The sequence below is a fragment of the Drosophila willistoni genome, assembly GCF_018902025.1.
Source record: "Drosophila willistoni isolate 14030-0811.24 chromosome XL unlocalized genomic scaffold, UCI_dwil_1.1 Seg141, whole genome shotgun sequence".
Classification (NCBI taxonomy): domain Eukaryota; kingdom Metazoa; phylum Arthropoda; class Insecta; order Diptera; family Drosophilidae; genus Drosophila; species Drosophila willistoni.
Window position 1 is genome coordinate 8,679,737 of NW_025814052.1, and position 59,643 is coordinate 8,739,379.

Consider the following 59,643-nt stretch of genomic DNA (forward strand, 5'->3'; position numbering starts at 1 on the left):
CATGTAGACATAAGCTTAGCCATTCGATCAAGTCGGTCATTAGGTTATTAATAATGACTTTCGAAATAAGTTGAATGACTTTTCTTTGCTTGATGCATTTCTATAGTGGGACGTGTGGAGTTCAAGTTATTTTTCAATTTTGTTTATAATTTAATACAGTGTAATAACAATATATTTAGACTGCATATAATCTTGTTGTATTCTTTCAAAGAGTCTAATACTTTTTTTTGCATTTGATATTATAAATTTAAAATATTTGTTTCACCTGGTGCATGGTATATCAAAGTCGGCGAGACGACTTACCTACTTCAGTAGTAGTCCAATATTGTTTTATGTTCTATCTCCCAATTTGATGATTTTGAATTTGCCAATATTCAAAGTTCTGTTAAAAGCATGTTTTAGCATGTTTTATTTATTTTAATAAGGATACTATCTGAAAATAGTTTTTTTTTCTTTTGTTCACATGTTTGTTGTATTCACATTCTGTAAAAACAGTTCAAAATATTTGTCACTTCTGGTTATAAATTGATTGAATCGTCTATCTAATCTTTTCCAAAGGCAATGAAATAATATGAAAATCTGTTCATGATGGCATGCGGGGTAAACAAAACATTTAACAGTACGAAATGTTTAAACAAAAACCTTTTAAAGTTTGTTAAAATTATATCACGTACAAATATCTTTATAGATATTTTTTATAAAAGTATATAGAACTGATAGAAAAATTGCCAAAGAATGTATAACATCTTTCAATCCATATCTATCTATATTTGGCTAATTTGAGTAAATATGAATGTCATAGGCTTTGTCAAAGTATTCATTCGGTATAAAAATTCAATTATTTTTCATTCACTAAGAGACTAAGGTCTCATATTCATATAAGTACATACAATTCATTGTCGGCTTGTCATTCATTCAATTCAACTCAACTCAGAAGATGTAGTATTTATTTACAAGTCTGTTGTGAATGGAGTCATTTCAATGTGGGATTCTCATTCATTCAACTCAAGTGAATTCAAGTATGGAGTACTCATTGACAAATTTGTTGTAAATGTTGTGATGTAAATATGTTTTACTTCATGTATGTTTTACTAATTCATATCTGTTTGGTTTTGGAATAGTCAACCGAAACTGTTAATGGTTAAATCACCTCACCGAAAATCTTCAAAATTTGGCTCATAGGTTGCTATGGAAAGACAGACAGATAATAATGCTATAGTCTGGAGTTTTGTGTCTGTGTGGGAAGTTCACAAGCTTCAAGAGTTCCTATATGGCAATTTGAGTATTTGCTTTCGACATCATTTATTTATGAATTACATTGAAATTTGATATGGCCCTTAGAACTGGCGTTCAAAAACTGAATTGTGTTTACTCCAAATATGGTAAATTTGTACATTATTTTGTTTTTTTTTTTTTTCATGTTTACGTAAATACAACGTCATTCATGGAAGGCGTGAAAGACATCCGAGTACATTGTATGAATATAATGAGAAATTCAAAATGCAGAAATGGCAATTTTTGATTTTGCTATCTAGACATGTGAAAATAATTATTTTTAAAGTTGTTTTTTGTTTTTTATTTTTTTGAGGATTCATTGAACCCAAATGCATTGGCAAATGTGATACAAATGTTTGTGGTTCGATGCGTTATGTAACCTTTAGCGTTTCGATACGATAAAATCAAAGCGTTAAAAGTTAAATAAGAAAATTAAGTAAGTGTATAGTAAAATAATAATAAAAAAAATAAATAAAATAAACCTGTGAGGCTCGTAAATATGCGCAGAATGTGCGTCTTTGACTTCGTATGTTGCCTTTTGCCCAGCGTTTCGTTCATTGTTCACGAGAAGTTCATTAAACTCGACCCGGGGTTGCTTTTTGGAAGGGGTGTGTTGGGGGAGTGTTGGTGGTAAGCACATTGGTAAGAGCCCCGTCTGAGAAAAACAAAAAAAAAACTGCGACATTTCGTTTTTCAACAACGCGCCGTGCTTAATTAATTGATAAATAATATTTAACCATAATAGCAACAACAACAAGTTCAGTTCAGATCAACAACAACAACGATAGCTATACAAAAAGGGCCTGGTCACAGCACAGCAGCACTAACTGAGGCTGAGACGGAGGCTCAGTTGGGTCTGGCTGGTCAACCTGTTGCTGACTCATCGCACTACCATTTGTCGGGGAGACTCCAACACTTCAGCCCTACGACATGGGTTTTTGTTTTTGTTTTTATGTCTTACTACTTACTACTACTTCTACTACTACTACTACTACTACTACTACTACGACTACTATTTATACTATGCTATGCCTAGTATTTGTTTTGTTATTGTCTTTGAATTGTTTATTAGAATCAGACTACCAATACAACGTGCCCTGACTGATACGCACTGTGGTCAACTGTCTGGCGAAATCTTTGTGAAAACAATTGGAAATAATATTTAGTATGTACATCAAATTGTTAGGTACCTACTTTTAAAATCTTTTAGCATTTTATCCAGCAGCCACCAACTTAAGGCTAAAACTGGTTAAGAATTATAATTAGATGAAGCGAAAAAAAAGCCTTGCCTTATGTTTTCAAACATTTTGTTACCAATTTATATACAAAAACCCACGTTACGCATGAGAAGTATGATTAAAGGCGTATTTTTAATTAAGATTAAACTTTATTTAAGGAAAACCTTTTAAAATCTATAACGTTCCGAGATAAATTTACAATTTACCATACTTACATACCACTGTGCCTAGAGCCTTAGACTCTATTAAGCTGGATAGCCAATGAACTTTGTGGGCGGCAGGTGGCATATGGTCGGTCGGTTAGTTGGTTGTTGGTTGCTTTCAGTTACCGATCGGTCATTTATAATTATATAGCGGTCGCATATTGTGTTGACGTGTTGATGTTGATTTGTAGCGATGTGATTATATAACGATGTTGGCAATTCAATAAGCTCCCACTCCCCGAATAAGCACGATGCGCCATGGCCTTGAGATCGTACGCTGACATCTTAAAATCTTGAATCGAAATCCGAATCAGAATCCAAATTGGAGAGTTGGCAACACGCAGAAGCAGCAACAGCCTTAACATCAGCCCCAGCCCCAGCCCCAACCCCAGCACGAGAGTCACCACCACCACCAGCAGCACCACCATCAATAGCAGCAGCAGCAGCAGTAGCCACGGCACAGGTTTGATTTCAGCATTCTTGGAGAACTATTGAACTGCTGTCTGTTGTCTGTTGTGACCGCCCATTGGTGAGAGATTCAAGATTCGAGGCGCACTTAAAGAGGGGTTCAACCACCTTTTGGGGTTTCGTTTTAATGATGATCATGATGATGGGGTGGACTAGGCGCATAAATTAAAATATTCCTAAATATTAATAATGAAAAATTAAAGAAAAAAATACAGCACACACACACACACACACACAAAGATCTTAACATATGTATGTGTATACAATTTATATGATATTGTTAAGAAACGCGTTCAATTTGCGTCAATTGGCCAACGACATTCATGCCGCGATCTTGATTGCAAATATTCTCAATATGAAATTAAATTTATATATATATATATATATATTTTCAATATTCCTGTTTCGAAAAAAAAATACACATAACAACACCAACAACTCCAATAACAACAAGAGTAAGCACAAAACAAGCTTTCAGCTAGCCAAAAGTTCTATCAAATACCAAAATTCCACCTGTGAATGAGTTTGAGACGTAGATTTCCGGCTTACGTGAGATTTTGTTTATTGAAAGGGAGCGGGGTGGTGCTGGCTGATGGTAGTGCTGATGGTGGTGGGGTGGTGTAGTGTGATTTAACTTATGACTGAAAGTTCTCTTGGGTTTTTTGCCATATTCTTTGAATGGTCTTCTTTGGGAATCGTTGTTGTTGTTGTTGCTAATGTTGTCGTCGTCGTAGTCGTCGTACCAGGCATCAGGTCGTCAACATGCGTGCGTGAAAAAAATACCGCGTGGTAGTTCTCAAAATAAAAACCCCTGCACCTCTCTGCTCCATCCCACCCGGCACCTGATCCATATGATATCGCACTTTGCCGGCCATTCTGAAGTGTTTATGTTTTGATTCGGTTAGTTTCGCTGTTGTTCTTATTTTTGGTATTTATTATTCAAGGTTACTCTTGTTTTCATGTCCATTGACCTATTTGGTTCTTAGAAGAAGCATGCAAATGAGCGGATATTTGTTATTGTTGAATTTTTTAATATGGATGATAGACTTACAGAGAACGTAGTTACAAAAATCCATGTGCGCTTGTGTGTGTGCCAAATAGTTAAGTGGTTTTTAAACTTTTCCTTCGCCAGAGGATCTTTAGCTACAATTTTCCATCCACATGAGCAAAAAGAATTTTGCTAAGCTATTTGTTTGCTTAACATCTTTTTGATGATAATAAATAGAGTCCCAAAACCCAATCACTTCAACCACAACACAAAATTTTCCATTCTGACCACTCTTTATTCGTCCTCTTTAAGAAATATGGTCAATATAGTTTAGGAAATCCAAAATATATATGATACATATATATCTCTACCAAAACGTAATATTAATATCATCTTGTTGATAGTTGACGGCTTCAGGACCATTTATTTAAATAGTTAACTATAAATAAATTACGTAAATAATTAAACAAGTGGTCAATTAAAAGTATAAGTATAATTGATATTAAAATTGTATCGATTAACGATTGGAATTAACATTCACTAATGACCTGGATAAACTCATCCAAAGAGGGTATCCTAATTTTGTTTAGGATAATGCTACGTGTAGAATAAAGCGTTTTTGATTATATGATGGATATATATTCTTGATCAACACAACTAGAAATGTTCGGATTGTCATATTATGTTCATTCGTCCTACTGACTGTTCGTCTGTGTTTGAGTATTTCAATTTATTTCTATTCTATTTCTATCGGTTCCATTGGTTGTTTCTATGTTTATTTTGTACCCCAAAGTTCGTGGCAAAATTTGATCAAGATCGAGTTTTTTAGGATCCTGGTTAATAAATACCAAGGGCGTAGCCAGGATCTTACTAAGGAAAGGCAACAAAAAAAATGCAAATTGCAATGACGTGGATATTTACAAATTGTTATTAGAAAGAGGCCTTCTTTGGGGACTCCCCTACGGGTCTTGCAAACTATTGAAAAGAGGCTTTCCTTGGGGATTCCCCTACGGGTCTTGCAAACTATGAGAAACTTAAGTCTAGATCTATTGAAAAATGCTATATTTTTTGGTATAGGATTTTTGGTATGAAATTGAATTAAAAGAAATACTCTGTAAATAAATATTAATAAAAATAACTTAAACACAAGAAGCCTGAAGAACATTCAAGGCAAGGGAACTCGTGATATGTCAGCAATATCCCTTACTACAAACTAGTATTAACGACTGTTTTGCTTATCTCAACAGCAAAAACAAAAAAAAACAAAACCGAAATCAACTCCATTTCACTAGATAAACGATTTTACTAATCAATTTTTGAAGCACATAGTACATATTGCATGATTTCCTCTACGTGGTCATTAATCATCGTTACTCAATCGTGAACCCATGATGTAAACATTTCCAGAAATTGTGTGAAAAGTGCAGAGGGCGGCATAAAAGCATAAGGGAATGGATTACCATTGGCCATTGTCATTGATTTTGAGGGGGCAAAGTGGCCAATGTCCAGACACATGTTTGTTTCGTGTTTACCAAATGAATTTTGAATGAGTTATTGTATCAAACGAAATTGTTGCTTTTTGACAAGAAGGCACATGAAACTCTCCCTCCCTTGTTAGTACATCTTAATGACCAGTTAGTCACTTTGTCAAAGTAATATAATACTTTTATTTTAATGAACTAGTAAATACTTAAGGATCTTTAACAGAATTTCAGAAAAACGCCAGTTCAGAGACACATATCACAGGTTAACAGGTTCCTTATTAAATAACCATCCCTTTCGGATATAAATCATCCACAGTAATTCATTTATGTCGATTTTAATCCCATTACGTTGCACTTTATGTAAGAATGCACAAAGAAGGGGAAAAAATAATTGTAAAAAGAGATAAATTACATTTCGTTTGAAATGAGATTCTGTGACATTCCGACAAATGAATTGTGTGTGCTTGTGTGCTAATAAACCAGGAAGGACATTATACACCAGAATCTATAAAGTAGGCAACTTTGAATTTGTTGAACACTTCTGCTTAACCCCCAGCATGTGATTTTTTTGGGGTCACGTTGAAGCTTTCCACCTCATCCCATGATTGTTTTACAATCAGAAACATTGAAATCTAAAACTTTTGAACTCCGATGTGCCAATAATTTATCTCTACAAAACATTTTTATTAAAGACTAATAAAATAGATTATACGAAGAATCTGTTACTTTATCTCCCTCAGCCAAAGCTGGTAATGAAATTATATAACTTAAGGAGCATAAACTCGTTTAAGGCGCACCCAAGCAGAGCCCTTCGTCTACCAAACGCAACAACTTTCACTTCTCTTTATACCCTACAACAAATGGGGTATATTAAGGTCAACGAAATGTATGTAACAAGCAGAGGAAGAGAATAGGCCAACCGTGGATCTAGTGATTGAGTTAATACCAATTCCATTGGGGACGCAATTAGCTGACAGGTGCGCTAAAGTGCGTTTGTGGTGATAAGAGTGAGTGAGATAGCCCAAGGCAAATAAAGCGACTTACACATGTATTTGTAGTGGTAGCTTGTTACCACTTTGTGCATGGTATACTTAAGTCGGCGCTTTAAATGATTTCATTTAAAACTTAAAATTCAACCAGCGAAATATTTGATAAATACAAAATCACTTACGAATAAGACTTAATTGGTTAGTCAAGCAAAAATTTCTCGTTGTGTCCGCTACTCGAAGGTCAACTGCATGAAATGAATCGTGAAACTTCTCCAAAATAATATTATAAATAAGTGTATATATACATACATATATATATATGTTGCTACAGATGTGTGTGAATATACATATATTGAAAAAAAATAAAATAATTTCGCGTATTTCGAAATTGAGTCAAATAATTGATATACAAATAAACACCGTTCAACTTACCAAAAACCCGTTTCAAAAAAGGGCGTTGCGCAAAAGGTGCCTCAAAAAAATAACACAAAACACACACACACACACACATTCACATCAAAGTTACCAAAAAATCTGGTCAAGGTCGTTGCTTGGGTGGTAGAGAGGGAGCCAGGTGGGTAGGCAGCAGACAGGCACAAAAGGGAGACACCGTTAGCTTAAGCTTTCAATAACTCAATTGACGACTTCGATTTGCTTTGTTGTCGTTGTGTTTGTTGTTGTTGTAGCTGATTTTTATCACCACTAACGCCCACCCACACAACGGAGACACGAAATGCGACTCACTTAAGATAAAGGTACAAACTGTATCTACAAACAACTTATCTTTAAATCCAATTTTTACATTTTCTTTTGTCTTTTTCGAAAATATATAACAGAAATATTCTAGAACCTTTTGGAAATACATACATATGTATATGGAAATGTCATATTAAATAGATATATGTATAATTAAGCGATACATTTAAATGGGTATTTTAGAAACGAAGTAAATGAATAGTGTGGTCACAGTAGTCAAGAACTCATTTATTACTTCTTTGCCCAATTAATGAATAGCATTCTCCATTGAATGAAAGAGTAAACACATAACAAATGATTCATCATACATATTAACCTAGTGAGAGTGAGTACTGAATTCACTTCACTTGGATCAAAGACCAAGATCTCTATCCACTAAGCCACCAAGCTTCTGGGGAGACTCACTCAGAGCCTTCTGATCATTCATTTTGTGAAATATGAACACTCACATACGAATGATTTTGTTATTCTAACATTCCTTTACACATACAAGTGTCAAGTTTGAGTAAAGTTCCTTTTTGTTGTTTTTTTTTTGGATTGCTTATATGATTTGGTTTTTTTTTCCCTCAATTTAAGATAAAAATGAATAATCTACTGCTTGCAAATGAAAATAAATCATTAATTTATATGAAAAGTTGTTTTTTTTTTTGCATCTAAAGTTGAAAAATTGTTTTTTTTTTTACAAACTGTATTAATTTCTCGGGTTTTATGGGGTTAAAGTTTCGAGAAATTTATTTAAAAATTATTTGTGATTGATTTGTCTCAAACATTATTTTGGTAACATCCGATTTCGGTAATTATAGATACAGAAGAGGTTCGCAAAAAAGAACAATTTTCTATCTTATTTCCCAAAATTTAAGTTAAAACTCCAAAAAGGGAATTCATTTTCTGCTTCTCGAACTCACCATAATTCTGTAGATAAAATAAAATCAAAATAAAGTTATGTACATATGACTTTATGAGCTGAAGACTTCGTTGCCATAGCCACAAAAAAACGAAAAAAAAAGGTAACACATAATTTTAATTGTAAGTTAGCTTTTAATAAATAAATAAAATGAAATTTCTATTCTTGAATTTTGAAAACTCTTTTTCCGTGTTCTGCTATCTTTTACAAATAAAAAGTAAACAAAATATTTGAAAATAACATTTTGTCTTTTATATTCAAAATTATTTATGAAATTTCATAGGGTGATTTTTGATTTTCGAGACCAATTTAAAGGATATTTTCGGAATTGAAGATGGTGTGTTCTAGTCATCCTTAATAATCAATGACCTTCGAACAGATTGCATAAGACTTGTTTTGCTTGTTGCTGTTTATTTAATTTGATTTTGCCGAATGCCTTCGAGGCACGTGTTTTGGGCATTGAATGTCAATTTTTAAGTCTTTGACATTATGTCTTTCGAGGAAAGAAAGCAGAAAAGGATTCCACCTGGTGGCCAAGTATTCCCAATTGGATAAGCTCGTGCCTCGATTTCTACATACAAATGCAATGGCCCATGGGACCTGTTTTTCTGTCTTTCTTTTCTTCTTTTTAAGTTGACGTCAGAGTGTCCTTAGCTCTTGCTTTCTCTGTCTCTGCGACTGGCTCTGTCTCTGTACTATATACCCTCTCTCTCTCTATATACCCTCTGTGTTGGAGTCTACGTGACAATTACCACAGTTATTACACGTAATGAATACACGACAACAACATTAACAACAACAAAAACAACAACCATGTCAACAGAGGTGAGACCTTTACGCCTCTTCAACAACCAGCCAAGTAGATGGTATTAACATATAAAGGGTATATAGAAAGGTATATAAATACTTGGAAATACTAACCAAATATAAAGAAATATATGTAAAATGTTACCATACCATTTCTAACCTAATAATAATAATCATATTAAATCTTTCAAAATTTAAACAAATAAAAATTCTTAAAATTCTTCAAGAATGTTTATCAATTGAAAATAGTTTTTTAATGGAATCCGTTCCCAATCTAAGCCTTTTTGAATATTTATTTTAATCCTGTTACCAATTTGTATGGTTAATTGTAGGTCATATTCGAGTCGTATTGAGTCACATCGAATGCTCTTTTATTTGCTCTTGCTGGTGTTGAAGCCATTTTTTTAAATTTCAATCGGGATCGGGGTCCAGGTCACGTATCTGCAGAGATCTTTCCCTCTTGTCCACCTGTTCGGATGCCAAAGCAAACATGCATAATGCTGCCCAAGGGGCTGAATGGGTGAAAAGCCAAAAAAAAAAGAAAAAAAAACTAACTAGAACGGGTCATCTCCTTTCGTATTTGTACTTTTATTATGTATTCATTGTTTGCTCACAGAAGATACCCCACCACTAAAGCTATGGCAAATAAATTGATGAAATTTCATTATTTTATATTTATTTATTATGAATGCGGTTTCATTCTTTATTACCAACCTTCAGTTAAACGTAAAATTAAATAGCAACTTTTCGCAATAATCTTAGACTTGAAAAAAAGGCCTTTGATCCTTTTCTTCTGATCCATAAACTCAAATAAGCAAAGCGAGGGGAGCAAGAGGAAGGAAGAAGCGATAGACCAGGGGGTCATATCAATATTTTTTTGTTTGTTGGTTTTGGTCAGAGGGCGGTAATTGATTTCTTTTGACCACAAAACAGCCACGTTAGCATTTATGTGTGAGCACAAAGTAAATGGAGATTCGTATCTAAGCCATCATTATTGTTGTTATTTATGTGACGGAGGGGGTTACGGGGTAGACCACAACAATGGGCTCTTCTTTGTTTTCCTTCCTGTGATACCTGAACTCTGCAAAAAGAATGCTGAGCTTGACAGCTTAATGACCATGTCCAGGATATAGGCGATGTGATGAATGGATGAAGTCAGTACAAACCAGTCCATAAAATCAAAATGCCTGCACCAGAATTGATGTACTGCTCATTAGCTGCAAATGACCAACCAATGTCAAGGATTTACCAATTCTCCACAAATTTCTCCCAGTGTGTTTGTGTAAATGTATGTATGTATGTGTTGTTTGAACATGGTTGTGGTGTAGCCATGACACAACATTTCTAACCGAGTTCCCCCCAACCCCCTCCAACTGCTTTAATGGCTGGCTGGCTGGCCAACCCTTAATCTGTTGCCCAATTTGACCAACAACAATCAATTAGCCATTGATATTTTCTGCTTTTCTGTTACATGCCCAAAAGTATGCAACAGACTATTGTTATTTTTGTATGTGCAGGCAATGGGCAATGGGTAAAAATGTAATATTTCTTGTTAAAAATGTTTATACAAACAATTGTCTGAAATTTGAATACTAAATTTGGAGTTTCCAAACATATGGTTTATCAAACAGATGGTTTATTAAACTCAAAAAGTGCATTGGAAAATGTAAATAAATTAAAATAAAGAATTTATTTTTATTGTGCAACGCAATTTTATTTAATTATCCTAACTTTTAGCGTCTCTTAAATTTAATTGCAAAGAGAAAGTAGCAAAATATGACAAACCATTAGTTAACTTATAATAAATGTAATGACATTACTGTTTATCCTTAATTGCAATTTAAAACAAATTAACAGGCGATAAAAATAAAATTTATGCTGAATATTTTGAGAAGATCCAACATGTTGGTAATTAACAAAATGTTCCCAAAAACAGGAAATTTACAAAAAATTTAAAATAGGGAATGAAAGATTGAAAACGATTAAAGATAGGTCAAATATGCAATTAAACTGTAAGCCATGTGTTATTCAAATTTAGACTTTGGTCTCAAGTCAGTTCTCCCAAAAATATAAAATGCAGCCTAAAAATATGCAACTGTCTATATTTCAACCTTTTCGAAAAATGGAAATTGATTTGAATTCTCACTTTAGCGAGATATTTTAATATTCCCCCTATAGTTTCACTATATTCAATCTGTTGTGCAGATTGAAATGTTTCATTTATCATTCTTTATTTTAATTTTCGTATTTTGCAATTGCAATATTTACATAAAAAACATTTAGATTTGTATTGTATGTAGTACATATGTATATCAATATCAGCAGAATTGCAATTCTGTTTTGTTTCTGGTTACGTGTTCGTTGAAGTGTATCTTTAGTTAAGGTGTTCAAGCCCAAATAATGTAACTTTTGTTTGTATATTTTATACAAAAGGAGAACCAAAAGACTTGCTTTTCACATGGTTTTTATCTGAATACTTACAAAAACTCGTTTGCAGTTTGTTTTCAATTTGATCTTCGAGGACTTTCATTTTGAATCTCCTTTACATTTAATTATGGGATTTGATTTTTTGTTTGGTGTACATATAACAATATTATGCTAGTATTTGTTAATAGACAATAGAAACCATTTTTCAAATGCCAAACATATTTATAGATCCTAGGCAAGAGCCGTTGTGATCTGCATATGAATGAAAATTGTTTAGAACAAACAAAAATGAAACTGCTTATTATCTATAGTAAGTACTCTATGTAGAATCAAATTGCTATATATTTATCAAACATTTCGGCATAATTACATCGAATTCAAGTTCAACTGTATTCTCAATATCAATATCGTTTTGAGCTTAATCAAATATTCTATAAATGGATTACTTTTTTTATAGAAATAACCCCAATAGGTTCAGGTTATTTTCTTCAAGTTTCTTGTAGTAGTTGTTTATTTGTATTAAATATTTAGTTTCAGCTGCTCTGAGGAGCAATATCAAGGGGCTGTTAAAAGGTACAAATTTTTGTATGTAAATGTTTTTTAGGATGTATATTAAATTCGGTACGGTGTAGTTTTTAGTTTTCAACACAATTATATTTGCACATTGAATCATAGAGTTTTTTCTTAATATTTATATTGAGCTTTATTCCATTTCCATTTTACTATTTAATAAAATTTGTGTTTATTTGCCACCTGTTTTTTTTTTGTTTTTTTTTTGTTTTTTTTTTGGTTTTGTTTTGTGTTGTTGGGTTTTCCCCATTTGAAATGTTTTGTTGAAACCGCAGTTGTGCGAAAGTTTTGATTAAAATTCGAAGCATTTCAAATGAAATGCATGTAAAACAAATAGAAATTCTGTGGACTAACTGTGTGAACCTGTTAAAACATTTAAATTTCAGTTTTAGTTTGGTTTATTTTAGTGGTGAGGGGGTCATTTCTAACAATTCACATTGAACTAGTAGAGTATTTTATGTAATATTTAGTTTTGCATTGAGACATAATTAATAATGAATAGATTTGTATTAGAGATTCCTTAGGTAAACGCCTTAACAAATGACAACTTCGAGTACGTTGATAACCACAGTAATTAATATTCTCAGTTTCATTCACATAAAATACATGTATGTATATATTTATATTTTTAATGTTTTTATCATCATCATCACATCACATGGAGGGGGGGAACGGGAATGGGGCCTCTTGTCAATTTAGAGCGACTCTGTTTCCATCATCTGGCCAGAGTGAGTTGTGGGTGTGCCAATGGGCCTATTGCCCAAAATTCCGCTCAAATTGCCGCGTGTACATTTTTTCATGAGTGACTTCCTGCTCTCTCATAGACGTGGACTCTCTAATATTGTATGGCTTGACATAACCGAATTGGCCAATGCAATTGAATTGCCTGCCACGGATAGATTCTGTTCCATTTTGGAGCGACGACGCCAGAAGCAAAACCATTCCGATGTATGACACAAACGCATTCCCTTGAACGTATCGACAAAGGCCCGCCGGAAGCTGGCATTCATGAAACAGTAGGTAATCGGATTGCAGCAACTGGATGAATAGGCCAGCAAATGTAAAAAACTAATGGCGGTATAGTCCACATACTCATAGACAACAGGACCAATCAGCATTGTCATCGTATTGATCACATACAAGGGGGTCCAGCAAATGAAAAACTCCAATACCAGAACAAAGAGCATTTTCACGACACGCTTCTTGCTCTCCAAGTTCTTGTTCTCGTTGGAACGACGTGGCACAATGCTGCTGCAAAACGAGAAAGAGAAAGTAAGGAAAAAATTCAATTATAACGACTAACGTATCCACCTTCTCCTGTCACCTTCTATCTTTTTATCACTTACCTTCGTAGAGCGGCCTCTGTAATACGTAAACTCGGTTGCGAAATACTCTTTCTACGCGATTCATGCGACTCATAATACTGTTGCTGTTGCTGCTGTTGTTGTTGCTGTTGCTGTTGTTGTTGCTGGTGGCGCATGCGTTGGGCCCTGCTGCAGCAATCTGTGGCACCTCCAATGCCACTTCCATTGATGGGCTGTTGAAGCTGCTGTTGACGCAGCGACTTAACCGAAGCACTACGCATACAATAAAGATGACGTCGTCCTTCACAGCTGCCACCAAGCAATTTGCGTTTGCTTCCCCCGTGGTTATAGCCATCAACTGTCCATACAAGAAATTGTATAAAGAAAAAAGAAAGAAAAGAAGTGTATGAAGAGAAGCCGAGAAACATTGCATGAAAGTTATCGTTAGTGCTTTTTGTTTTAAGTCAAAAATTTAAATACTAATTGAAACTTAAACGGACCTTAATTAAATGATTCAAGCAAATTGTGTCCAACAGCACAAGAACGGATCTAGGGATGTAGAAAGGTAGACGATCTGCGCCCCAAAATATGCAAAAGTCATTCAAAGTAAGTACAGAGTCTCGGACGGATGGACGAACAGACGGATATGGCTAGATCGCCTCGGTTGTTGATGCTGATGAAGAATATATGTACTTTATGGGGTCGGAAAAGCTACCTTGTGTCTGTTAGATAAATTTTGGCGACTTTAATATACCATTTCACCCTATGGGTGCATGGTATTAAAATGGTTCTCACTGTAAACATTATTTATTGAGAATAGTTTAGCCACAAGACATTCCTGAATTTCTTCAGTCATTCCATCATTTATATAGTTCCCTTAAATTAAAACTGGGGTTTATCCGTCAACAGTTCAATAAATCTTATATATTGTATAGGTATTATAAGACTTCGTATGCAGCACAAAATATGAGCAGGTTGTCTGTATAGCTTCAAGACCATGTTTTATAATCAGCAACCATTGTCAAGTATCCAAAATTGTGATAACCATACCATATCTTCAACGCTAACACTAGATGGGAATTGTATTTGCAGACTCCGTCGTTGTCATGTGCATACTCCTAGACAATTAACATTATTATCATAATTTAGTTATAGTACACAATGTATTATACAATAAAATTAAGAAGGTTTACAACATATGTAACACAGTGGGCCTTGAAAACCGGCGTTTTAGCCGGCATGAGGCCAATAAAGCTTATGAATATAACTTTAATTTATTTAATTTATTCATTCTGTGCATTCATGAGTGTTATAGTTTAAGTTTGGGCTAGCTTTTATTGCGCTTATTGTAAATAAACGAAAAACTCTACAAAATAAGTTCTGCTGAGTTTTAAAATTAAATTCTTTAACTGCATGTTGCACAATCTGGGGACAATTTTATTCCCATTTTACATTCTTTGATTTTTTAAGAAATATAATTGTTATTCAGAGTAAATAGTCTTATCAGAAATACATTGATAAACAAATATTCATAAGTAAAATGTAATGTCAACTATATTTCTGTACAGAAACTAGCTTAGGTGAATTCTCTGTGTAACTCTCTAAAAAAGGATGAAAAAGTGATCAGCACAAACAGCTGCTACAATCAAAGATCAATCGCTAATTCACAAACAAGACAAAATCTCCTACTTGCAAATTACAATAAAATTATTTGAATAAAGGAAATAATTGGCTCTGGAAAATACAGCTTAGGTCTCAATGAAATCACGGAAAGTCCATTCATTGTCTATATTAATTAAACTATTTCGTATTTTTAATTTTCTTTTATTCAGCATTTTTTGATTGATCTCCTCTTAAAATATTTTACACATCCGTCCCAGGGTCTGACAATAGGTACAATCGCTCAGGTTAGTAAGTGTATGAGTGTCTCATTTATTTTCTTTAAATGTATTCGTGAAACGTTCTACCCTAATTAAATTAATTAAACACATTCCCATATATTCGTTAAACTAATTTAATAAAAGCTTTGACATTTAAATATCTAATTTTTCAAAAAAAATTGGCAATGTCAACGAGTTTTAAATGACACTTAATTTCTATTTTCGCCTACCTACATAAATATTTTTGCTATTGATATTTTTTTAAGTTTAAATTTAAGAATTTTTTTATCAAATTGTTGAAAATGGTTTTTATTTAGAGGTTTTTTGCGAAGTTTGTATACCCTTACGATTTTTTTTTACTATTCTTAGGTAAAGGCCGTCAAAGCGTAACAAACGTTTTATGGCCAATAATGGACTATAGGTATAGTTATCTGATTTTGTTGAAAATTTCGTAAGTTAATAACCTACTTTGGTGATATTTGAAAAACGAAAACAAATATTTCTGATTAAAATTATTTTTGGACTTTTGAGAACATATAGTCATTCGATCGTGATCGATTGTAAGCTAACAAAAAATAATTTGTGTGACAAACTTTTTGAAAACAACCATCTTATTATTAAGTGTCTGTGTTCTGGGCCGATCGTTCTTATGCAAGCTATGTGATACAGTAGTCCGATCCAATATAAAGAATCCTACATTCAAAATTACAGTACTTGGGATCAGTCTACGATTTTATTTTGGAATAAAGTCAAAAAATGCATCAAAACAAAACTCAGTTTTTGCGGTACAGATATAAATTAAATTATATATATAAAAGCAATCATTCGATTATATCGATTTAAGGCCACCATTTTTTTTTATCGAATTATAAAATCTGATATTTGGTTAGTAGTTTATTTTGATACAATCAAAAGAAAATGTAGTCATAGATTTCAAAGGCCAGAACATGTAAAACTAAAAAAGTAAAGTTAGTTATGTGTCATTAAATGTTTATACATATATATATTTTACATGTAATAATTATAAGCCCAATAAGAGAAAGAACTTGACTTTGGCGGAAGATGTCACCACTTACATATTATGTATCATAAACTAAGGGTGTTCGTAACCTCAACTATAAAATTAAGTATACGCAATGTGATCTTATACAAGTAAAAAGAGTAGATATGGACGAAAGAAATCAATTTAGTTCCACTTTCTATACTATTTAATTTAGTTGTTTAAGTGAAGTTTCAACTTGATATCATGGACATAAGAGTTCATGTAGTTTAAATTTTCCAAGAGAAATTCGTGTTGATCCAGAAGTATGCAGAGGCAAGTGGACAGAAATGGCGATTAATACGTAACACACTTCTGACCAAAATGAATGTGCTCATCTTGAAAGGGTATAAAAGAAATCTCAATAAAAATCGATTTTTGTCAAAGCATTGCTGATTCACAGAGTCAGATAGTATTGAAATATGATTTGATGGTAAAATTAATTTAAATAAATTGGCAGTTCATCAATCGTTGCAAACTGTATGTGTGTGTGTGTGTGTGTGTGTGTGTGTATGAGGATGTGGGTGTGCCTATCTAGACCATTCATTTGGGGCTTTGACATAAATAAGATTTTTGGTATCGTCACTAAGCTGCTTTAAAATGAACGCGAATGGCAAACATTTTATGCTTCTTTAATTATTTGGTACTTGGTTATGCAAATTGCCAACAAACTGGGGCTGGAGCTGAAGCATTCCACTCCTCCTAAAATAATAAAACAATTTTCGCCTGCGGCCTGGCTTATATATCCGTATGCGGACACACCAGCACCGCAGACTGAAAATCTCTACCCTCCCATCAGGGAGCCATCCGGGCCGCACACTCTTTGCCTTCTCAGTGTCATAGCAATTTATGGTACGTGCATTTAAAAATCCAAAACATAGAAAGATAGAGAGTGAGAGAGGGGAACGGTTGCGGGGAAAGAAGAAAAAATATGAAATTTATTGTCACAAAAGTATGTGAAAATGTGTCGATCCATGCACTAAAAATTGCTCAATGGTAACATGGGAGGACAATTTTTGTGGCATGCAAGGGAGAGATTTGTATGTGGGAGGGGGGTGGGGCTATAGAGGGGTCTATGAGATAAGAGTTTTTGACGAGCATTTAAATGGTTGTCTTTTTGCATAATTTACGGCATATTTATGTTGACCCTTTTCACATAAACGAACAACAATTCAAAATTTTCATCCATTCGGGGTTGCCTATGATAATTCATTTTCATCTCTAGGATACGGCATTAAATTCCTCACCATGGTCATTTTATTTACTCGAAATTATCATATACGACAACATATTATATTTTGCTCACTTTGTCATAAAATCCGCTTATCTCTTATTTTTTTTTCCTCATCTTTAAGTGCATCTCAAATTTTGGCTAACTATTTTCGCTTGTGTAAAATTTAATGAAAAATAACTTGTATGTGAAAATTTCCCTATATACTTTCACTAAGAAAATGAAATCGCAGCAGAAATGAATTTTTGACCCTTTCATGCAAATGAGTATAAAGAAAAGATGCTTATCGGCTTTTTGGGGGACAAAATCTACAAAAAAAAAAAATTACGAAACAAAAACGTTGCAAAAGAAGAGATACAAAAAAAAGGGGAAGAAGTTTATTTTTTTTCTAGTCATACATATTAAAATTTGCTCTTGCTGAATGACAGCTGAAAGGAGGATTTTTATTTTTTTTTTTTATCAGTTTTCATCACATTATCAAGTCAAATTTAATTCAATTGAATTTTGCCAACAAATACTGCAAGAGAAATCAAGTGTTTTTTGTTTTTTGTTTGTTTCTTTGTTTAGTATGTAGATTGTTTTTGTTTTTTGTTCGTGTTGTGTAAACAATAATCCCTAAGCCAGCTGCCTGAGTGTGTTTAAGCCAAACATATATTGAGCTTTAAGCTGGGCAAAGAAAGAAATGAATGCAAATGAAAGTCAAGTCCTTGAAATCGTATACAGAATTGGCATTTCGGATAGCTGCGTTTAACAGCCGCGGCGATTTATAGCCTACACTTGCGTAACATGGTTCGATCGTCCTACCAAACTTACACTCACTCATCGTATCACCCTCACACCCACACCCACACCCACACCCACACCCACACACAGTTACACAGATGCCTGTTAACCTCTAACCTAGTTTGAAAACCTACATCTTGTTATCGCCAGCCGAGTGTGACAGGCCATGCATAAGAGTCAACTGGGTAATGGGTCGGTCTGTGTTGAAGACTAAAGGGAATGGGATTGGCGCCTGGTGCCTGGTGCCAGTTTCCTGGTGCTGCTGCGGATGCCGATGCTTGTGAATGAAACTGTAACTGGAACTGGAATGTGGATATGGATGTGTGCTAAATTGAACGCTTGGCATATTTCGTTTGTGGTAGAAAGTTTGCTATGCAAATTGTCTGTGACTAGAGCGACATTTGGGTAAGCTAAACTAGATAGTCGGCCGCATGGGAATACCTGATGAGTAGTGCATCAATCGATTGACAATGGTTGGAGCAGATGCAAAACATAAGACAATCAAATTTTATCAAATTTCCCCAAAGTATTTTTGACAAAAACGTAAATCACATAGAATATTTAGTTACAACTAAATGGAAATTGAATATATGCATATGCGATTAAGTAGAGCTTTTAGTTCGCCCACATAAGTAGGCAATACAATTTTTTGATAATTTTATTATTTTTCTCTTACCATAATAATACTGGACATTGCCAACAAACTGTTGTTGTTGTTGCTGTTGTTGTTGTTGCTGGTGTTGTAGCATCATATCAAGAGATTGAGCATTGGAACGTCTACTACCATTATTGACTTGTGTGGTGGTTATTGCCGATTGACTTTGATTTATTTCCGGGCCACTGCTACCAAAATTCATAGCTCGCTCATTTCGCATGCTGACATAGAGAGTTCTTGTTATAAACAAATAGGTAAATGTCAATGCCAATAAAGGCAAGACAAGCAGAGCCAAGTCCAAGAACAAATTGTAAGCAATTTCATAGTTCAAACTATCGGCAGGCCATTGATCGCGGCATTTGCGAAAACCTTTAAAGAGAAAGACTCATTACAAAAAAACATATCCTACCCTTGGATCAGTTTTCCAAGTCCACTTACCTTGCCGACTCGTTGGCATCAGTTGACTGAAAACCGCAATTGGGGTCATGCAAAGCAAACTGCCCAACCAAATCATTGCAATGATCTTATTGGCATGATTAATGGTCTGCCAAGTCCGAGATCTCAATGGATGACAAATGGCATAATAACGTTCGCAGGAAATGGCCACCAAAGTCCAAGAGGAAACGGCTACCGAAGCGGCTGCAAAAAGGCATAAAATGAGAATGATGAGAAAAGGCCAATTAATATTTTTATAACTTCATTTGCTTGATGAAAACATATAAACACCACATCAAATTTTTTTTTTATTAGCTGCACACTTTTATTTTTTTCTTCAGGCAAATATGCTACGCTTGGCTGGTGATTTGAAAGTAAATTCGTTAAGACCTAAACCACTGTCCCAGCTAATGAACTACTGTCTGAAAGAAAAGCATAGACAGATTGTATACGTTCTATTTAGTATTTAAAGAGGTGGCCAATGAAATTCGAGAAGGACAATAACACAGCAGCACATCCCTTCCTCACACCATCAATCGAGCCACGAGCCACGAGCCACGAACCTCGTTAAACCCTTCTGTCGGTTTTTGTATGTCGGCTGGGGAGTCGGAGAGCTCATTAGCAAAAATTAAATTTAGCTCTGTCGCATGGCTCAATGAGTACGTCCACTACCATACCGTACCGTACCGTACCGTAGCGTACTGTCCGTCCGTATAGCTCGGTTGTGCCCCGGTTCCCGAGAGTCCGAGGCAACAAACATAAATGGAAATTTTATGGAAATACTGAAAATAGCAAAATTGGCCAGAAGCACAAGTTCGCGCCTTCCTCCTACACAAAATGTGTTGGGAGTAAAGCAATAAAAGCGAAACTCAAAATAACACAGTAGAAAAAAAAAAATGGAAACATAACAGCAAATTCTTGGTAAAATGCTCTAGCACAACAAGTTCAGTTGGGGTATTTTGTGGGTATTATGCTGGCCAGCGATGAAAGGGTTGGAGGTAGGTGGAAAAGAGGAAGCCATTGTGGAAAGTGTTTTACTAAAATGACACTTAAGTGTGCGTTGCCATACTTGTAGATAGTCACCTCCCTAAAATAGGTTGTTATGACCAAGAATTCTGGGAAAAAATAACAAAACGAAGAAGAATTCACTAAAATATTCAACTATATGGACTTAGCTTACTAAGCCCTAAGAGTAGCATATACATAAGTAACTCATATTTCGGCGATTTTGAATCACTCATTTCCCTACTCAATTAGCTGCTAAACGAAATGGATTCCATTTGAATAATCCTCTGTCATTTGCATTTTCTTGTTTCAAAGAGAGAGAGAGAGAGCGAGGGAGAGAAAAGGCAAAGCGAAATCATAATGGTTGCATTCTCAATGATTAGGCATTATCATCAACATCATCATCAAAATTTCCATTGCACTTTCCTATAGTAGCAACATCAGCATTTGAACATTCGGCCAGAGTTTGCCCAAATTCTACCTCTCTCTTCTCTCCCCAAACCCCACGTTGTCCCCCTTTATGTCATTTGGTACAAAAATTGCAATTCCATAATCGCATAGAGAACACAGAGGCATAGACCTAAACACAAACGACGAGATACAACGCACAGGATGGCATCTAAAGCAAATTTGTCATTCGATATTCTGTTTCTCTCATGAACATGGGATTGAAATTAATGTAAGTTTTTTTTTCCTTTTGATCTAAGACATTGGAATTGGAAATTGCAAATAGTCAAGTTTGATTGGTTTACTTGGCAAGCCAAGATATTGAGAGATTAAATTCATTTTGTTATTGATTTAAATTGCAGGTAAGTTTGTGTCAAGGGGTTTGCCAAGAGTGCAATTGTCACATTGCGCCATTCATTTTTGAATCAATTTTTATTTGTGTTTTTTTCCCATATTTGTTTTATAGTTTGTTTCACTATTTCATTTGATATTACCATTTAGAAAATTGTTCACAAATTTCGTTTATTTCTTTTCGAATTTCTATTGAATAAGTCTTAAAATAAAACACATTATCAATACATAAAATTTGCTGATTGATTTTAGTTTGCTAGGTTTTTGAGCTTATCAGTTATGCAAGAAATTGTAGCAAATATTGAGTAGAAGTCACAAATTTAAAACGTATTGAATCAAGTATAATTTAATTTCAAATTTTAGCTTTAATTCAACCTGAAAAGAATTTCATCGAATTGAAAATGGGTGGGAAGCAGAAAACAAGTGATTGGCAGTGTATATGGACCTTTCTGTTATATAAATTTTTGCACAGCTGTCGACATAATTTTTTGCTTTAGTTTAGTTGTGCAAAAATTGGTAATTAAAGTTTTCATATTGGTCAGAAGAGGACTGCATATCCTTTGATTAAAAGTTGCGTAACGTAATTGACTTTTCCAACATCTAAAACTTTGCTCACTCAATAACTCAGCCAGCCATCTATCTATGCACATAGATAGTGAGAACCACTAAGCTGCCTCAGTTCTCTCACACTTTGTGTCTCCTTTTCCTGCTCTTAACAGTGGTACTTTATTATATTCTCCTTCTTTTATTTAAATATTTTACCTTGTTACTTTGCGCTTTTTAGAAATTCTCAACTTTCCTCACCGCATGAATGGCTCCTGTCCAAGTCAATTTGGCATATAAGACTTGCTGCAAAGTTAACGTTAAATTTATCTCTAACAACCGCAAAACTATAACTAACTAACCGGACTCCACAGAGATGAGGAGAAAGAAAAAGAAACAAAACAAAACAAAAAAAAAATAGGTAAACAAGAAGAAAAAGCTTGTAAAACGAGTCCACTTGTAATTTCATTTCTCAGGTCAAATACACAACCTGTGAATGAAAATAATTAAGAGAATAACAAAGAAAACCCATGCACTTTTAGCTCCAGTTAAGCTTGAAAAATAATCTGCAAAATGTGAGAATGTGGTTAGATTTCCAGTTTAATTGAAATGTTTTATTAAATTCGCAACAACTGTTCCATTGTCATTTGGTGGTTTTCTTTTCAAATCACCCACCCACCAGCATTTGGAAGATTGTTTGAATAGAAATCGCATAAATGAGTCATTTTTGAACACTCTTCTTAATTAACAAATGATTACTTGCATGATTGATTAAAACAAGACTCAAAAATGACTTAAAAACAGCCGCGTATGATGAAAAATATGACTCAAAAAGGAGTCAAAGGTGATAGAAAAAAGAGAAAAGAACTTATAAACTTATATATGATTAGCAAATGAGCTCACTTGTGACGGTTTTATCATAAATAAGATTCGAAAAGGACTCGAATTTGATCAGAAAGGTTATCAAATAATTAGACACTAATAATAATGATAACATTAATAAACATAATTAATTATAAGTACTTAAGTAGTAATGAACACTAACTTTAACAATTACCACACTTAAGAAATTCCATAACTAACAATTATCATTGCAGTGATTCGAATAATTATGACTTTGAGACGGTCTAACCGAATTGGGCGATAAACTGAGCCGAAATCAGATGCGGTTCATCTTTGAACATTGACTAATTATTTACACTTGTTAGTTATGATTAACACATGCGTGACAATGACTATGTTTCCATGGAAACTATTGAAACACAATTATCCACATATGTGCTTTTGAGCCGGAATTCCTTTCCCCCAAAACAAAGGGCTGTCATATGAATAACCGACATACACAAATGTAAAACATTTCAATGTGCATTTTATGCTTTTTGTTGTGGCATTGTCCTTGCATAGAAATAAAAATCTAACTAAACAATGGGTTAGGTTATGTCAACCAATCAACTGTTGTCACTCTCGTCCTCTGCATTTGAAATTGATAGCAAATATTTGAAGAGCGATGCGCAGCATTGTGAACCAATAAGCAAAGGGAAATCTGTGATAAAATAAAACTCAACGGTTTCTACACACACACAATTTCACATATAGTTTGATTTATATAAATACTTAATGCAATTTGTCTTGCAATAAAAAAAAAATAGAGGATCAGGCTATACCGTATACCTTTTTTTTATTCATAAGAGACACCGCCCTCATTTGCTATTTGTGTTAGAGTGCCATTGAAGTGCTTGAAATAAATAAACTGATAAATATGGGTATGTATGTACGTATATATGTATAACATTGACTTTAAGTGTGAACAAAACAGCTTTTTCCTGCCCTTTTTCCATCATAGTCGAGTTCAAACTTTCATAGACACAATAAAAGAGTTTGAAACTAATTTAGATTTAAAAAGATTTAATGGGAAAGTTAACATCTCATCTAGAACTACCTGTTAAGCTGGTGTTCCTATATCCTAAAGTCATAGACCAGTACTGTAGCCAACAGGTAACTGATAGTAACGTTCCGAGCACTTAAATACCAAGAGCATTGGAATGCGATGTCAACCATTAAAGCAAAATCCCAGTGGAAAACTCCCATTGCTCTCGCATGGCTAAGGATCAGGAATGAACTTCGCAAATTGGAAGATGCTCACAGGCATACTCAACGGACAGTTGCAAGTTAAACCCACTACAGTGCACCAGTTGCACGAAATCTAAAGCAAACAATGTGCCGGAGGCACTCAAACACACTCATTAGTAGCGGTGCGGCGTACGAACCTGTGAGCCTATCTTCTGAACACGCTAAAGGATGTGGCCAAAATATTAAAGTACGAGTTCCTGGCTTACGGCACACTGACGCATATCTCAACAGGGACTACAATCTGTCACCTAACCTAATAAAGGCAAGGTATTTCAAATTCGCCATAGTCAACACTTTTAGCTTCTTTCGGTTTTTAGGTTTTTTTCCGATTTTCAAAGGATAAATACATACACATAAATGTCATATGCCTCTGGTCGTTGATTTTGATTTAGTTGCCAGTCTTTTTTTGTTTTCGCTTGTTGTCTTTTTTTGTCCTTTTCCTCTCTTATCAATAAAAATAATTTCAAATTTTCAGATAACAATAAAAAATGGGCAAATGGGCAAACAAAACTTTTGGCAGCAAACGGCAAAAAGAGCAGAAAAAACAGAGACAAGTAGAGCAAGAAACGAAGCCCAAGCACATTTATTTCAATAGACATATTTTTACTTTTTGTTTGGTTTATTTTATGTTCGGCGTTTTTGTTATTTTAGGGTATTTCCGAGTACTTGCGACTAGCAACGAAATGAAATGGAAGCCTATTATTAGAAAACTTAAAAAAACACAAAAATATAAATCGGAATTTCCTATAAAAATTTATCATTAACTTATGAATTCTGATATTTTTAAAATACAATCTGAATTTGTAGCCTCATTTCAGGGTATTTACTTTACTGAATTCTTTGAGTTTTATTATTTTCTCTTTGTGTTATGAAATTATGTAAAAAAAATGTTTTTCTTTGTTTTTATATTGATATATACTTGTATATTCAATACTGTGAATGTGAATATGAAAGAAAGGGATGCGGCAACTGTCATGCTACTTCCTTTTTGCCCAAAGGGAAACGATTTTTTTTTTTCTTTTTATTATCTTTGTGTGGGCGTGTGAGTGTATAGGTGGGGTTGGTGTTGGTGTTGGTTGGGTTGTCTAAGGCATAAAATCTCAATGGAAATATTGAGGAATGGGTCATGTCATTCAATCGGTATAAAATTGTTCAATTTGTGTAAAACATAACAAATTAAAATGTCAGGCAAAGCAAAACAAGACTTGAAAGCTTTACCTAACCGAAACTCATGTCAGTTGCAGGGAGAGAAACGATTGAACAGAAACTGTTGCATACTTTTGGCAGCAAGTACATACATACATATGAATATTCTGAATAAATTGGCCAGCATTAAGTGCCAAACGATATGCCATTGAGAATTCTTAAGAAATGCACAACAGAAAACACACACAGATGTTTGTGTACATATATGCATCTGTATAAGTAGCTATAAAATGTTATTGCTAGCTTTCGTTTCTTCTTTCTGTCTGCACAATGGAATGGAATGACAGTGAACAATTTAATGGAGGGTCTTAGTCCTTAATAATGCATACATAAGGCCATGCCACACCTGCATTTCGAATTTGACGTTCGTCTAATTTGAAATGACTTATTATTACCCAAAAAAAAAAAAATGTAGGTGAAGTTAAGATTATTAAATAGAGCCAATTAAGTTGCCAAAGTATTGAAATATATAAATTAATTTCCTTTTAAAAACGAATCAATAAAGGACGAAACTACCTTGTGCGTGATATTCTCACCTGAAGCATTGCTGTCAATATTTCACCCATAATACATCAATATATATCGCTCCAAGTATATAAATTTTATAATGCCAATCTTCTGTGCTTTGCTACTTATTCCTAATCCTGTCTACTTATACTGCTGCTTATTCTGCTAGATGCATAAAGAGAAAGTATATATATGTATATATATTTATAAATACTATATAGTCATTGCAACTTTGTTGTTCTTTCGCGTTGGCTGCAATGTTATACAAATGGAATGTCAGACACTTCAGCTGCTTCAAATTCTTCAAGTGACAGCGAACTGTAAGCAATCTACTTATGCTCGATGTGGACTCTGTGAATCGGATGCGGGTATACATACATATCTCCGTCTACTTGTGCACAGCAATAACAACAACAACAAACAATCGTTCTAAATGTTCTCTCATGACAAAGTCTTAGCTAAAAAGCAAAACTTTTGCAATGATGTAAAGGAAAAGTTCCTGTTCGTCTTTGTGTGTTATCCTTCAAAACCAACTCGCCATTTCTCCCCATTTCTGCTTGTTTGGCTGAATGACTAAATAAATTGCAAAACAAATTGAGTGCAAAAGGTTTTTTATAGATGATATTTAGTTTATTTTTAGTTAAGACTGTGGTGTGTCCAATCTCAAGGTCACGAAAAGTGTCAGAAACTTCTCAAAACTTGAAAATCTGCCCAAAAGAAAGGCAAAAGGAGAGGAAAAAAATAATCATAATAATAAGGGCCATACATAACAGAAGACAACAACAATAATAACAACAAATGATGCTCATTTATATTCCATTTTCTAAGGGAAGATGTAATAGGCGGTGGGTACGATAGATAGGAGTGGTTAGAGGTTTGATTATGCCATTGCCTACCCAAAAAAAAAAACCATGACCTGGCCGCCTGACATGGCATGGCCTGGCAAAATATTTTCCATTTCTAGCATTAATTCAGTTTGAAGTATATTTCATTTCACACACATTTCACACTTTGTTGTCAACCTGATTTCCATCTTGAAGGCAAGTTGTACATTTAATACCACCCAAACATAAATTGAAAAAGTTCTCTACCACAAGTCGACAAAGGCGAAGACCTCAAGTTACCCATTACAGGGTGTCGCAGAAACTATATTGAAATTATTGATTGACTCGCTATTCGATCACTTAAACGAAAGAGCATTTAAAATTAAATTAGTTAAAGTCTGCTATAATTAGATAGTCGTATATTAGCAAGATTATCCTCAGCACACTCTATTCATATGTTTAATGGGTATAAATACACACATACATAGAAAAGTAGTCAAGACAAAATGTTGTTTTTCAAAAACTGTTTAAAATATGATTGATAAATCAAATCATTTGTTGACCCAAACGAACTAAATATAGCAGGTAACACACTGATTGCCCTTAACTGATGGTCAAATGTCTTGAACAGATTTTAGGCAAATTAACTTTAAAATGACCAAAAGGAATCAAGAGATGAGCAAGTGTCAAGCTATTTATAAAAATGTTGACCAAATATAAGCAAAATACAAAAAATTAAACATAAAGATCAAAACTTTTTCAAAGTGGATTAGGCAAGACTTTGGAACTTTAAATCTTAATTTAAAGAAGCAACTGAATATTAATTTGTTTGGTAATCCTTGCTATAGGTAGATAGCTAAGTATACAGAAAACCTGTTCGATTTACGTCAAGGATGTTGGGTTTCCTAAAACTGATGCTGATAATTCAAGCTCTAATTCAGTAAGAGAAATTTTTTTAAGTATTTTTTTTCCCACATAGTTCCGCTTGATTCAATTACTTAATTTAGTTCGGTTTAGTCAAGTTAATCTTGTATATTTTTGTTGTGTGTAAGTCGTTCTCAGATTAGTTTGCATAAATGTTAGATAATATTGTGAATTCAATGCCGGATATTAAGCAGTCGAGTTTTCTTTTCTTTTTCACTTTTTTTTTTACTTTTATATTAAATATGTATGCCAACATGTTTGCGTTTTTTTTTGTTTGTTTGTTGTTTTTTCGTTCTCTGATGCTTTGTTTGCTTTTTATGTGTTTGCCTGCGTGTATGTTGCTTGTTGGCCCCGTAGTTTTTAATAAGAGTTAACCAACCGAAAACGCGTAGCACACACACAGTCATACGCACACACACACACACACACAGTGACAAACAGGGAGTCCTTACAAACCATTTTAAAGATTTGCTGTTTTTTTTCTTTTTTTTTTGCTTCTTTTACCCAACAACATTCTCATCCTCATCGCTTTCATTCACATTCTCATCCGCATCAGCATCATCGTCGTCATCATCATCATCAACGTCCTTGCAACCTTTTGCCAAGTGAATAAGCCGCTCCAAAATGTTCTTGTTGTTGTTTTTCCTTGTTTTTTTTGTTTTTGTTTTGTTAGTGTTGTTTGCTGTTTTTGTTGTTTTCGTAGCATTTGCACTGCGTTGGATGGTGCTTCACATTTTTAGCTAGGTATTTGTACCTCTAACTTGGGCTTTCACATTTCATGGCCGCATGGATTAAGATGACTCCTCTCGAGTAGTGCATGAGATTTTCCATTCTCGACTACTTAGCGTAAAATGCTTCTCTAATCAAACGGGCTCTTATGCCATTTTTTTTCTTCCCACATTTTCTTACTTGCGGCTTTTACTAAGTGATACCTTGCTGAGGGGAAAAAAAGGTATTTGGCCTCAAATAAAACTTCTTTCACCTGCATTTCTGGTAGCCTTATTCTTTATGGTAACTTATGAATATTTTTCAACTGAATTTTGTATCTTCCATAGAAAGGCATATAAATTTGCTAGTCGTGGTGAATTTAAGAGTGAAGAGCTATACTATAGTTATCTTTCTATCAGGATAGTTTTGAGTTGGCTAAGAATTTTGAGTTTATTTTCTTATCACAGAACTTAAAAATGAAAATAAAAAAACAAGAGATATGAGGAATTTCTTTGAGTTTTTTTTCGTCTCGGTACAGTTTAAACAAAATGTTGCAGTTTTTTATTTATCATTATCATAAGATGTTACCCAAAGAGACTATAGAAAAGTTTAAAGTGTTGTTTCGTTTCACGAAAACTTTTAAAATTTGCATTCAAAGGCTAAACTTAAATATACATATAAGACATTCATAATAAACATTTAAAGACTTAAGCTCAAGTTGATTTAAATTTTTGCCTTATTTTTTTTGTTTAATTTTAATGAGAAATTGATCTACTTTTCCATTTTCGTTTAAATTTTTCATTTAATTGTGGTTCTTTTGATTTATCTTTTTGGGCATTGCAGTAGAAATATTTGATTTGCCTTTGCCTTGACTTAAGTCTTCATTTGCAATTTCCCTTTGACTCATATTTAAGTTATACACTTTACAAAATTTATTTTAGCATTTTTTTCCTTTTTTGCAAATAGATCGAGGGTTTAATGGGAAACTGCAACAAGCCAAAACGAAGATTAAATATGCCATAAACCAAAGAAATATATAAATGAATGTCTCTCACAAGATACTGTGGTACCAAAGATGATTTGTTTTGCCATAAATAATAATTGAATTGCTTAGAAATTGCAATTTGGCAGACACCTTAATAGGATTAAAGAGCGAAAACTTAAAAATATGTAGATGATCCACAACTTACTTGAATATACTTTTATAGCACACTGAATCTCATTTACATAGATTGAACATATTTTTTGTCGCATAAATACTAAAAATTGACCTAACAAAATTGATGAGGTCACTTTGGCTAAACTTTAAGTTAACAAAATTTGATTGAATTAATGAAAAGGGGGACAAACATTGATAAATACAGACTGAAAACAATTACTTTAAATGACTTTAACAGGTATCAGCTCGTTAGTTCTATTACACGAAACAAAAGGGGCGTATCAAACAGGACAATGCATTCGAAAAATATGTCTAATTTTGAGGCTCCGATGCAGGGAGGGATTCAGGACTGTTGAATTTATTGATATTTTGTGCCCAGGGTAATATTAATTTGGACTTTATTAGTTTGAATTGTACACCACAGTGCAGATTAAGCAAATTTTTAGAAAATATCTGCAACATTCAGAAGGCAACTACACAAAGTTTATATTTTAAAATGTGTTCACGGAATGCAGGTAAGCTTAATCTCTACTCAAAGTGGTTTGTAATAACCTTTGCTAATGAGTAGAGAAGGGGATTACAAAGAAACTGGGCAACCAAATTTTAGCAGAAGTTTGGTTTTACTTTTCACAAAAAGGAAAATAACTATGAAACTTGAAAATAGCATAAAGAGAAATGTGAAAGTCATAATGTTAAAGAATTTTTGTTAAATTTGACTTTGAAATGTCATTGAAATAAATACCTAAAACACCTTGAGTTGCAACTTAACAAACAACATGTTAAAGGGGAATTACGGTAGGGGGGTGGATGTGAGGTTAAGAATTCAGTCATGCAAGAATGTTTTGCAAAATTTCTTTTAGTTCTTGTAGTTATTTTTCTTTTGACCCAGGCGAATAATTTTTCTTCTTTTGCTAAGTGATTTTGCATGTTTGTGCAGTGTACACGTGTGTGTGTGTGCGAGTGTGTGCATATGTGCACGTTTCGAGTTTCAATTTATTTCGTTCAATTTGCAAAAGATTAATGCTCAGTACTTAAATTCCCACCACTTGAGGGTTTGTTGCATTAATTTGCATTTTGGCCAACCTTGTTGGCATTTTTCTTTTGCACTTGTGCCTTTTCATTACGTCCAATTAATGGTTGCGTTTCTGATTGTTTTTTTGTTTTGTTTTTTGCTCCAACAAAACGAAAGAGCGTGAGGCGAAAGCAACAAGAAGAAAAATCTAGAAAAATCCAATTAATTATTAATTTGCAGAGCTGTCATCGCCTTTTCGAAGAAACCTGATGAAACGAGCCGCGGGTGGTCCCCAGACACAAATTTTCCCACACACAGACGCACACACCGACTTATACACACACACACACACACTTAGATAAACTTAAAGGCGATCAACTAATTAAAAATGTGTATAAAATTGTTGCCTACTTCTCGGCTGACAAAAATTCTACAAATTTCCTTTTGTCTCTTTTGTAATAAAATTACATTCCACTAACTTAACAATGTTAAATCAGAATTTTATATAGGCACCTACACATATTGTATGAGTAGCACCGAAATCTCTTCTGTGTCTGAGTCTGAGGCCTGAGAACCGTACAATCTGTTATTCGCATTGTCATCATCACAAACTCTGAGCCGGCATAAGCTGTGTAAGGATTTGCGATAAGAATTCAATTGCATTAAATTGAATTGGCAGTGAGAAATTTAGTATTTTCGTTCGTTTCGTTGTGCTCCTTTTTCTTTCATTTTTCGCAAATGCATAATTGCGTCTATAAATCAGGCAACGGCAGTGATGGTGATGGGTGGGGAAATGAGCTCCTTGTAGTTTTTGGCTGCACCTTGGACATGATGATGGCCATAAATTGGTGTGACAGCTTGTGACTGGCCGGCCAACGCCCTGGCACCAAGTTGACATTTATAAATTTACGACCCAATGCAACAGATGGATATAAAGCAGACAGGACATCCACACACAAAAACAACGAGCAAAAAAAGAAGAACTTAAACTAAATCTTAAGAGTAGAGTTATCATTCTTAGATTTGATAACGACATTAAAGGCATATATGTAGAAGATTTATATTAGTTTTTGTACCCGAACTATAGCAAAAACGAAAATTGAGGGAAATTAGTTCCCAAAAGTATGCAATAGGCTAGAAAAGTATTCATTATTTGCAATTGCTTTGAGGATTTATTTTTTATTCGCAGACTATTCCAAAATTTCTTTACTTGTATGTTTACAAAAAGCAAATTCTTTAACTGCTTATTGCATACTTTTTTTGCTCGTTGTTGGTTTTTCACACTGTTCAATTAAATTCTTGAATGAAATACTGCAAAATATGGCATTCACTATGAAAAACTTGCTTTTTAATTTAAAATCAATATTAGAAAGAAACAGAAGCCATTTCCAGCGCTGCATGCAGAGACTAATTCAGAAGATGGTTCGAAAACCTAAAAGTGTTTAATGGTAGAAGAAAAAGCTTTGCACTTTAATAAACAATAGAACCGAAAACCTTAAGAAGTCGACCTTTTGTTGTTGCCGCGGTAATTGATTTTGCTATTGAATAGCAGCCGAAGACCACATACAATTTATTATTCATTGTGCATTAAATAAAACATTACCACTGTGTGTGTTAGGATGTTGGAAGTTTCCAATGGGATTCAGAGTTTCACATTGAACTTTAATCCCCAACGTTCGCCATGGAAGCGCCATGTGGGATTTGGGTATTAGACTTGTGCAAATGAGTTCAGAAAATAAAACTAAAATCAAAAACAAGAGTTATAATATTATATTTTGTAACCAAATTTAAGCAAATAGATACAACAACAAAAACTAGCTCAATGTATTGAGTTTTGCTATTGATGCTATTGTTTTCTGTCAGTGTTTGTCTAACAAATTGCCTTTTCAACTGTGTGTGTGTGTGTGTGTGTGTGTGTGTGTCTGTGTCTTTAGTATGTGCGAATGAGTGGATGTTAAATTGGCGTGGGGGCGAACTTCTACTTCAATCAGTCCTATGCATTCAATTGGGTTGATTCCGTTCAACATGTTTGCCTTGGCATTGTTATTATGTTGTTAATAAGTTGGCCATGTGGGCGTCACACACGCATCCAATGATGAATGGTGGGGAGTGGTGCGGATGATATATGTGTGTGTGGTGGGTTGGGGGGAAAATTGCCAAAGGGCGGTGGAAGCTGCCGTTTTGGGATTGGATGTTTGAGCGAACGCATTTAATAGACGTTAAAAGTCGGAGTTGGAGTGGGTGGGGCCAACTTGGCTGGCATCAGGGAGCAGCGTTATTTGTGCACGTAGCAGCAATTTCCCAAGTAGAATAAAACAAACTTGCAGCTGAAAGACAAACAACATTATCAACAACAACGACAGCACCAGCAGCGGCAGCAACACCACCGCCAACAAGAAGCAATGGAAGGAAGCATTTCGCGCGGAAACCGGAAACAAGTCATGAAAACTGCACAAAACATAAAATAACAACACCAGCGACATAATAATGATAATGATAATGATGATGATAATAGCTTGCGACATGATGATGATGAATATGGGCCAACGTGATGCTGCACAATATGTGTGGTAGTATAGAAAATCGTTAGACATTTTTAAAATTCCATTATTGATGGAGTAAAAAAATAGTAAGAAAAAAAAAACAAATGGAAAATGGAAGCAATATTTTCTTCGACTCCTACAAAAATAGATACACTCAGATGAAATCTCCCAAAAAGAAATTATATTTTTTAGGGAAACTGTACTTATGCAAATGGTGGGACATATAAATATATTTTTTATGTGCTTATTGAATTTTGTTAAATTGAAATGTTATATTTGGCAATTTGGGGCTGATTGATTCCGCATCGTTTCTTTATTCTTGGTAAGGCAAAGCCTTGACAGCAAATTCCCGGTATGGAACCCCTGATGGTAATCGGCCAAGCGAAATGCTCTTGACACCTGTCACAAATGCTTATCAACATGTACCTACACTTCATTTAGTTTTACAACTCAACTCAGTCTGACTCTGTCTGTCTCGCTCCTTCTCTCTTCTTGAATCCGAAAGGTGCTTGTAGGACTTCACTGTTCTTTAATTTGATTTTGATTTCAGGACGCATACACAGATACAAAAACCCACGCAAACACACACAAGTATTCACACATACCAAGCAAAGTGCATACAATGCGTACAATTCTAATTATTTGCACATCATTTATGAATCCCACACACAGTGTAGGACATAGGAAGCCAAGCAGGATCTGTTGACAAATGACGATAGCGATTACAAATGTTGAATGAAACAGACACGAGGACAGTCAGTCGTAAGAAAGCAATAGAGAGAGAGAGAGAGAAAGAGAGAGAATCAGAAGAGCAAATTCAAAGTGAGATAGATTAAAAAATTTCTAAATCTCAACAATGCCAGGGTAAGAAAGCCTTTACCAGGTAATTAATTTTAATCCCCCTTTAAGACTTTTAGTATCACTTTTCTGGCAACTTCAGCCAAACAGTATGCTATATTTAGTGGTATTAAGATTGCTAGATTCATAGTTTAGCTTTTTTGTTGACTGAACTTCTTCTCTAAACCGTAAACCATAAACCATCACTTGAAGTTTCTTTCCTTATATGTATTATCATTTAAAATATGTTAAAATTGGTATAGAATCAATGTGCAAAGTGAATTAAAAAATAGCTTCTTAAACTAAGAAGATGATCGCTGACAAGTAAAGAAACTGTCTAGTCATATAGGCTGAAATTCGTGGGTATTTTGATATGTAATTTAAAAATGTTCAATTTTTTTTATTGATACTTCAAAAACGAAAAGAACGAACAAATGTCAAGTTTGAGTTTAATCTGTTACGAATCCCACACACTTAGTCATCATTAACAACAAAAAACATATATTCTTGATAGGTACATATGTATGTATGTGTGACAGGATGTCAGAATGACATGAACCATGCTCACTGAAGGGTCACTTTTTTCTTCTAATTTCAAAAATTGAAAACAAAAATAAAGGTGTCAAAAATATATGCACATACATGTACCTATATTTTTCTTTTACATAAATAATACTAAAATGTAATGTATTTTAAGGACTTGCGCTTTTGTTGGCGCCCCTTTTTGAGAAAACAAAACAAAAACAAAAAGCAAATGTGTTTTATGCCTTATTTTTAACCAAGTTGGCAGGAGGCAGCACAAGAAGGTAAGCAGCTTATCTGCTTTTTCTAGAATCATAACCAAGTTCTATTAACAATGGACTTTGCTGAATAATTCAGAACTGCTTAAGCAACACCAAAACTAGCTGAGAATTGCAACCAAATGAAGAGAAAAAGATTGAAAAAGTTTAGAACCGAACAAATTTAAAATTATTACATTAGCTTTGTCCTTAACGAACTATGTAGTTAATCAAATAATTTTTGTAAGATTGACCTCGAGTCGGCCTGTAAGGAGGAAGGACTTCAAAATGTTGACAAAAGAAAGTTTTATATCAAGTTTTTTTCATTAGAATAACTTTATTTTTAAATAAATCACCTTAAAGCGTTATTAGACAATTTTCGAACCCATTTATTGTTACAGAGTAATCCCAATTCTGCAATGTTTTACAAATTGTTGATCAACAACAATGTTGGTATATTAAGAACTCAATTCAGTGGACCCAGTCCATTCCGTGTCTATTTATATAGACTTGTACACCAAGCAGGAACAGGAGAAACATAACACACGCACACGCACACACACACACACACACGCACACACACACACACACACACACACAATTTGAAATCTTGGGTCAGTCGTTTGATTTAACGGTTTTTTAAACAGCTACGTTTGTGCCATCAAGCTAGTAATAAAAGTTAAATAATCTTTCCATGCGTGTGTGAGCGTGTGAGTGTGTGTGTGTGTGCAAGTGTGTGGGTGTATGTGCATATTTAAGCACTTTAACCCTTTGGAACATGGCCAAGTTGGTTAGGTTTGTTTTTTTTTTTTTTGGAAGGCGGTTTGGGTTTTTAGCATAATGATGGCATCCATTTTGTTGGCTCTCATCTGTTCAAGAGCTCGCTCCACTTGTATTTCTTTAGTTGGTAATATTGGCATAAGGCAAACATTGAGAGGAATACAAAGAAGGAGCGTAAGAGAGAGAGAGAGGGAGAGAGAGAGAGAGAGAGAGAGGGCGAGTGTACCAAGCGTGTTGAGTGTGGCAAATGTGGTATCTGAGTGTACGTGTGGGTGTGGGTGTGAGTGTATGTGTGGGCGCACTTGCTTTGAATTATGATTTTAACCATAAATAAACGAGGAAATTGTGCGGAAACCGATGGCAGACAGTAAGTTTAGTTTAAGTGGAAAATCGACTTGCAGCGATATCTGCAGTCGACACCAAGAAAATGAAATTAAAAATTAAATATATATATATTTTCTGTTCGATCAATGTTTGTACATATGTGTTTAGGGTCTATTACTACAATATACAGTCTGCTCGTAAATACAGTGAAAAAGAAAAAAAAAATGAAACTGAGCAATGTGTCACGACGACAAACACAATTGCTCGGTTATTTATGTGAATATACAATTAATTTCATACTGCCTTTTTTGCGTTGTGTTGCTGTTGTTGTTGTTGTTGTTGCTGCTGCTGCTGCTGCTTTTCGCTTTTATATTTTTCGGGATTTTTTCGACTTCGATGTTGACGACTTCGTCGACGGAAATATTGCCGGGAGACCAATTGCAGCGAGTCCATAAATCGATCCATACAATTCGTTAGACAATCGCGTTCGGTGCCACGTAATTCCACATCAGGCAATTGGACACACTCATCAAAGCAGCGTTGTGAAATTTTCCTTAACAATTCCTGTATGTTGGCCAGGAGAATTTGCTCTTTAATTCTCTCCAGATCATAATCAGAGGGCATTATATTTTCGTGTCCCCCTCCACCACCTGACCAATTGTTTTGTGTGTTAATCCCTATGTCTGTATTTTTTTTTATCTTTTTCCTTGTTTTTTACTTTTTTTTTGTATTTTTTCTGTGTGTATAAGATTTTGTCTATGTTTTTCACTTCTTTAATTTTTAATTATGACAGAAAATTCCTAAATTGCTTGTCAATTGAATGCCCAAACAAAGTTGTAAAATAGTCAAAAATGCTACAAAAAACTTGCTAGAAACCAAAAATATTAAGCATACGCACTGTATTCACTATTCAATTAGTTTTTACACCTTTCGCATAAGCCAAACATTCATCACCTTAAAAATTCTAAGCAAACTGCTATATTAATTTTTAATATGGACGAAATACACACCAAACCAAAAAATATTAAGCATACGCACTGTATTCACATTTTAAATTGGAAGCACTAACACAGTTTTCATTACCCAAACATTTGCCTCACTGCAGATCAGATAACTTTATCGAAACTTAAGTCAAAGAGGGTCAAAATGGAAATGTGAAAATGATTTATTAAATATCGTAAGCCATATTTAAGCCTTTAATACAAAAAGCACTTCTAGCGTCATCTTATCTATTGACTTTGCTAACTTGACTCACCTTGAGCGAATTGTATTAGTTTGCAGAGGAATTCGCCAAATATGAAATTCCTTAGAATAGTGCCAACAAGAGTTACCGGCATACAAAGGACGCCGAGGAGAATGTCCGAAATAGCCAAATTCAGAAGGAATACATTGGTTATGGTGCGCATGCGACGATTCTGCACCAGTGTTAGGACCACAAGAAGATTTCCGACAACAGCACAGAGCAGGATAATCGAATAGCAGGGTATTACCCAAATGGGTATATCAGCGCTCACTCTGGCCACACTGCGATTCGTATTATTTGCCAGGGGACTGTGGACTATGGATGATGAAGTCACTGGACTTGTAATGAATTCGGTTGTTGTAAGTGCCTGCTGCTGTTGCTGCTCCTGATGCTGCTGATGTAACTCCTGCTGCCTTGTCGGCCATGTCATTTCGCTGCCATAATAAATATAAAGATCACTGCCATTGATAACATCGCCACTACCGTCACCACTGCCGCCGAGTCCGATGCCACCGATTCCCATTCCCATTCCCATGCTAATGCCACCGCCGCCCTCGCCAGTAACACCGCCAACACCGCCACCACCACCGCCAATGCCACCACCGTCTATGCCATATATTTCGTCTGCCGCATAGCTGGCATTTAGCTGAATGGCTGCCCTGGTGGCCAGCGGTCCCAGAGCGGACAGCAACTGGCTGATATAATTATAATAAGTGCCAATTGTGAGGCTGTCTCTGATCCCTTTTGCTAAGAAATAGCAGCACAAAAAACAAATAAAGTAGCTACCGAACTGCAAACTCTTAGCGTCACTTAAGTTCGTCTTACGACTTCACAAATTCACTCGGAAAAAATTCACAAAAATTTCTGTCATAAACTCGTGGGTCGCAGTCCGTGTTATGTGCCGCGCCTCGTAACCTTTCGTCGTGCACTGAAAGCAAGGCATGGCCTGGCACGGCACCGCACGGCATCTTGTGTCGGCATTTCACACGCACAGGCATACAAATCACAACAGTGCAACCAACACCAACACAGCCAACGGCAGCAACATGAGGCCAAAGGAGTCAATTCACCACAGCAACATGTTGCCAACGAAACTTGTTGCTGTCGCCGTAGCTGCTGCTTTTCATGGTCATGGCTTTAACTCAACAACAAGATAACTAAAACAGTTCTAAACTTAGTTAAATAATACGGAACTCAAAAAAAAAAATCACAAAATTATCAAAACGTGTGCAGAAAAAGAAAAAACCCAATGGGTAATTTTTCAGAAACTAAAAACGAAACCAAAAACTTTTACTTTTGCATTGCAAAATATCTTATATACATATGTGTATCAGATAGAAATTGGCCAAGTTTGCGAGTTCTAGAGTTTGTGGAAACTAAAATACTGGGCTAACAATTATTCGTTCTGAAATTGTAAGCTAGTTTGTTCTGGCACATCCTGAACTAAAGACGCTCCCTAAACACAAATGTTCTTGGTGTTTTGATATTATATAAAATATTATTATAAGAAAATATAAACATTAAAATAAATGAACTGTATATTAAGATTCTACTTAAGAACATAATAAATAACCCGCTCATATATATCGATCAATCAATAGAAAAGCAATTAGTCAATGTTTCGAACATTTTAATCTAAGCCGAAGCCCATTGTTGCTTGTAAAATATATTTAGGTTGATAGTTTACAACTTTATCGTATACTGATAATGGTAGAAATTTACCTTTTGACTATTTGCTCTTAAATGAAACTAACATATAAGGTGCTAAACGATCAAAAATCAATCGATTCAAATCTACGGCTTTAAAGTGCAGAACTTCAAATAGAAAATAGAAACATTTTAATTTAATTTTACGTCTTAAAATTGCAAAATAGAGCAAATAGAAAGTCTATTTGGCCATTCGGAGAATTCTTACCTTTACTCAACCTCATGCTTCTTAGACTTTTCTCTCTAATATTAACGAAAATAAAAGACTGTAATGTCCATCACAGATTGATCCATTTCGTCATCAATAGTAGCCGATGACCTTGACCCCCATTATGGAAATAAGAGAAACAACGAGACAGTCAACTATGACGACGAGTTGTCTCTTGTCGTTGGATTAAAGCAAGAAGTTTTAAATTTTGGGGAAATATGAAGTCAGTTTATCTTTAATACGTTATCTTTTAAATACTATCACCCAATCGGATCTCTAGTTTCTACCGAAAGATTGTTTTTAAAAGCAGGAGCGACTTGCTCGGTATGGGCTAAGGATAAAGAACTTCTTTTAGACCTTCTATTATACTTATTTCTTTCGATTTTTTATTAGTCAACAAAAGGGCCTGAGAGCAGTTAGTAACCCAGTTCTTTTGGCTACATTTCTTTTGGCTACTTCTTTTGTTGTAACATCAATTCTCGCAATTGCTATTGTCTCAAAATGCATGCCATTTGTTTGTGACAATTCCAGGATATCCCCTTGATTAAGTAATAAAATGTTTTATTTATTTTATCCTCTGAATTCGATTGCGCGAAGCGATTAATTCATTTCTGCAAACAACCATTTGCCTTTTTAACCAGACGAATCTTGGTTACTTCATTTTCGAAATCACCTCAAACAGCATTTTCACTTTCAGCTCCCTCTCCTTTGGCATCGCCATCGCCATCGCCATCTCATTATGCATTCATTTTCGGTCTTAATATCTAAAAATCTTTTTTAGCCAGATGATGCCATTAAATGATAGCGCAAAATGTAATTTTCATTTTCCAACGTCAATTGACATTAACAATGAGAACAAACAAAAACGAATAAAAAAAAAGTTAAATGGGCATAAAATAAAAAACTGGCTGCATATTTCGCTAGTGAAGCGGCAATAACAAATGCAAATACAATAATTAAAATTAATTAAAGCGCAAAGTAAATAAATAAATGAAGAGAACAGACAATTTCAAGAACCCCAAAAAACCCCGAACCCAAACCTGAACCTCAAAGACGAACCCGAATCTGTATCTGAATCCGAATTGCTCTCTCCCTCTCCTTTGGTCCTTTGGCAAGTTTAATTAATGCTCCAGCATTATTTATATTTATATGCCCAGCAAAAGTTTCGTCTCGGCCGTTTCCCGCAGAAAAGTTAAATTGAATTAATCAATTTGCAAAAAAAAAAAAAAAAAAAACAAAACAAAAACAACAAAAAATAAAACCGAATAATAAAAGAAAGAGCAAACATTTTGCAAAAGTTCAATTCAAGTTAAAGTTCAACTGCATAATTACCCTGTAATATATTCAGAATGAGAAAATGTTACAACAACAAGACAAAAACCTCACACAAAATCGATAGAACAGACAGATGGAAATATCTCAATTTTTTATGCCCAAATTTTCCTATCTTTTTTTTGTTCTTGAGTTGATGGACAAAGTGTAGAGTCGACTCTCAATCTCTCTATCCTTCACGAAAGAAGCCATTAATTATTTGATTTAAAGGCAATGACTAAAAACAATCAAAAATCAACACAGAAATTTGTCAATGAATATATTCAAAGCTTGTTCATTCTAATATACCCACATTGTTGTCTGCGAACAATGGGATTAAAATACAAAAACAAATGGCTGGCGCATATAGAAAGTCAACTCCTCAAGGCCTTCTGCTTAGATGGGTAGTGTCTGGAGGTGGGGAAAGTCTTAAATTGTCGCGTGATTTATAAAGCCAGCGAGAAAAGGTGTCAGACACAACAAAAAGGCGAACAAACAGGACTTTAAATAATGAGCAAAAGGTGTAAACAAAAGTTGGCCAAAGCGACTAATTAAGTTGACAAATGTGGCCAGGTCCCAGCCAAGTCAACCTTGATTATGATCATTTTCCACTGAGCCAAAGGAAGTTGCGGCTGTTTGGTCACACACACATACACACACAGTATGAGAGATGTAGCTCCCCAGAGATAAGAAACATTTTTGTGCCAGCCAGCCAACCAACCAACGAGATGTTAATGCCACTTGGGCTTAATTATTTCATTAATAACAAAAAGTATGTAATGGTATATTTTTTTGTTCGCGAAAAATATATTCGACAACTCAATATTAAAGTGGAGAAGTAGGAGAAGTTTGCTTAAGGGAAAGTTAACCAAAAAGAGCAACTCACTTAAGTGAATAAATGAATAGTATCCATTAAATTTGTTCTTGATAACTTGCTAACTTTTTTAAAAGTAGTTCGGACCATCTGCCAGGTTCTAAATATTAATTTGGGTCCGTTGTCAGTGAGTGAACAAAAATTGATTTCTTAATTTTATAATAAGCGGATATGAAAATATGTATTCGTAAGCTCTATTTATAATAGAAGATGCTTTAGCTATTGCAAACTTTCGATTACCATTAATACATCCTTTTCTCAAGAGCATACAAAATGATCAGGGACCCTAAAAAACAATTAATTTAGTATAGAGTGAACAAAAAGTTCAGTAAGTCAAGTAAAAAAGTAAGTTACGTGAACTAGTGAGTAAATGTGTGAGCAACTGTGTGACTGAGTAAATGATTCAGTGTACTTGTTCATTATAACGAGATCTTATTTCAGTTCCCATGAGACTAAAATGAAAGAACTCGAATTCATATTTTTAAGTTTCGCTGCATAGTTTAGCTCAAAGATACTAAATAATACCCATATTCATTTTTAAATATGATCCGTTTGACTCAATGCTAGTGGATTTTCAGGCATTAGCTGCTCTTTGGCGGCTTGAGACCGACCCTTGGTGACCCAATAAGCGGCTCAATGGATTTTGTTAGTTGGAGTAAGCCAAGGAAAGGGGTTTTTGACCTACATTCCCTTAAACACTTGATTACCCACACATGACCTTCGCCCACAAATAAAAATATGATAAACTTTCTGCTTCAAATAATCTTTTCATATATCCTTTTTATGGAAATTTCAATGAATAATGTTTGAAAATTCGTATATTATTATTATTTGTATATATATATTATGCACACGTCTATATATATGTTTACTTATACATACATATATAGTATTAAGGTTGGTGGTAAAAACTGCTGTCCGGCTAAATGTGTAATACGTGCCGCAGCATTAAGATATGCAACAACAAAATTACATTGCATACTTTTGGGCGTGCGCCAAAGTGCAAGTAAAGCAAACATTAGCTGAATGCTCATGCATAAGAAAGTTTTCATTTCCAAAACCAAAAACAAAATCAAGAAGATGAAAAAAGAAACTATAGCAATGTTAGCAGAAAATTCGCTAAACTAATATTCTTGAATCTTCAAGATTATCTTTATTTATGCACATTCGCCTTTAAAACGCCTTTTTAGTCAAGAAATGAAGGAGTTTTTGCTTTTCAAATTTTATTGTTTGTCTTGTCATTGGCAACCAGTTCGCTCATCCCCCAAGCCAGCACATAATTTTGCCTCCTTGACAGGCTTAAAACCATCAAGAATCGTAAATCGCCAAAAAAAAAAAGAGCTTTGTCCAGAAGGAAACAAAAAACAAAAAAAATGGAAAAGTTGATAGGCTAGAAAATTTCTTCCGTCCCATGAAATACTCGTCAGACAGCAACAGAAAACAAAAAGACATAAAAATGAATTCCATATCTCTCGCTCTTTATGTTTTCCCTCCCTCTCACTCTCCTTCTCTCTCTCTCTCTCTTTCTCTCTCTCGTTTTGCCTCAATCGGTCTCGCCGCGACCCGTGTTTATGTACATATTTGAAACGAGTTCAAGTTACGCGGAAATTCGCTCAAAAAGCACGCAGCAAACCATAATTAGACTCAAGTTGCCGTTAAAGATGCTTAAGGATATTTACCCAAAAACTTTTCACGGATACGGATACACTGGCTCTCTGAGGCCAGTGGCACGTTCTCACACCATTTCAGAGTAGTTCATAAGTAAACAAAAACCAGGCTAACTTAACCGGACCAACAATCGGCATGATAGCACATTGTATACCCTTTCATTGTTATATTTAGTATGTGTGAGTAAAAACCCAGACCTCTTTCGATGAAAATCACACTAACATTTGATAAATGAATGTACCCCTCCTGCAAAGGGTATTTCAAATGAGCAAGTGGGCGTGGTATGTGGGCTTACCTTTGCCTGTTTAGCATCAACAGAAAATAAATGCACCCATCGAGTTGAAGAAGAGAGCGGAGAAGTGAAGGTAACGCATAGATGAGGTCAAGAGGAGGGCGGATGCGAGAGCGTATCTGTTTTTCTTTTGCGGCATTTGACTTTGCTTGGTAAGAAAGTGGCGCAAAGACACGGCAAAAGCTAGATGTAGATAATTATCGCAAATGCCTTGGTTTTTTGACCAAGCACAAGCATGCACAGTGGTTTCAAAACAAACAATAAGAATAATCGATTATAAAAAGAGTGCTTACAATGTTTCAGTTGAAATTTCCGACATATTTCCTTTTCGGTTGCCAGTGGTTTAGTGTTGGGAAAACATTGTAATATACTATACCAGTTTATGTGGTTGAATAAATGAAGCAATTATATTTAAAACCACTATGCCACTTGGATCTGTTTGCAGATGGCTATTACAAATTTTTGGGCTGCCCCGTCAAAAGTCCAGCTGAAATTGGGCAACAAAACCCCAAATAGACAGAGGGACTAAGAGGGAGTGTCTGAGAGAATAATGCTAGGCTCCTTGAATCAAGAGCCAACTATAAGGCAACTTGCAATTGTTCAGTGGAGGAGGCGGGGGCGAGGATTTTCGGAGGGCTCAAGTTTTCATCTTGAAACAAACCAAACCATGTGGCTGGAATTTGAATGAGAATTCTCTACTCACCATCTCTCATAATGGTAATCCATTTTCAATTCACTTTTTAGTTAGCCTACAAAAATTTCTTTTGCTTAATTATTTGCTTTGGCCGAGTAATTAGCATAAGATTCCAAATTCCCAAGTCAAGGGGGTTGAAACCTTTGGGGTTTAAGCCTTCACATCTGCCTCCAAGCAAATGTATGTACAGTTCAGTTTATTGACTTAGGCCCTTTCGCCCCTTATTCTTGGAATGCTTTCGCCTATTTGCTGACCCTTTTATAATGCAAAATGAGCAAATTGAATATTATATGTATATTTAATTTTTGCCTGTTTAACCTAAATCCCATCCAAACTCTTTTGTTTTTAGCCCAGAGAGAGCCTGTTTGGCTGAGTTAATTAACTGCGATTTGAGGAAAGAAAAAGGGGAAAAACAATCAGGTTAATGTGAAAATGCGTGCAAATATTGAAATAAAATCGTTTGTCGACATGCATTTTATATTAGCCGCCCATCAACAGCAATAACAACTCCAGACAGTTGTCTAAATATAGTACATGGAACACCCTGTTGCTGCTGCCGTTGCTGCTGCTGTTGTCCTCGTGGCATTCGCATAACAAATTAATAATCGCTCTGTGGCATGACATTTGTTAAATGTCGTTATTTTTTCTCTTTTGATTTTGCAACTAAGGCAAATAAATATATACATATACATATGTATATAGGTGTACCCAACATGGCCATAACCATTTAGGTACATATATATTTAACCTGGTCTACCAAAAAGAATAAAATGGAACTAGACTTTAAGTTAACCTTTAAGAAAATAAAAGTTATTATTTTTTATCTGTTTTTATTCAACAAACAAACTGAGAGGAAAACTCTTTCTACCACATTTAATTGCATTTATTCCATTGTCTTTGGTTAATTATTAATTGGCAAAGACAAATTAAATCTTTATATACCCCAAAGAAGCGGCAGAGGGTAAGCCGGCCACAAAAAAAAGAAAAGCAACATAACCACTTGACAGGCGAGACACGTTCTCGTTTTTCTGTTTTTTTTTTCTGTTGTTCAGTTTTTGGTTCTCGGCTCTCTGTTTTTGTTTATGTCCTCATGCTTGACTTTATTTGTTGTTGGCCTTTTAAATTGACGTTACGCATACGCCCGATTGAACGCGCAAATGCCACGCATCGGAAATGTCTAGCTTATGAACGAAACGCATACATTATTAGCCGTTTGGCACATTGCATGGAAAACCAATGAAAATGTGGCAAAATAGATTTACAAGAACAAAGTTTATTACCATCAAGGAATGTTTTAAGAAAAACATAAAATTTGTATTAAGTTGGTTGCAACTTTGTGGAACCTTGTTTAATAATCTTTTGTTAGTTGTAAGATCGAGATATCGTTTTTGATCTTCTTGATTTGCAATAATCATTATTTATACAAATTGTCAAAGTTAATGAAAAGTTTTCAAAACCAAAACTATGTTTATAACCATAATCTAATGCAGTATGATGTTTTTATTGGAAAGAGTGTAGATATTGATAACTATGAAGAGGTGGTAGACGAGGTTAACAGACTATTAGAAAGTATAAGAAAAGAAGAGAAAGAGACAACTTATTCTAAACGACCCTTTACTTACTCATAAATCAAATAACTGCTAGTTGTAAATTGCAATTAACAATAAATATAGTTTTTGTTATAAAAATTTGTTCAGCAACTGAACGCTGGATCGTCATTGAGTCAATCACTTTTGCCACACTGTATGCGACCTTTACTTGCATAAATATACATTCATTCATCTGTATGTAGATATGAATGAATGTTTGTATGGATGTTTCACTCATTTGCATTTTTTCATAATATTTTTGGTTTGTGTTTTTTATGGTATAAAATCACAACGTGTGCGACATGTTGTCTAAAATAAATCAAAATAAAAATAATAAAAAGACAGAAGCAAAGTAAATCCAAAGTCCTGAATTATGCTTTACACTGATTTGTGGCCATTAGCTATTGCCAACATAAATTTCATCAATGGATGGGCCCACTTCGAAAAATGGTAAAGCGTGGAATTTATAACACCAAGACCAAGACCAAGAGCCCCAGAACAGGAGCAGAAATAGAAGCTGATTCAACAAAAAAACAAAAGACCAGATCAACCCCAGAGATAGGGACCCCCGCACAGTAGTCACCAATCAAGTGACACCTGAAAAAATGACAGCTCAACAAAATGAACTTGCAAAGGTGTAGACAGAGCAACAGTAGCTAAAAGAGGCAGAGTCAGAGTCAGAGTCGGAAGGTACGTTCAAGACAAGCAGCGAATCAATCACTGCAAAGTGAATATACAGAAACAAAAAGGGAAAACAAACTGAGCTCCATTTACGAGTATCATCGATGGTTGTCTTGATTTTAATTTTGATTGATGACTCGACCATATTTCCATACCCTTTAGATACCATTAACTGAGGAGGCATATACACTACAGCAAAGATGACGAAACTTTTGTCGATGCCAATTTTAGAGCAACAAACGAGAGCTAAGACATTCCACTAACTTGAGGCTTGCCTTGGAGATATTTTCACAATCGTGACATAGAGATGAACCTGCACTTGTCACTTTGAAAGGGTACATGGTGTTCGATTCTTTAAATTTTTGGTATAACGAATTATTGTTTATGCTTTTCCCTCTACCTCGCCCACTCTCTCTCTATCTTTCGCTCTTGGGTTTCTATTTTTGCGGTGCACTGAACAAACCTGGCAGAATGAATGAATGAATGAATCAATGAAATCTCTAAGGGAGGCGGCAACAACTGATGAATGAACTTGCCATCACGTGCCAAGCATAAAGTAAACTAAGCCCCCCTCTCTTTTGCCCCTTCTTTATGGTGGAGAAAACATAAAAAATATGTGGGAGTTTTTCATAAAAATATTGCTGACAATTTAAATCCTTTACCTTCATAGTCGATTTCAAAAATGTTTCTTATAATGATATAGACAGCAGTTTTGAATTGCAACAGACTTTAAAAAAAACTAGAATATATAATTTTAAATTTTGTTTTCATTTATTTTGAATTGTAAACGATTTTCAAATGCATGAAATTATTTCAAAATATACATTGAATAACGTTTAGGCAATATACATATAAGTTTATTACTCCAAAGTGAATACAGATTGAAGGGCATAAACATATGTATTAGAGCTGATTAAAATCTTTTCAATACATTTACCGAAAACAATATTAAAACGATCCCTAATCCTTTTAAAATCTGTTTAACTTCCTCGATCGACTTGATCTTAAATGATTAATTTATCAATTAATGAAAGTCTTAGAAAGTCTGAAAGTCATGATAATGTTTGAATGTATGTGAGTACATTCCAGTCGAACACATTTGTTTTTCTACCTGAATTCCTTGAGGTGGAGGGGAAACTTTGTTGAAGTCGTTTTTGCTTGTGTTTTCTGTGATCTATTTTCCCTAACTACCTGCAGGCACAGGACTTTCTATATTTAGCCACAATTCCTTCCCAATGTCGCCTTGCCACAAAATATTCTTCACATTATTTGTCTTTGGCTATGTGTGTGTGTGTGTGTGTGGGGCTGTTGCTGTGGTTGTGACTGTATCTGGCACATTCTCTGTTTGCTCGTTGAAGCATGTGCGGGGAAATTGCATTCCTTAATGTGTCTGTGTGGCAAAGTGTGCTTATGTGTGTGTGTGTGTGTATGTATGTTTGTGTGTGCTTTCGCAACTCTCCTCTGGCGCTAATGCGATTAGTGTAAAGTGTTGCGAACGCATTTGCCGACCGATTTTGAAATCGTTTAACGTTGCGCGCCCACATTCTTATGCTTTCCTCCCCACCCCACCACCACCCCCTCAGTCGGCTGGAAACCTTCGTTGACTGAGTGCACTTTCAATTTCCGTCATGAGGCAAGTTTGTCGCGTTTTCTTCTCTGGCTTAAGCAACAACATTTCCAACTTTCCGACTTTTGCCGTCAAATTTCATTTCTCTTCTTCAATTTTTGGATTTTTCGACTTTTGGTTTTTTTTTTTTTTTACTTTATCGCTGACTTTCTTTTTCAACTCATAATACAGCAGGAGAAAAAAAAATACAAAAATTATGTTGTCAGGATAAAGCTTAAATAAACCCTGTGAATACCTAACTTTCTCTCTCTCACACACATGCACACACCTTCACATATTGTTTTTATCAGCTAAAGGGACAGAGACATCTGAAAATAGGAAAATACTTCCCTTTGCTGCACAGGCAACGATAATCATGACGAAATATTTGCCAACATAAAATTAATGTAAGTACAAACTTTAGCAAAGTCACAAAACAACAACAACAACAACAACAACAACGTGGAAATAAAACTTTGACCAGGAAACAGCCTACTGCCACGCCCAGCCAGACAATTCCTCCTGCAACTTGGCTCTGAGCGGCTTATCAATGTTTAAACAGCGCAACGAGTAAAAAACAAAAAACGTAAAAACAAAAACAATATAAAAAAAAAACACCAAAAACAAGGAAAGTAACCAAGAAAAAAAAACAAACTTAAATCTTTTTAAGGCGCAATTTTTATTATAATTTCCACTCGACTCACATTTTATGTGGGTGGAGGGGGAGGGGGGATGGTGGGGCCATGTGAATGGTTGTGGCCGACACGTGGCGTCATTGCCCCAGCAATGCCAGTTGGACTCCTTTTTATTATTGAAATATTCTTTTGTGCCTGCTGCTGTTGCTCTCTTTTTCATTTTATTTCTTTGCCTAAACAAAAATTTCAATTAGCCATTAGGAAATGCAAAGGAAATGGACAAATGGCTGAGGAAAGCGAAAGTAGTAAACAGATCCCTTTGCATAGATAAATACATTTACGTTGGCTATAGAGAAGGAAGTGAACTACTCCCTAGAAGTTCCTACTTAGTCATAGACACACCGTATATTTTGGACATTATCCAGTTTTGTCTTTAATTGGGGAGACAATCAACATATCGAGATAACATTTTCATACCGTGTGTTCATTTAGTGAAATGGTAAGCTTAAAGTACATATATATATTCTTGATCCGCATCAACAGCCGAGTCAATCTACATCCGTCTGTCCGTCCGTTTGAACACCCAGATCTCGAAAACTATAAGCCCGAGAACCATAAAATTCGGTACGTGGACCCATGCAGATTATTTTAATTTTAAATAAACCTGAAATTGAAATAAATTTGATTTTCTCAAGGACTGCATATAATAGCTATATACTGTAGTAATATTTAAGCCAACATAAGGATACGGAACCCTAATAATAAATATGTACACCCTTCCTCAAATACATCCAATTTAATATGTATATTCTTTAAGTAAGCGTGAACATATTTGTTGTTTAAAATGTTTGAAAAAAAAAATTGTCTTTCGCAATCTTTTAGCCTCTAAAACATAAAAGACATGATATTTTTTAAAATTTATAACATAATAATTGTACCTAAATAAATATCTTAATCTTATTAAAATAATTGATTTATTGATTGATTAAATTTAATTAATTTTATACCCTTGCAGTCTTTGGCAATAATTTGTTTACATTTTGAAATTTGTTTCCCTGCAACTCAATTCATCAATACAAACAAAACATTCAAATTATTATTTTTACTACAATTTTTTTTTCTTCCATCATTCCCTTAGCAAAGCACGGCACTCATACACATACAGTTCATGTAGCGTTTTGTCTGTGTGTGTATGCATGTGCTCTGTTGATTTGATGATAAATTAGTAGGCAGCAAGCAACGCTGCCGGCAACTTGTGTTCTATTTATCCGATCAGTTTCAAATTTTGGAATCTGAGGTTTTATATCCAATACTATCATATTGGTAAATTTGATAGGGGTTAGTCCAATTTCTGCAAAAATATTTCTTCTAGAACCTTATGATATAGTAGTCCGATCCGGGCGATTTTCTCAAGCGGGGGAAAAAAAAGCCCGAAAAAATTTCATCCCGAAAGCTTTTAAGAAGGGTGAGTAAAACGCATAAGCACCAACGGACAGACAGAAACGGCTATATCGACTCGGCTTCTCATGCTGATCAAGAACATATATACTTTATGGGGTCGGAAATGTCTCCTTCTGTGCGTTACAAACATCTGACCAACTTTATAATCCCCCTCTACGAATATAATAAAAGTCATATTAATTTATACAAAAAATGCAAAATTTATTCACTTTTTTATATAAGCAAACAGGATCTCTTCCGGTTGCGACATCGTGTTCGACCAGGTAGTTTTAAGAAGAACCACAGTAATTTCCGTTCCATATCAAGTTGTGCGGCCAAGTTGGTCTCAGTTGGTTTTGAACGAGCGCCCAACTCAGCTCAAGCATTGAATTCCAGTCGTCCGGTACGGTAGCCAGTCTTCTGGCATTGGGCCATCCTCCGGAAGAAATCCTGGGACCTTTGTAAAATTCGACTCGTTCAGAGAGTACAGTACTTCAATCATTCGACTTCGTGAACTCAACTAAAAACCTTGCTTTGCTTCTGAAAATATAAAAAAGAAAAACAAAGTTGAAAATATTTTAACTGTTCAATTGTTAGTAGACGTGAGGATATTACATTTTGTAATCGTGACCAAGTGTTCTTTTCCAGCAATTGGTCATGAAAGTACCGATCTCAGCTACCATATATAAGCTTAAGACAGTTCGATAGTCTGGTCAAAATTCAGCGGGGAACATTGGAGATTTCTGCTTCAGATGTAACGTTGGCCGGTTCAGATCTCATAGCAGAAGTTGCTGGTCTAGGCAACAAGAAACAAATTAAGCCGGTTGTGTCTTGCTATGAAGGCAACAATTTTGTGTGCTTGATACTATTTTCTCTCGAAGCCGGGGATATCGATAATTCGGTGTCAGACCCAAGTATTGAAGTTGTGTCGCTCGAAGGAAGCGAATCATCCGTCAGTGAGCTATCCTCAGGATCCAGTAGCGAATGCGTACAGCCATCCACGATTGAGTGCCAGGGACATGGAAAACCCACAAAGACTAAACGGTAAGTATTAGGAATAGGGAAAATTCAGTGACTGAATATTCAGTCGAGTGAGGAGAGTGTAGAAAGCCCCTCGTGTGGATGTATGGAGGAGGCATGCGGTATGCTAGGCTGCGACATTAAATCCAGACCACGCTCGGTGAAATCGGAAATGGAATGGACAGCAGCCCCCTTACGTGAACATACTCCCAGAGAACAGGTCCTTTGTTTTGCTCGTTTCTTCCTTGAATGCCAAAACTTTTGGAATCTGCTGGAAGACTTCTTTGGGATTTTTCGGGATTTCAACTTAATGAGGTCACTCCTATGACAGTACAATGGACGGCTCTTCATCGCAGCAGCAGACGAAAATACCATAGATTGGGTGGCGCGAAACATATGTGCCATGGGGTCGTATGACGAAAAATTCACTCACCATGGCCGACCACAACGTCACAGAAATAGGCGTTCTATGAAGTCGCTCAAATAAGACGTCATATGGCCCCACTGAACATATGTTTTGCGCCAATCAATGTATAGTGTCTTCATGGGCTGCTGCGATTCTTCCTGTCCTAGAAGAGAAGAAAAAGTTCGAAAAAGGATTACAGTAACATCCGTTCTGTTGGAAGTTGTGAGAGGATGTGTGTGTGTGTGTCTCGCCTTCCCATTTGAAATTTCCTAAGGCAAACCCTTTTTATTCTATGATTCTTACTTTAATTCGATACTTACCAGGATATTATTCCTTTTGTTTTTTGGGTTTTTTTACTTACCTTAATTTTGTTTAGAGACTAATTGATGTGTTTCCTGCTCGTGCTCTGCTTTGCTACTGAAATGAATCCGAATCGGATCTGGGGTATTGAAAATGAAAATGACAGAAGAAACACAAGGCCTACTTTTATTTTCAATTGAACATAACAGTTTATTTTTCTTATCGATTTTTATACCCTTGCAAAAAGAGTATATTAGTTTTCGTGAGAAGTGTGCAACGCATAGAAGGAATCATCTCTGACCATATAAAGTATATACAAGGTGGCGCAAAAGAAGTCATCCGGGCCAAAAGAAGTCAACCGATGTTGTTTGATTCTCATTTTTTCTGATCGAAACGCATACGCACCGGCGGACAGATGGACATGGCTATATCGACTCAGCTTCTCATGCTGATCAAGAATATATATACTTTATGGGATCGGAAACGTCTCCTTCTTTGCGTTACAAACATCTGTCCAATTTTATAATATCCTCTGAAAGGGTATAAAAATGAGCTAATTTATGGATAAAACGGTAGGTGTGCCATAAGAGTTTGTTATAGCTATTTCACTTTGTGCATGGTATTCCAAAGTAGCCGCAGCGATTTACTTTATTTTACATTTTTTTTTTAACTAATGCAATATATTTACGGAAATTGTCTAAAATAGATTTTGGAATTTTAATGCAAATTAAAAAATCACTTTATAACAAGGAGACTTATACAGTGAATGCTCGGTTAACGACCCCACTTTTTCCATATAAATAAATGTCAAATAAATTAATGCGTTCCAGGTTGAAAATTAATATACCTATTACAAGTTTCAATTTAAACTTGAAAGAAAAAACATAAAATGCATCAAAAATTAGGATTGGGAAAATAAGCTAAAGGAAAATTTATTCGTAATGGAAAACGAGAACTGACTTGATTTCGTTATTGTGGGGATATATTTTGCAGTCCTCATTCTCTGCACTAAATACCAAGGATACGTGCCAAAAATGAACAAGAAATTCATTAAAAATACATGATTACATCTTAACAAATCAGTAAACGGCAAATAAATTATTTTTCACTCGCATTTTTTATAAGGCTTTTCGAATTGTAATTGATTCTGGCCCGCCATATTTAGGTGCCTTAATCTGATATTTAATTTAGTATTCATCAAAGTTTGATGCTTTATTTTCGTTTGTGACCAAGAATTTTATGACATTTGTGTCTCCAAGTCGATTGCTTATCACACCGAGCCACACTCTATCATCAAATTCGTTTACGATGATACATATTCCATTAATGGACTACGTGTTGACCTTAAGCATTTCAGCTCATTGTGCACTGAATGAGGGAAGACATGGCAAAATTAAGTGTAGAAGCAATTGAGAAAGTGAGAAAACAATGGAATTCATTTATTTCGCTTAAGTTAAATCATCATATTAAATCGTCGACAAACCGATGTGTGGTTGAAGGGCATAATTCCATTTTGTCGCATTTAATTTGCGACATTTGCAATTCGAATGCCAATATCTAAGTGCACATAAAACCGGTCGGCAAGTAAGAGTAATGAGAACTGTGCTGTGGGTGGAGCCAATTATGTCAAGTGTTCCGACGACCCACATACTCGTACATATCGAAGTGGGGACAAAGAGTCAACTAGTCAAAGCCAGGGACACAAAGTCAGAAGAAGAGAGTTAGTGTAAGAGCTTAGGTTAGGACAAATCCGCTTTTAATTAATGAACAACTGACTTGTGTCCATCCACATCCGCTGGCTGTGGCCTGGCTCGTCTCAGTGATGAGCCGAGGTGGGCCTCACTGACGTTACCCATGCCGAACCACTGGGTGAGTTAATTAGCGGTCACAAGCGTTTCCTCCCCTTTACCTTCAACTCATTCGCTTTCAACGGATTTCAATTACAAAAACTGCTGACCCAAGGCTAACGATAGAATATATTTTTTTTGAGTTCACCTGTTAAATGGCCATTCCTGCATTGATTTGCCTTTGTGTTTGCGCAATGCAATCCACGGCCTTGGCACGCTAATCGATTGTGTTTCTCTTTTTGTTACAATTTTTTGTTTCTTCCTCCTCGTTTTTGTTTTGCAATTTTGAGTTAATCGCATTAGGTTAAGGCTTCGTTTTTCCTCATTACTCATTTAGCGAAATGCAATTAGCTGGGAAAGGCAGAAAAAAAAACAAATAGGAAAATTGAATCAATTGACCAGTAGACAAGTTAACTCTGAACAAAAAAAACAAAAAGGAAAACAACCTACTCAACAATTTTTGGTTTTTGTGGGTCAAATAAAATGCCCGAAAGCAAAAAAAATTATACAATTAACACAATTCTTATTTTTGGGCAGATTTGTTTATCTCTAACAATGTTTGGCGTTTGTAAGAACTTGATGTCCTGACAAGGACAAGTGTTTGTAATAGACCAAAGTTAAGTAATGTTACTTCAGTCGATATTTTCTATACCAGCAATTTGTTTGTTATAGTTTTTGGATCTAAAAATCTTTAAAAAGTTACCTATCTAGTGATAAAAATTGCTTAAATACCAAGTTCTATTCCAATAGCTTTCAAACTGAAGAAGAACTATCATCATATCGACTATGATCATGAATATATATGTTCTTTGGGGTTAAAAACGTCTGTGCCAAAAATATCTAAACAACTTTATAAAACCTTCAGCAAGGTTGATGATCATCTTGATCATTTTCAGTTTACAAATCGGATAATTGTTGTATGTTGTTGTGCAACTTTTGTCTAAAGAAGTTGGCTTAGATAGACTGAGGTGATAGAGGACGACTTCGACAGCCAATGTAGGGCTTTGCAAATATTGCAGCAATACTTTTGTGAAGCAAAAGTAATTTGATTCCGTTATGGCACGTGTTTGAATTTGACTTACCGGCTTATCGATTTAATGCGCCATCCAGACTAAGCAAACCGACGGCGCGACGTCTTTTTAGCTTCTTGCGATGGCTGAGAGAGTTCATTGTATATGTTGGGCTACACCTACATACAATACATATGTATGTATGTACATACATAGATACCTACACTATACACTTGCAACAAATCTGATTTAATTGCATCTAGGAGACGTCTCCAATGCTGGCGGGGCATAATTTTGATGCGTATAATTAAATCCGTAAGCTGCTTATGCGGCTTCTGCTTCTGCTTCTTCTGGGGGCACGTGCCAGAGTTCCTTTTTTGTGTCGAGCCATACCAAACATTCTTTCCCTTCGTTGTGCTGGTACGAGTCAACTGCAGAACAGCTTGAGATTTCTGATTTCTTTGCAAGCCATCCCACATATAAATTCATAATCATCATCATAATGTGGTGCCGTTGATGTTGATTTTGGTACTGCCTCTGACATGGTCACAGTCAGCAGCAACTTAATTAGATAAGAGTCCCACACTCTCTCTCTCTTTCTCTCGCTCTCCGACACAATGTGGTGGCTCCACTGACTGACTTTCAGCTAATTGAAGACACATGTGGTGGCTGTTGCCACATTCTTGCCATGCAACAATTTTGTTCAATTTTTTAATTAAATCTCTTTGGCCTTATGCAACCATTAAAAGGGAGATATGTATACCAAAAGCTGATATTAACTTGTGTCCAGCAAAAAATATATAAACAATTTAAACATAAAAAACCTCGAGAGTTTTTTTTCATCAAAAACAGTTTATTTAATCGTGTTATTTAAGAATAAATAAATTCTGCGATTATGTAATTCTGGTCCCGACTTCATTCAGAATTTCGGGTTTTGGTAAAAAAATTAATTTTGTACATTTTCAACAGATTTTCGAAAATCCTGCTTTACAAAATCAGCTCTTGTCCGCAAACATTTCTAATAAACAATTTTCAAATGCAAAAGATTTCGAAATTTCTAGAAAATTAAGAAACATAAAATTCTTTGACTCCCTATAGCATACTTTTGGGTTCAAATTTTGCTCATCCTTTAACCATATCCAAAGTTTAAGATGTTATGCAAAAACGTACCTGACGTAATGGACTAAAACTAAGTACAAGGACACCTACTTAACATAAAACACTTTTTCATGGCCTCAAAAATGTTGGCCTATGTAACACATATGTTACACACTTTCGCTTCTATAGATTGGACAATGAATGAACCAAATAATTTGTTTATTTACTCCTCAGTGCGCCAAAGGACACATTTATGTGAAGCTTAAGTAAAATTTTATCGCACTGGCATTCAATTTGTAGTCATTGCAGCACGTAAAACAAACCATGGCACTTGCATTTTGGTTTTTGGTTCAGGGACTCGACTTTTTAATGGAAAAATGCTCTTTCTGGCTTTTGGCTGACCTACCTAGAAACCTTTGCCCCCTCACCCCTGACATATCACTGGCCACAGAGTATATCACATTAGCTCATATGCCGTGCCATGGTCAAGTTTGACTGGTCAGAGATGGCGAGGTCACCAGTATAGCGCGTCCACAAAACATTACTCAAATCCGCCTCAATGGCAGGTTTATTTATATTTCATGGCAGTCAGTGGTGCGCTTATGTTGATGATGCTGGCCCATGTTATGACCGAGATACTGACCATTTTTGCCTCGGCAGTCAGTTAGACAAACAAACTCCATGCACGAAAAGCATGACGCCTTGCCACAAGAGACTTTTGGCACGCACAAATTCATTTCGCCGCTCCGCCGGCCAGCAGCAGCACGTTATAAATATCTAAAGCAGTTCCGTGGCTATTTCAAGCGATCTCTCGTCACATCCTGCATATCCTACAACTGCTACTCATCATTAGCCTGCCTGGCCCATAAATCTTTGTGCGGAGAGTGCTCTCATGTAAATTCACTCACCGCGTGACGATATTGCAAATGCGTTGCATGCACCAGGCACCGGACACAAACCACTTCACTTGCTAAATTAAAGCCATTCTAGTGAAATGTTCGGTTTATGAGTCACTTCAACAAGCTAACTTTGAATTGCATTTGGCCAGCTCAATGCCATAAAGTTTCAAAATGTTTAAAGTTTTCTTCAACATGAGTTTAAATAGATCGTTAGCTCAGGCTAGTTTACTCTAGGAAAACTGAGTCTCACATTAGTCAAAGTGTTCCTTCACCCGAAAAACGATCGCTATCGATTCACATGGAAAATGCTTTAAATATTCATAATGTATTCGTCATCAGTATGAATCATTAATAACCCCAATTGCTGAGCATCGTAAATGTCTTTGAGCTCTTCTTTTGAGAGCTGTAACATAAATACTAAAGTCATTTTTACCATTTATTAAAACTAACGATGTCATACGAATTTTTAATTAAAAGTTTGTTTTGTCTTATTCTATTCAAGGGCTTTTGGCCTCAAGAAAAGCGAAAAAAAAAAACAAATGAATAAATAAATCGCCTCCAATGTCAATGCTTCTTTTCTCTGTGTCTCAGCGTGCATGTTGCTCTTCTGTTTTGGGGTCATTACATTGACTATTTTGGCAATCAGAATTTCTGCTCAATTGAGCCTTGGCTTGTGCGCCCCTAGGGGGCGACACTGTGACTCGAACCAAGTTCACTGACTTGGTTGAAAGACCTCTTCGATAAAGCCGCAGCCATAGCCGCTCGAGAAGGGTCAGACATTAAGCATGCCCATGTGTGGGTGTGTATGAGTGTGTGTGTGTGTGTGTGTGTGTGTATGGGTGTGCGTGTGGCATCTTAATTTGCAAACATTTTTGGGCAACATATTAAATATTTAAGCGTTAAACCATAAAAATGCCAATTTTCCAAATATAAATGAACATTTTTCTCCATCTTGCCACGCATGACTCGTTTTGGCTTAACTTGGTTTCGGTTTCGTTTTCAGTTTTGTGGTTACTTTCTCTCTTTTGCATTTCTTTCTTTTTTCCTGCGTTTGCAATTCAAATTTGTAGACGACTGGACTCTGCTCCTTTCAAGAAACGGAAACAATTTGTATTTGTTTGGTGTGCGTTTTTTTTTTCAAATCTCTTTTGCATATAATTTGCATACTTTTTTTTTTTAAGGAACATTGCTGTTATCAATATCTGCTAAAGACTAAGTAGTAGGGACTAAGTAGTCCTTGAACAAAGTCTTACTTTCTATACCCTTGCGAATTTAGAGCCAAATAAAACAGACTTTTCCATATTAAACCACAAAATATTATTAGAGAAAATGGTTCAATTCGTCGGTAAAGAAAAGATCATATAATATAAGTGGATTTAATGAATTTTAATGAAATTTTGGTGAAGAAGGTGTATTAAAGTCGACCATCTATTTATAAATTTGTTCACTGAGTTTAGTTTTCATATTTTTTTGCTCCTTTTTTTAGACGAGACGCTGACTTATAAATGGACAACAGACATTACAATAACAAACCAAAAGGACAATACAAGACCTGAACAGCACAAACAGACAGCAGGAAAGGGACAACAGCAATGCAGTCCAACCCACAACAACGAAAGAGAGACAGGCCAAAGCCAGTTGAGGTAAACAAAGCCACGTTTTATGTTTGCCAAAGCAAAATTTCATGATCCTTCTACTCTGACTGGCGATGGCGATAGTGTCGTGTGGTGAGGTATGGAAAGAACAGGAAAATGCCGTGGCGAGCAACGCAAAAGGCAAAAAAGACAACGCCAAACAGCCAGCTAGGCATACTCCCACACACTCATCCGCTGACTCACTGACATTGACGCCTCCAAACGCTCTTTCACTCACATGCGATCCGCCGAAGGACTTCTATTTATTTTTGAGTGTGGTATATGTACATACATAAATCGTATTTATTGCTTCTTCGCTCCTTAACTGAGCGAACAAGGGACCACTTGTCATCTACGTTTATTGATTGGCTTCTTGTCATTTGTGTCTCGTAGCTACCCATCGGTATTTGCTTGTCTACCTGCACTTTTGTAGCAGACATACTATTATGCCAACGCCCACCGTTCGGTGTACCGCTATTTCCGTCACTTCCGCTTCCCGACCCGACAGACAGTCTGTGTCACATTACATAACGCAGCAACAAGGTACGCTTCATTGGATACCATGTCAACAGAAATAATAAGTGAATGCACAGTTGCAATTCCAGTTGCAGTTGCAGTTGCAGTTGATAGCGGAAACGGAAATGTTTATATTGTCCATATTGCAAGCGAGGGTTGCGTTTAGACTTAACAGAAACTCATGCCACCAGACAGCACTGAAACTTTGGTTTATTAATTGTAACTTTATGAATGCATTGCGCTTAAAATTTAGTGCCAGAAGGCGTCCAAAGTTAATCTCATGCCATATGTTAAGAATCGATTGGCCTACCGAAAAGTAGAAGGAGGCAAATGCAATCTATTCACCTCTAAATTGCTTTTCATGTCGATGAAGTTCTCGATTAAACCTCGTTGTTAACTTGATGTTTGTTTGTTGTTTGAGTAATTTCCCCTTTTGTTCAATGTAAATATATGTAAGGAATTCGTAATTCCAATTAAATAAAGTTTATAGCCAAGAAAAGAGAAACCATAACACTGCGAAATAAAAGAAATTATTGAAAATATTTCAAACTGGAAAATTAAGTTTCGCTACTTGCGACAATTTGGCAACGTTTAATGCGCTTTGTCAATGCTTCTTCTGGGGACTAAAAGTCGAAGGCAAGACAAACTTTTGCATTTGGCCAGACTGTTGCCTGTTTTCAGTTTCAATTTATTTTGTTATAAGCAAATTTTCCCCCAGCCACGCAACTTTTTCTCATGACAGCGAGACATACAAATTATATGTATATATATAGACGGTAGCTTACCATGAGCAAGAATCTGTACGCTATCTAAGCCGCTTAGTTTGATGACGCTGGAATTTTGTGCCAAAATCCGAAACAGCTGTCGGTGTCTGTAAGTCGCAACCAGAAAAGTTTGCCATCTTTCCTTGGCCTCCTTTCATTACGCATCATGCTCCTCCTCCTCCTCATCCTCCTTCAGCAGCATCTCATCCTGCTTCCTCATCGTCTGACATATCCTGCCCCAATCCGCAACCAATTAAGAAATGCTCTATTTAATTATGGGTATTAGCAAATGCTTCCCAATCAGCAGCATGTTTGTTTTATGTTCTCAGACTTTAACAATTTCTACAGAAAAATAAATCCATATCATAATTTTTGATTAAAGCGTTGACTTTGACGGACTTTGGGCAGTTTATGTTTTTAGTAATTCACAAAAAGAATTCAGTGTAAAAGTATCTATAAGATTCTGAACTTTTCTTTTGGTTCCAAAACATTTCCCACACAATGTTGAAAATTCAAAACTTTTAATTTGGAATAGACGTGGGTTGATTTATGGACTGGACATGGTCCTTTGACAACATGACTAAAAAATTATATTTAATTTAAGTTTTAATGGTAGCTATCAATTTGATAGCAATGAAAACTGTAAGGAGTCAAATTGCTTGTGAAGTAAATTCTAGTCATTCTTT

General features: G+C 35.3%; 2 protein-coding genes and 1 long non-coding RNA gene across 3 annotated transcripts; all 3 read right to left on the bottom strand.

Annotated features, from left to right (window-relative positions):
* Positions 1–12,477: 12,477 nt before the first annotated feature.
* LOC6648611 (cholecystokinin receptor) lies at positions 12,478–37,645 on the bottom strand. Its single transcript, XM_047011267.1, has 5 exons — positions 36,771–37,645; positions 19,440–19,640; positions 19,023–19,370; positions 13,456–13,771; positions 12,478–13,357 (listed from the first exon to the last, which is right to left on the bottom strand). Exons 1-5 carry the CDS (start codon positions 37,291–37,293, stop codon positions 12,928–12,930), a joined length of 1,818 nt encoding a protein of 605 aa, XP_046867223.1. The 5' UTR covers positions 37,294–37,645; the 3' UTR covers positions 12,478–12,927.
* Positions 35,657–36,319, bottom strand: LOC26529935 (mitochondrial import inner membrane translocase subunit Tim13). Its single transcript, XM_023179407.2, has one exon. It carries the CDS (start codon positions 36,137–36,139, stop codon positions 35,810–35,812), a length of 330 nt encoding a protein of 109 aa, XP_023035175.1. The 5' UTR covers positions 36,140–36,319; the 3' UTR covers positions 35,657–35,809.
* A 12,015-nt stretch (positions 37,646–49,660) lies between the features above and the next one.
* On the bottom strand, positions 49,661–51,331 carry LOC111519308. The gene is made up of 3 exons (XR_002724312.2): positions 51,251–51,331; positions 50,079–51,052; positions 49,661–50,003 (listed from the first exon to the last, which is right to left on the bottom strand). It is a non-coding gene; the product is annotated as an uncharacterized LOC111519308 (long non-coding RNA).
* Between the last annotated feature and the right edge of the window lie 8,312 nt (positions 51,332–59,643).

Bases quoted from the DNA above. Each gene is read 5' to 3' on its own strand.
- LOC26529935 (XM_023179407.2), bottom strand. From the start codon at position 36,139: ATGCCCTCTGATTATGATCTGGAGAGAATTAAAGAGCAAATTCTCCTG.
- LOC6648611 (XM_047011267.1), bottom strand. From the start codon at position 37,293: ATGGGAATGGGAATGGGAATCGGTGGCATCGGACTCGGCGGCAGTGGT. The intron at 19,641-36,770 runs GTGAGTCAAGTT...GCCTTTTTGCAG, and splicing joins ACTAATACAATTCGCTCAAG to CCGCTTCGGTAGCCGTTTCC. The intron at 19,371-19,439 runs GTAAGTGGACTT...TTCTCTTTAAAG, and splicing joins GATGCCAACGAGTCGGCAAG to GTTTTCGCAAATGCCGCGAT.